Here is a 72089-nt window from a genome sequence, read left to right on the forward strand (position 1 = left end):
TAGTACCAAATCTAATATTTATTTTTCTACTCATATCTTAAATTCCAGCCATATTAGATATAATTGTCCATTCTGCCTTTTTAAATCAACTTTTCTCTTGACTTTCATTACCATCTCCCTCTTCCAGTTTTCCCCTCACCTTAAAGGTCATTCCCATTAGGTTTTTGGTTCCTTTCTTTCAGTTATACTCACAAGTGTTAGAATAATACAGGGCTTCGTCCAAGTGCTTCTCTAGTTCTCTTTTTTACCCACAGTCTCCTCAGGAGCTTTCACCCAGTTTCCATGGGCTTAAGGAGTGTCTATACTCCAATGATTTCCCAATATGTAAACCCAGTCCTGACCACTCCTTGGTACCCCAGGCTCCTATATTCAACTTCTTGCTTGATCTTTCTATTCGAGATGATAAGCATTTCACAATTAATGTGGTCAAAACACAATCCTTGTTACTTTCCCCCTCCAACCTATTCTTTATCCCCTATTCTCTCCTGTTGTCACGCATTCGTTGAGGGTATACTCATCAGAAGAAAAATCGTTGTCTCCTTACTTTCTCTAAACTTTATATTTAATTCATCAGTAAGTCTTACTGACTCTATTTCTAAAACATACTCTGAATTTCATCCACTTCTGTCCAGCTCCATTCTTATATTCTGGACCTGGTCTACCATCTCTTGCACAAAAAGACTACCATGTATTTCTAACTGGTATCTGTTTTCAATTTTCAAACCAGCCTTCACACAGCAATCAAATGGTCCTTTGACTAAGTAAATCAGTTAACTCCTAGTTCCTTTCAAATGCACTTCAAATTGCTTACCCTGGTTTGCAAAGCCCTTACCTTTTCTCGTAATCTCTTTTCATACCATTCTGCTACTCACTCAATATGCTTCAATAACACTGGTCTTCTTTTTGTATGTTTGAGCTAGTATAGTCTTTTGCACTAAGTATTCACTCTGCCTGGAATACACTTTTCCCTGTTCTTTGAATGGCTAGGTTCTTCCTATCATTTAAATATCACCTCCTTAGAAAGATACATACCGTATGATTTTACTTATATGTGGAATCTAAAAAAAAATTAATGAACAAACAAAACAGAAACAAACTCATAGATACAGAGAACAGACTGATGGTTGCTATATGGGAGTGACATTGGGAGGCTGGGTTAAAAAAGTGAAGGGATTAAGAAGCACAAATTGGCAGTTGTAAAGTACAGGATAGAGAATATCATCAATAATAGTGTAATAATTATGCATAATCTCTGGTGGGTGCTAGACTCATCAGGGGGAATCACTTCATAAGTTATATAAATGTCTACTATACTCTATATCTGACACTACTATAATATTGAATGTCAACTGTAATTGAAAAAATTAAAAAAACTAAATAAACAAGTAAATAAATAAATAAATATCACCTCCTTAAAGAAAACAACCCAATCACAATTATATGACTGCATTTTCAGTATCTGTATAGACTTCTTATATGCTATTTTATTATTTATTGCATAAATAGTTAATATTTCCACGACTAGTTTGACAACCTGTATCTCTCATTTATTATAGTATCCTCAGTGACTAGAACAGTATTTGGCACAGAGTATGTAATTAAACAAGTGTTTGCTGAATGAGTGAACGTATTGTGAATCAGGGTTTCTCTGTGATTCGGTTAAATAGCCGGAGACTGATAAACAGATTCCTTGAAGCCACTATATATCAAACTACAGGATTATTTTGCCTTAATGAGCCTGAAGTTCCTGGAAGAGAAAAATGTCTGAAGGTTCTGAAGAATGAATGCAGTTTATCTAGGCAGTGTACTAAATAAATTAATCTTTTCCCCCCACTACAATATGATGGCATTTGGATGCATTTTAAGAATTGGAAAAGTTAAAAATTAGTAAGAAAAGTACTACACTTAAAAAAAAAATTAATTTATCTTTGAAGGCCTGCTCTGCTGGTTAAAAATATTTAATTTTCACTTTTTAAATAAAATACAACACCTTTACAAATAAAAAACAAAATAGCAAAATGAATGGTAATCTCTCAAATTATGTATAACCTATCAATGCTTTTTTTTTTTTTGTATTGGACTGACTAGCTGGTGATAGTATGACGGTCAGGCTTTCTTTGTCTCTTTCTTTAAAGAATAAAAAAAAAAATAAGAGATTCAAATCTGAAAAAATAAAATCAAAGTACATGAACTTAAAACAAATGGCACCTATTTACAACTGCTTTATTAGAAAGTAGGTTAGAAGGGGTTCATTGTAGTGTTTGGAATATTAAATATTACTGCTTTGTATGTTCTGGGGCACCAGAGCTTTATCGTAGGATGAAAGTGCAAAAGCATTTAAGCAAAACATAATGCCCAGAAGGGAATGGCAATGCACTAGGCAATTAAAAAAATTTTTTTTTCATTTAACCTATGCTAATAGGTACTTTAAAAAACATACGCATCTTTTTCCAGAGGAATATTAGTTTCGTAAAAGTGAAACCAAATTGAATGTAATTCAATACACTAGTTTTAATTATGCACTACTGTGTCCCAAGCATGTGCTTGTTCAGCCAGATACATTATACACTAAAATTATAATAACAAATGAGATCCAGTAATAGGCCCGGGGGTAGAGAACAGAATGAATTCCCAAACTCTCCATTTCTGTGTAACATGATGTAAGTTTTTCACAGCTGTCATGATTATAAACCTTATATTCTTACTTACATAAACACTTTATAGCGAAACTGCAATTAAACAAAAGCAGTAACAACAAAACAAACCTTTGAAAAACTTGAAAAATTCAAGTTGGCTGTGTGAAAATGGCTCTAATGGTTCGCAAAATATGGTAAATCAGAGAAAGCAATGCACAGTAGGCTGGGCATTTTACTGCTTTAAATCTATCTTCCATTGGTATTAAATAATAGTTCTTCATTAGAGAAATAGCTCCTCCCATGTGATACATTATGTATTCTGGCATATTCAGTATTGTAATATGCAGAAATATGATGCTGTTTTTGACAAATTAATGTTCTATTAAGTCAAGAGTTTCAAAATACTCCAAAATGTAAGAGTATAGTTCCATTGCAAATCCAGAAAGGAGTATATAGAGATTTTCACATCTGGAGGATGGAACTCAGAGTAAATGAGTAAGACATAGATTTAGCATTCAGTTATCTTTAATCCTTTGTAAAGCAGTTCTGAGAAACTTGATTGAGAGATTAAAAAATTAAAAAAAAAAAAAAGCCATACAAATATGTAGAGCTTTTGAATCTAGATAGCTGATGGTGGGAGAAACCTACAGTCAGATGTGAATGTTAGTATTCACAGTAAATGAAAGAGATAGTAATGAGGTAATTAGCGCCTCTCTAAGATGAAAAAAGTGCAGAAGTGATGACAAGCATTGAAGACAGTCAGAAGATAAAATGCTAAACAAGAAATATTCATAAAATAAAACAGTATTCCAGTTATATCAGTGACTAGGTACTTAATTGGTAGTATGATTATAGATTTTTTAAACAAATAACTGTCTAATTATGAAAGCAATACTTCAATGTAGAGAATTTTGAAAACCTAAAAGCATAAATATGAAAATTATTCATATCCCTTCCACTCAAAGACAACCATTTAGCAAATTTATTTTCTTTTAGTCTTTTTTTCAATGGCAACACACAGCATTTAGGGTGGGGAAGGGGCAAATTTTAGATAATATTTTATATACTGTTTTATATTTAAATTATTTATATTATTACATAAGTAATACATTTTTATTGTATGAGATTTTAAAACCATAAATTGGCACACACAGGAAATTAAGAGCAAACCATAAACCCACCGTGCAGTAAATCCATTGTTATTGTTAACAAATTGGTTTATAACCATATATTCTCTTTTCTGTTACTTTCCAGCCTTATCTACTCCCTCTTCCTACTTTTAATTTTAATTCTCTACACATGTATCTCACCATTGTTCTTGGCTATTGTTCTTGGCTCTTGACTCAGCAGGGTGTCCCTGCTGTTTATAAAGCAGCCTTCCCTCCTCTCCCCACTGTCTATGCACACCATTTTCCTGGCTAATTAGTTTATTTATAGTTTGGCTCGGACATCTCCTCATCTGTCCTCCATCACCTCAAGTCTTTCCTGATGTCATCTGTTCTCATTTCAAGTAAGTGATCAGTCCTATTGTTCCCATACGATGCAGTATGCCTTCATCAGTTCGTTTATAAGCAATGGTACCTATTCTGTTTATGTATCTGTGTCTATCTCTAGGCTCTTGTATTCCCAGTACCTGTCACAATATATCGCCTACATGAGATGCTCAAATGTTGTTAAAGTAACAATAATCATTACATAAAAATGCTGTATCTCTCTACTTTTTTTCACTCTGGTGTTTTGGAAGTTCCGTTAGATATCTATCAATGTATATCTGTTTTTATTCAGTTTCTCCTATTTGAGGATGTGTGTGTGTGTGTGTACACAATGCATGCACATTTGGTACATGTAATAATACGATTGATACACATATTAGTTTCCTAGGGCTCCTGTAAAAATTACCACAGACTGGAGGCTTACAACAACAAAAAGTTATTCTCTCACAGTTCTGGAGGCTGGAAATCCAAAATTAAGGTCTTGGCAAGGCCATACTCCCTTCAATGGCTCAAGAGAAATTTCCTTCCTGTCTCTTCCTAACTTCAATGGCTGCCGGAAATCTTTCACTTATGTTGGCTGTAGCTGCATCACTCCCACCTGCCTTCCTCCTCACATAGCCTTCTTCCCTGTGTGTTTCCATTGTGTCTCTATGTCCAAATCTCCCTTTCCTTTTTTCTCATAAAAACATTAGTCATTGGACTGAGGATACACTGTAGCCTAGCATGTCATCATCTGACACGAATTATCCCTGCAAAGACTATATTTTCAAAGAAGGCCACACTCATATGTAACTGGGAAGCAGGACTTGAACGTTTCTATTTTGAGGATACCATTAAGCCACTGCCATATATGATACTACAAGTGCTCTATACAATATTGTCGTACTACATAGTATTGTCATACTGTACAATTCCCAGGAAAATCAGCTTTAGTATAATTTTGCTTAAAGTTAATACATGGAAAAACAGTATCTGCTCAAATGGATTTCACACATGCATCTATATTCCTTTTTTATTGGTTTGTAATTTTAATGAACACATCATTACTGAAGTCCCTGGGCATGTCCCTGTGAAGGAAATATTATAACACAAAATTTTAAGAAGCTAGTAATTCTTTTACACGTGACCGAAAATGAACCTTATGCTTAGCAGAGTAACACTGAATATAATAAGATTTCACCAGCTATCCTGTTAATTGAACATACTTCTTAAATTTCTTCTATGACATGTTTTCTATAATATTATTACTTTGGATATTAACACTATGGATTTAGATGGTATCTTGTCCCAAAAGAGTTTAGAGTGCTTACACACGTTAAAATAAGTGAAATGCATTTGAGGAAGATAGTATGTGAATGGATACTTTACATCATTTAAAAGATATAAACTGAGACCAAAAATCTGAGTGACATTTTGAGTATTATGAGACTGTCACAGTTACAGCCTTTACAATTTAGATCCATGTGGTAAGGTGAAGGTAAAATACGAATGAGTGAATAGTGAAATGTAAAATGGAATAAGTGAAATAACATTAAATAATATAAACAAGTGCTATGGGGACACAGAACCCAAGTGAAAATTCTGAACAATAGATCCTTACTTGGGCTGGAGGCAGATGTGGATTCATGGATAAATTGTTGCTGAGAAACAATCTTTCCTTTAACAAGGAGGTCTTGAGTGTACATTGTAGAAGGCTCTGATATGGCTGTACCTATTTTCTCTGATGGATTTTGTGTCTCCAGGGCAATGGCTGTGCTTATTTTTCTTTCAGCATAACCATGGTGAGCACTGTGGTGGTGGAGAGAAAACTGGGTCTGTATCAGTTTGGACTCATGGATCATGACTAATGATCTTAAGTCTTCCCACTCACAGAATGCTTTGTAGTTCACATTAAAATGGTTAGTTCAAACATTCAAATTGAAAATGCTCACTGGACAAGCACTATTTAAAAAGAGAAAAGAATGATGTAAAAATGCTCATTCTCAAAAGAAAATATATTCACAAAAATTTAAATAAACATGGAAGAATTCTATCAAAACTTTATTATTTTTTTTACTATAAATTCCAACTAGTGGCTCATGGTGACAGTTCGATAAGCACTCTAAAAATATTATCAGCATGATTATCAATTTGAAAGAACTTGGCACTATGTACCCGTAATGTTTTCAATGCTTCTGTAACCACTTTATTGTATACAATTGTCATAAAACCTGACTTAGCACAAAGGACAAAAATCATGGGCTACGGATTCTTAATTTTTTGATTCATACATTTTCTTGAGAATCTTATGAAATAGATATGCTCCCCAGAAAAATTCATGAGCACACTAAAATTTGCATTTAATTTTAATTATCAATCGATCCCCTGAAGCATAAAACTGGATCAATTCACTTCTTTCTTTTCTTTATCTATTTCTCTCTCTTTTTCAGTGAGGTAGGTTGGGGGCAATAAAAATCTGACAAATCAAGTGAACAGTTTATTAGAAATTGCTACAATGACCAAGAATGTTATCTGAGGAGGCTGAAAGTAGGGAGTTATGTTAATAAAATCCATCACATCAAAAGGACAAAGAACGTAAATAAATAAACACAAAACAAATAAAATACTGTGGCAACTCCTGGAATCTGAGAGAGAGGAGACATTTTGAGCCAATTCATTCTAAGTCATTTGATGCTAATGATTCAAGCAGGGGTGGTGAGGAAAATTTGTATATATATTGACAAAAGTGCACAGATGGGCATATTCAGGCAACCTGAATTTATATAAGCAAATTCAAATAATATATGGTATATGTACATGACAGGCAAATAATACAGATAGATCTGATTTTTAAATCCACATACCTAAGAAATTAAAGAATACAGGCTAGGAACTTCTGACATTTAAATTAGAAATATACTTTTTCCAATATGACATTGCTAAAATTATTAATAACAACTTGATACAGTGAAACAAAAAATAGAAATCTGTAAATGTCTACTGGACTTTTAATAATAATTTAAAATATTATATATGTACTAAGTATATAAATATGTAATATTTTAAATGCTGTGTAGTCAAAACTATGTTTTCTCTGTAATTTATTTTCCAGTTACTGTGTATACACAGTTCTTTCCCATTTATATATCATGTGATTATTTTATTAATTGTTCATTAGGTTTGTATGTTTTAATTTTTCAAATATTTGAATTATTTATTTTGCCATATACTTTTGATTTTCAAAATTCTTATTCTGATAATAAATCAGTATATTTCACAGCCTAAATTTGATGCGGTACAGACATGACAGTTTTATTTTTTTCTCTGGTTACTCTCTTGTACCTGCCTTCTTTCCAGTCATTTTCAGACATCAAAAAGTCTATTTCTCTCTAAGTCAGTTTAAAACATCATTCTCATATCGAAATCTATTTTTCTCCTGCCCTTTTCATTCCAGCTCCGACAACCTGTGACCCAAGAGACCTGCACTGAAGAAAGATAATTTGTTCTCTTCTTTCCCACCTCCTGACCTCCTCCCCGTCCACACACTTTTGGTTTTCTTTTTAGCTTCTACAAGCTCAGGCAAAGGGGATGGAGAACTGCATGAAAGAGACCAAAGGCGTGCTAGTTAGTTGCACTGTTGAAGTCTGTGGATCACAGTGTACGGAGGGATGGACATCAAAATGCTAAATTGTTACACTAGAATATTATTCAAGGTACCCTGTTAGAACTCCTCTGGCCCCTGCACCCACTGTTTCATTCCTTGATATTCCTGGAATAACCTTTCATGAATTTCTTTGGTCATTTTAATTTTGCCCACAGTTTCTTCTTCTACAGAGACAGAGCACTGACAAGATAGTCCATGCTCAATTGTTATCACTTGTTCACTTGGCTCATGGGAAACCCACCATCCATTCTTTCCATGTCAAATTGTGAAAGTTCAGGCTTGGTCTTTCTAACCTGATGTCTCTGATTTTCTTCCATACCCCACTCCCACCCCCAACTGAAATAAAAACATGGTATCCGTCAGTCACTGCTATGAAGAAGCAGTTTTCTGTTGAAGGCATTTGGTGCTCATCTCTTCTTCTCCCAAGGAACCTTATTCTGTACTGGTTGTTCTCATACCTTTCATCTTTTTTAAAATTTTAAGTTACTCAGAACAACTTTTTACAACTCCCAGTCCTATACAATAAGAGGGCCACCATTTTCCCCTGCAATCCAAACCTAAAGTATTGATTCCTCCCACTTTAGAAGGGATAGTCTCAGGTTATGTGATGGTATTCATCTGCAAGGCTACAACTGAATCAAGGTGAATCAATCCAGAGGTTAGGCTGAGAAACTCAGATTCTTTTTCTTAATGATTTAAATTAAGAGATACCGAGAACAAGTCAGTCTGATGTATTGAGCTCATGAATGCAAACTTCAAGTAGAGTTAGAGATACAGGAAATGACAGAATTTTGAGTGAGAAAACATATATAGAAAAGGAAAGATAAACAAAGTGTCCTTTGATGGACGAATAAAGAAAATAGTTACACACACACACACAAGCGCACATGAGAGCGAATATTATTCAGTCACAAAAAACCAGAAGCGAATCCTGTCATTTGAGACAACATAGATGGGCCTTGAGGGAATATGCTAAATGAGAACAGTCAGACAGACAAAGACTAATACTGTATGATCTAACTTATATGTGAAGTCTGAAAAAAGAAAAAACCTGAAATCATAGAAACAGAACAGAATGGTGGTTGCCAGAGGGTGGCGTGCTGCGGGGAGGAGGGTGGTAGAAATTAGAGATGTTGATAAAAGGATACAAACTTCTAGTTGTAAGATGAATAAGGTCTGGAGATCTAGTGTACAGCATAGTGACTATGTAACAATATTGTATGCGACAACACAGATGGACCTAGAGGGTATTATGCTAAGTGAGATAAGTCAAACAGAGAAAGATAAATACCATATGATTTCACTTATATTGTAGAATCTAAAGAACAAAATAAATGAACACCCAATCAGAAACAGACTTATAGATACAGAGAACAAACTGATGGTTGCCAGAGGGGAAGGGGGTTGGATTACTGGGCAGAAAATGTGAAGGAGGATTAAGAAATACAGATTGGCAGTTACAAAACAGTCACTGGCATGTAAAATACAGCATAGGGAATATAGTCAATAATGTTGCCACAAGTATGCATAGTGCCAGGTGGGTACTAGAATAATTGGGGGGATTGCTGCATAAATTATATAAATTTCTAACCACTATGCTGTACAACTGAGACTAATATAAAATAATACTGAATGTCAACTGTAACTGAAAAAAAATTAAAAATAACAATATTGTATTGTATTCTTGAAAAGTGCTAAGAGAGTAGATCTTAAATATTCTAATCACACACACAAAACTTGTTATTATGTGAGGTGATGGATATGTTAACTAACCTTATTGTGGTAATCATTTTATAATATATACATGTTTCAAATCATCACGTTGTATATCTTAAATGCAGAAAATGTTATATGCCAATATATCTCAAAGTTGGGGGAAAAAAGGTGAGCTCAAAATCTACCCATGAAAGTTTATACAAAAAAATGGAGCTGCCTTATGAATTTTGCTTACTATAGAACCATGCTTTCCTTTTTGCACTTTGTTCTTACAGGGCTCTATCCTCACAAAACAGGAAATGCTCTTTTTATTTATGCTATTTTGAAAGGGTTTGCATTTCTTGAAAGGAAATGAGGTTTAACAAAACACCCTGTGTACCAAGTTCATCTGATTCATCAGTATAGTAATGAGATTTGCAACTTATTTAATCTCCTCAAGAACCTTGTAAGAAAGGATGTTTTTATATGCATTTTACAGTTAAAAAAAACAAAGGTACAAGTGGTAATGACCAAGGTCACGAAGCCAGTAAGAAATATCTCCAGGATTTGATTTCAAATGGTTTGGCTCCACAGTTGATTCTTTTGACCACTGGATCAGTTAGGATTTAACCAGAGAAGCAAAACCAGTAGGAGATATATATTAAGAGATTTATTGCAAGTAACTGATTTACCCAATTGTGGGAGTTGGCTAGGTGTTAAGAGTTTAGCTAAACTACTCTATAACATTGCTGCTCAGCACCCATTTTGTGGGGCCAAGTGGCCTGCATGGGCCTTGAACTGACACTAGCTTCTCCCATAAGCATATGCCCTAGATAACAGCCTGAAGAGCCACAAGTAAATGTAAATTCTTTGTGATGAAAGCCCAAGCTCCCAGAGTCTTCTTGTGCTCAGCAAGATAAGAGCACTCAGCCCTACCCCATACCACACCACAAAGGTTTGAACATGACCAGTCTGCTCTTAGCCCACAAAGGACTCCATCCAGGGAGCCTAATGAAGGCCCATGGCTCAGGTCCTACTGCACGCTCTGCCTGTAACCTGCCTTGACCTCCCTGCATGGCCCCTTGAAGCATGCCATAGACCTCCTCCAGGATTAATGAGTAATATACTTCTCTTTTTCAATTCTCTGTGGTCACTTGGTGAACAGCAGCTCAACATCCAACAGCCCCACCCCAGGTACTCTATCAAACAAATGTTCAATTTAGAAAGTCACAACACTTGGCTAGTTCCAAAGGTAGAGCAGGTCTTCATGAAGAGCAGGCTGGAACTCTCAGGGATGGGTTGGCGCTATTGTCCATGGGCAGAATTTGTCCCTAAAGGAAGTCTCAATTCTTCTAAGCCCTTTAAACTGATCGAATCAAGCCTGCTCAGATCACCTAGAATACCCTAGCTCAGTTAAAGTCAATTGATGATGGACATTAATTGCATCTACACAAAGCCTCCCCAGCAACACTTAGTGCTCGGTGAAATCACTAGACTGCAGTCTCGCTAAGCTGACACATCAAAAGGCCATCACAACCACTGAACTATACTCCCTACTCCAATGAATCACATTTATATAAATATTTATATTGGAATGAAAACATTAAAAGAAAAGTTATTGAGCATATTGTCTCATGCTATTTTGTTTCAAATAAACATAGAATATGTTGTCAAATGAAGTCTAAAACGAAGAATGCTGATACGTTATAAATAGTGTGAAATGCGAATTTAGTACAGGAATTAGCCCTGATACACCAGACTTTCCCCCTAGAACTAAAGATGACAATAGAGTTAACCATCTATCCAAACAAAACTATAAACAGCCTGTTGGAGAACACGTAACGCATGTTTAAGAATTCAAATACGCTGAAATTTTCAGTTTGATATTCAGCATAGTGTGACAGTGCACATTTAGACTTGACTGCAACTCTTACATTCTCAAGAAGAGACCATCAAGAAATTCTCAAGGCAAGATGTGTCATATGAAAAGGAAAAAAAAGCAAATCAACAAACTTAGGAAGGCAACACTGCCACTCTTTCCCTAGTCACTATTTTTAATATCACAAATTGGGCTCTGAGGATCATTTTAAAGGAGTCAAGGCTTTTCATATTTAAAAAGAAAAGTTGCAGATCCCGTTCTGGAGGGCTCTTTAGCTGGTAAACCTTTCCAATGAAGTATTTTGGAGTATTTTTAGTTCTGTAGCACATATCACTTAGTGGATTTTGATGGTAAGTAATAAATCAACCTGTCCAACTTAAGGAAAAAGGAAATTTACTAAAGGATTTTGAGTAATTGAGAAAAGTGAGCCTGAAGAAGGATTGGAATCAAAACAGTTTAGGGAGTCTGGGTAGCAGGAACCAATAAACAAGCTCTCCAGGCATTCTCCTAACTCACATATCGGACCATGTTCCCTATTTTGCCAACATAAATAACATCATACCACACCTTTTTTTCTTTTGAAGCTCTATTCACACTGTAATGACATCATCTGTTTACATTTCTGCCTTTGGACTGAATCAGTTCCCACCATTCCCCTTCTCTATTAGTTTGCTAATGGTGTTAACAGATTACCATGAATTTAGCATCTTAAAGCAACATCCATTTCTTATCTCACAGCTCTCCAGGTCAAAGGTCTGGGCATGCTGTAATTGGATTCTCTGCTGAGTCTCAAAGGTTGGTGTCAAGGTGTCAGACAGGCTAAGTTGTCATCTGGAAATTCTGGGAAAGAATCCATTTCCAAGCTCATTCAAGTTATTGTTGGAATTCAGTTCCTTGCAGTTGTAGGACTGAGGTCATTGTTTCCTTGCTGGCTGCTCTGAACTGTACCAGCCACCCACATTCCTTGCCTCATGGCCCCTCCATCTTCAAACTAGCAATGATAACTCCCTCTTGTGTCAAATTCCTTTCATTCTTTGAGTATTTCTGTTCAGGAAAAGCCCAGTCCTTTTAAGAATGCACCTAATGAGGTCGGGCCCACCAAGGGCAATCTCCCTTTTTGAAATCACTTGACTTGAGGCCTTAATTGCATATGCAAGATGCTTTCATAGCAGCACCAAGTTTAGTGTTTTATAGAGTAACTAGAAAAACATGTGTGTATACTAGGGAGTGGGAACCTTGTGGGCCATCTTTGAATTCTATCTATCATGCTCCTTTCTCCACTTTGCCTAAGGTTTACATTCCAAAGACGAACCCATTTAATCTAGCCTGGTCATAGGTTCACTGTTTGGCTAAGTGAAGTTGAGACACCTTGATTTACAGTGCTCACTGGACTGCTTGCAATGGAAGCAGTTATTTTATAATGAATAATGATGTTTTCTTATTGTAAAAAGGAAGTAAAAATGTCATGAAGAAAAGAACAAATGTCTCTATAGGTCCCCTAGAGTTGTAAGTCTTAGTGTGTATGGAGAGATATTGAAAAGATTAATTATCTAAGGAAGGAAAGAAAGCAGGGGTCCAAGACAGAAGTTCTAGTCCTTAATAGAGCCTATAGCATCTTCTCTGTTCTCTCTCCTCGGTCAGAAGTTAGGAATGATTGAACCATACACTACATGGAAAATGAAATGCCCAACCAAATCATAGGGAAGCTGTAGAGATTTAGTGTTTTTGTAGAAGTGTAAAAGAATATTTCTTCACTGAGATGAAGGCAAAAATAGGTTGTCAGGATAAGTAGAACTTTAAAAATGCAGAATGTGAAAAATGCATTCAGCCAGTGTTATTGAAATGTTCCCTGGAGAAAGGAATATTCATGTTAATTAGAAAAATTGGACATGTACAGATATGAAGTTTGGACAACTTTAATTTAGAACATCCTTTAAAAGAAAGGTGGTTACTCCCTCCCCTTTGATCTTTGTTCTGCTTGAATAATCACAAAGCACAATTCTGGAGTACTCTTAAGATGGCCCTTACTAACGAGGTTCATAGTTTATTAAAATTCCTTAATGCCAATGAAAATACTGAAATCAACAACTGAAACATGATGTTTCAAAATTATTGCTCCTATTATTTTTAATTCTATACTCATTTCTAATTCTAAGTGATAGACTGTTTATTCTTTCCCTCTGGTTAAATGATCGGCCATTTGGAAAAGGGAATTAGTATTGAGATTATTGAAGAAAAATTGGCATGAGAGCTTTTGAAGAATCACATAATGGAAGACTACAATCTCTTTTTTTTTGGTTCTGAATAACTCCAAAATATACACAAGTAAAGCAGTGAGTGATCATTTAGTCTTGGTTTAATTCACCATAATTCAATCAACTTTTAAATTAAATAAAAAAGATATCCAATCTTGTATAATGATATAAAATCTGTACAAAAATGAAGTTGGAATTGAGATCAATTAGTCATTATTGCCTTCGAAAGATAGTCTGGTATATTAGAAACCAAACTTCTATAATACATTTCAATGTACCGCTGTAGGACTATTTCATTAAATAAAAAATATTTTTAATTGTTTTAAAATTAGGGCAGCTCTGACATGTAAGAGCTTGGAAATCATCATTACATCCTTACAACAAGAAAAGAACTATTCAAACTGAAAATCAATGACTTTCCTTGGACCCAGAAGAGAATTGAATTTACAGGGAAATACATCACCCCAAAATATAGAAAGACAGGTGAATACAGAGAATCACTGCTGAGATTTGCTTACCTGAAATAGAACCACTGACAGGCACTTATTTAGTAATTCTGATGAATTGCTGGAGACTAAGTGTGGACTAGCTTGAGTATAAGAAACTCTGGAAAGAGGGGCTGCAGTCCCATTCTTAGGGGATCTGTCACACTGGATCCGCCAATCCCCACCCAGAACCTCTCTGTTCCAGATTCTCATAGTGAAGATCTTAGAAAGATCCCTTCTTTTGGCTCATCAGCGTCTGACTCAGATATAATGCAGATGTTGGAATTATCAGGTACAAAATGAAAAACAACAACACTGGGATTAATATTTTAAGGCTTCTAATAAAAAAGAAACACAAAAGATGGGTAGTCTGTGCAGGGGATTTCTAAAATTGAAAAGTAATCCTCGAAAAAACCAAAACCCAAAACAAAACATTGCGACAGAAATAAAAAAGAATCAGTGATTTTAAAGACAGAGTAATAGAGAATCCCCAACCTGCCATGCAAAGTGAAAAATAAAAGTAGAAGAAATAGCACTAACAGCTAAGAACTGTGGGCCAATATCAAAGAGGTTTAACATGTGTGTAATTGGAACACACAAATGAAAAGAAAGAGAAGAGCAAGAGAAATATTGAAAATGATAATGACCAAGAACTTTTCAAAATAATGATGGCCAAAAAAACCACAGATCCAGGAAGCTCAGAGACTACCAAAACAACAACAACAACAACAACAACAACAACCAACAACAAAATCTCACATCCAGGCATATTATATTAAAACTGTAGAAAACCAAAAACAAACAAGAAATTTTGAAAAACTCAGAGGAAAAAAAAATATCCTTACCTATTGAGAGGAAAAAGGATAAGAATTGTAATAACTTCTCATCTGAATCCATGCAAGCAAAAAAGAGAATGAAGTGAAATAAAGTGTCAAAAGAAAAAAAAAATACCACCAATGTAGAATTCTCTATTAGTAAAATTATCTTTCAAAAGTAAATAATATTCTCAGACTAACAAAAAGTGAGGGAATTCAATATTAGACAACCTGAGAAAAATCATAAAAGTTCTTTAGGCAGAAGGAAAATGATATGTCAGAAAATTGGATCTACATGGAGAAATTAAGAGACCTAGAGAAGGAATAAATGGAAGTAAATTAAAATCTTTTTTCTTATTCTTACTTTACATAAATATAACTGTTTAAATAAATACTGTAAGTATATTAGGTCATTATAGCATTTGGATAAGTAAAATGAGTGACAGTAGTGTCACAAGCAAGGGATGGGAGGGAGGAAACGGAAATACTCTCTTATAAGGTGCCGGTACTACACATGGAGTGGTGCAATGTTATTTGATGGTAGGCATAGAGTAGACCAAAAATGTTTATTGTAAACTCTTGTCAGAGTGCAACAAAAAAATAACAAAAACAAGATTCAACTATATGTTGTCTATAAGAATTCATTTTATATACAAAGAGCCAGGTAGATTAAAGGCACAGGGATGGAGAAAGATATATCATGCTAATACCATTAATATAAGCTGGGGTGCTTATATTAATTTCAGAAAAAGCAGCCTTAAAAACAAGCAGAATTATCAGGGATAAAGAACGGCATTCCCTAATGATAAAGGGTTTATTGCTCCAGAAAGGCATACCAATTCTAAACACATAGGCATCTAACATCAGTGTGTCAAAACACATGATGCAAAAAACAAAGAGAACTAAAAGGAGAGACCAATTTTCTAACATATTTGAAGGTGTTAGCTCTCTTCTGTCAGTAATTGACACATCAAGCAGGAAGAAATTAATAAGAATGCAGATAACCTGAGCAGCACAATCAATCAACTTTATCTAATTGACATTTATAAAATAGTCTATCCATCAACAGCAGAATACATATTCTTCTCAAGTTTCTGTGAAAATTCCCCAGGACTAATCACATTCTTTGCCATTAAAAATACTTTACCACACAAAATAATAAAAATTATATAAAGTATCTTTTCATACTGCAAATGGGCTAAATCTGAAAATCAGCAACAGAGAAATAGTTGAAAAATATCCAAATATTTTGAAATTATATGGCATATTTCTAAATAACTCAAGGGTCAAAGAAGTTTCAAGAGATATTTTAAAAAATCAACTAAAAGAAAATAAAAATACAACTTATCAAAATTTGTGGGATGCAACTAAAGCAGTGCTTAGAGAGAAATTTATAGCATCTATTACAAAAGAAGAAAGTTCTAGTATCAATAACCTAGGCTTCTACTTTAGGAAATTAAAGACAGAAGATAAAGTTAAGTTAAGGGCAAGCAGAAGAAAAAAAAACTAATAGAAATTAAGTCAAAGAAAGAAAGCATCAGGCACAGATTTTTTTTTTTCTTCTCAGATAGAATTCTACCAAACATTTAAGGAAGAAATTATACTAAATCTCTATAATTTTTTACAGAAAACAGAAATATGAAAAATGTACTTTATTCCAGTTTCAATGGGAAATAACTGACCTACATCATTGTATAGGTTTAAAGTGTATGGTACAATTTTTTTGTTTTGTTTTAAATTATTCTTTTTTTCTTTTTTCTTATTAAAATTTATTGGGGTGACAATGGTTAGTAAAATTACATATGTTTCAAGTGTACAATTCTGTAATACATTATCTATATATCACATTGTGTGTTCACCACCCAGAGACAGCTCTCCTTCCATCACCATTTACTCTCATCTACTACCCTCCTCGTGAAATTATTACCACAGTAGGTTCAGCTAACATCCCATCTTCTCGTACAGATACAATAAAGAGAAAAAAGAAAAAAAGAAAAAGAAATTTCTCTTTGTGGCGAGAACTCATAGGATATAGTCTCTTAACAACTTTCCTATATACCACACAGCAGTTTTAGCTATAGTTACATCCCCCGTACTTATTCATAACTAAGTTTGTACCTTCTGATCACCTTCCTCCACCCTCCGCTTCTGGTAATCACAAATCTGATTTCTTTTTCTTTGAGTCTTTTTGCCTGCACACGTAAGTGAGTTCATAAATATTTGTCTTTCTCTGTCTTTTCTCACTTAGCAGAAAGCCTTCAAGGTCCATCCATGCTGGTGCAAAAGTTAGGATTTCGTCGTTTTTTATGGCTGAATAACATTGCATTTTACCCATTCTTTATTCATTTATCCATCAATGGAAACTTAGGTTGTTCTATAGCTTAACTAATAATGCTTCTACGAACATCGGAATGCAGATCTTTTCGAGTATTTTCATTTCCTTTGGGTACATTTCCAGAAGTGGAATTGTGGGATCATAAGGTAGTTCTACTTGTAATTTTTTTGAGAATCCTCCATACTGTTTTTTATAGTGGCTGTATCAATTTGCAATCCCACCGACGGGGCACAAGGGTTCCCTTTTCTACATGTCCATGCCAGCATTTGTTATTTCTTTGTGATGATGTGCATTCTTACAAGTGTGAGGTGATATGTCATGGCAGTTTTAATGTACATTTCCCTAATGTCTAGGGATGTTGAACATTTTCTCATGTACCTATTGGCTTTTTGTTTCTTCTTTGGAAAAATGTCTACTTAGATCCTTTGCCCCCCCCCCCCAATACCTTTTAATTCAAATAATTAAACTAGTAGTATGCTAATATCTAATCCATTATAAGAAAGTTATATACCTATATTTCTAATGATTAAAGAAGCAAAAGTTCTTAACAAAATATTAACAAATAGAATTCAGCAATATGTAAAAAGGACAATACATCAGTATTAAGTGTGGTTCATTATAGAATTGCAAGTCTTCTTGAACAATTATAAATCAATCAATGTCATTCATATTAATAGTATAAATAAGAAAAAACAATATAATCATATCAATGAATACAGTAAAAGCATTAAAGAAAATTAAACACCACTCATATTAAATTATCAACAAACTAGAAATATAAGAGAACTTCCTTAATTTAATAAAGAAAATGTCAAAATTTATAGCTAACGTTCTTAATGGTGACAATGACGACCATCCTCCCACTGTGTTTGTGAGCAAGGCCCAGAGAAGGCCCAAATATAAGTCTTTGGAACATGAAGAATATAGCAAGATTGTAGGATATAATGTCTATATACAAACATCAATTGCTTTCCAATAAGCTAGCAATGAACATTTGGTAATTGAAACGTACAAAAATACCATTTATAATAGCTCTAAAAGGAGTTGATATTGTACTAAAAGGAATACATTTGTATAATCCAAGTAAATGTATGTAGGATTTGTATGCAGAAAACTGCAAAATGAAAAAAAAAGAAAAAACAAAAGTAGAACTAAATAAGTGGAAAGCTATTCCATATTCAGGGATCGGAAGATTCAATATTGTTCATATGATAATTCTTTGCAATTTGAACTGTAGATGGAACACGATCTCAATTAAAATTCCAGAGAGCTATTTTGTAGACATGGATAGACTGATTCTAAAATTTATATGGAAAGACAAAGGTCCTAGAATAACAACTTGGTAGTGAAGAAGAGCACAGATGGAATACTCATAATACCTGATTTCAAGGCTTCCAAAAAAGCTATAATAATTAAGACAGTATGGTATTTGTGAAATAATAGAAACAAAGATCAATGGAAGAGAATAGACAGCCCAGAAATAGAACCACACTAAATAATAAACTGGTTCTGACAAAGGCAATTCAATGGAGAAATGACAGTCTTCAAACAATTAATGCTGTTTGGAAGTCCATGTGCATGAAAAAGGACCTAGACACAGACCTTACATCTTACTCAAAATTTAGCTGAAAATGGACCATAGGTTCAAATGTAAAATGCAATGTATAAAACTTCAGAAAAAAAGTAGCAGAAAACCTAGATAATTTGGGGTTGGTGATGAGTTTTCAGTTATAAAACCAAAAGCATGACCCATGGAAGAAAAAAAATGATGTGGGATGTTTTTAAATTTAAAAACTTCTACTCTGCAAAAACCATTGTTAAAATGAAAAGGCAAGCCATACACTTTTGTCTTTTGCAATTTATCATTAGGAAAACACAAATTAAAACAATGATGAAATAATACACATCAATCAGAATGGCTAAAATGCACAAAAAATCCTAACAAACAAACAAACAAACAAACAAAAAAACACATACAAAAAATCCTGACAATATCAATTGCTGCTGAGGACGCAGCCAAGGGGAACTCCTATTCAAGCTGGTCGGAATACACAAAGGGTACAGCTACTTTGGACGACAGTTTGGCAGTTTCTTCAAAATCTAAACATAACTCTACCATACAGCCCTGTTATAGTACTCCTAGGTACTTATCCATCTGACATGAAAAACTGCATGTGAACATTTATAACAGTTTATTCATAATCAGCAAAAACTGAAAGTAACTAAGGTATCATTCAATAGGTAAATGGATCAACAAACTGTGTACATTCATGCAATGGCTTTCTATTCAGCTATGAAAAGAATGAGCTATCAAGCCTCACAAAAGCATTGATGAATCTTAAATGCATATTTCTAAGTCAAAGAAGTCAGGCTGAAAATGCTACACATTTTATAATCCCATTTAGGTGACATTCTGAAAAGGCAAAAATATAGAGATGTAAGCAAATCGATGATTGCCAGGCATTTCGGGAAGCAGAAGGGTTGAATCATGAAGTACAGATAATTTTCTTTTCAGGGTGATAAAACTATTCTCTGTGATACAATTATGGTGGATATATGACACTATGCATTTGTCAAAACCCATGGAACTTTAGAGTACAAAAAGCTAACCTTAATATCTGCAAATTAAAAAAAAATCATTTACAAGGTCAGGTTACCCCAGGAAAAAATGTAAACTGTGACAAAGTAATCAAATTATTATATATTTATAAAACAATCCCATTGAAGGGAGTGGGGAAAATGTGCTGACTAAAGTAATTTTTGAAATAAGTGAATAAGATTAAATGCAAAAGAAATTTCACATGAGTCTTATAGTCTAGTCGCTAAAATTATTTTCCATGGGTTAACAATTTTGAAACCTCTTTATATGTATGCTGGAATCGACCAATTAAGTAAGTGGATGGTGGATTTTGGGAGCCAGTTTCCTCACTGTGGGGCTGGGAGTTTACAAATAAGTAAGGGAAGAAGTAAAAATGATCCATGAGGTAATGGGTTAGAATTGGAGACATCAGTACGAACTCATATATTTAGCTTACCACACATACCAATGGATACATATAGACATCCTTGCAAATATTATAGAAATACTTATATTATAGAAATACTTATAGATATAGAAATACTTGTAAATAGAGGAAGGATCAGATGTTAAAATAAGAACTATACCACATATAATTTGTTCCTATTGAATGACAATACCTAAGATAAGACTTTAGTACACAAAATCATGCATTGTTTTTAGAAAACAAGAAATCTTCGATTACTTGAACAGATGGTTATCTGATAGATGTTGATATCATTTGACAATTACCGTCAAGATATTTATAGTCAGAGTGAGCATATGAGTTAAATAATCTGCTTTACAGGATAAAGTTTAAATAAGGAATATTCTTATTTGGGCATGGCTTATGCTACATGATTAATTACTACTTGATTATTACTACTACCAATGATTATTATTACTAATACACAATTATTACTACTAATAACTAATTAGTAGTAATAAACTAATAAAAATAGTGAGGTAAGAGGATATTAAATAATTATTTGAAAACGTATTCAATATCGACATCCCATTAGATTATGATCTTCATATGCCAGGGAATTTTTGTAACCACGACATGTTCAAAATCTAGCACGTGGCCTGATAAATAGAAGGTACTCTCTAAGATTTGTCAGATAACTGAGTGAACATGATAGGTGTATTTGTCAGGAAGAATTACACTGGTCTGTGATAACAAATGGTCTCCCAATCTCACTGGCTTAAAATAAAACTTTCATTTATTACTCATGATAAGTCTACTCCTGGTTTGGGTAACTCAAGAACAGTTGTCATCCATGCAGTAATTCAGCAATACCTTGGTTAGGTATTAGATCCATTACTTCAATTATGAGAATTCCATGATTAAAACAGCAGGGAAAATGAGAAACTGAGAATTGCTCAGGGGTGTTTCATTGCCTTAGCTCAGGAGAAACACCTTGTGTCAGCTCACATTTAATTGGTCAGAATTAGTCACATGTTTCCCCTTAAGTCCAAGGGAGACTGAGAAACATAGGAAGGGAAATTGAATAGTTGGTTACCATCATTGTCTTTTTCTCCATAATTATTCAATAAAAGTTGGTTGAATGTATAAATCAAGATCATGAAGATAGAATAACTGAAGCATATGTATATCATTTAGTCCAGTGTCTGTCATTTGCCATTACCAAACAGATGCCTAATACCTTCAGCCAATTTATTTAATTATTGTAAGTAACTGTTGTTTCCTGTTAAGGTTGGTTTCTAGGTTATTCAAATTCACATTTTTCTAGGTTCTAAATTTTTAATTCCTTTTCACTTTGCAAGTACATAATAATACTGACATATTTCATCAATAGATGGCTGTCTTTAAAGACGCACTCTGCATGAATCATCTGCTTTAATGATGATTGCTTTTATCCTTCTTCATTCAAAGTCCATTATGAAATGTAATAACATAGGAACCAAACAGCATAGGAGTTTCTTTGATGACCTCATTTATAAGAGAAATTCAACTCTGTGATTTTATGTTTCAGGTTTCAGATCAGTTTAAAAGGAGACTTTGAAACTTGGCTTCTTAAAGTCTTTGAATATAAACCAATTTGCATTTTTAGACAGAAATTACCTGAAACATTTATTTCTTTAATAATTAAATTCTTGTAATAAAATCCAGCATGTTTCTGAAAGAGAATAAAAGAAGTATTATAGAGAAGGGCAGAGAGCAGGTAAGATTTGTACATGTTGTAGAATGAAAGAAACACTAATTGCGCTGCTAGAACCAAAGTGACATCATACTCCTATATACCTATTGAAAGGAAATTTTAGCTTGCTTTTCCCTCCAGCATATTAGGAAAGGTAAATCCAGTATTGTACTTCCAAGTCTGGGGGCCCAAATCTTTGTAATTCTCTTAAGGGCAATAATGTTTATTTTTAATATTCCATAAAAGCTGATGGATACATCACTTTCCCCTAAAATTATGCAAGCTAACTGAATGAAATTACTTGCTTTTGAGTGTAGTTAGTCAGTGTAGTGATATTGGTGGTTTTAAGCAAAGTACTATAGTAAACCATACTGACTAAATTCCAAACCCTGTTTCAATTACTTATAATCTGGGGTACCTTGGGATAATTATTTTTTCTGATCTTCAATTTCTTCATCTGTAAAATTGGGATGCTAGCAATACACATCTCAGTTTTCAGGATTAATGAAATAACTTACGTAAAGTGTCCACACATGCGTCTTGAGCTGATAAAACAAAATACCATAGACTGGGTGGCTTAAACAAGAGACATTTTCTGATAGTCAAGGCCTTATGTAAACCTAATTACCCTCCCAAAAACCTATCTCCAAATACCATCATATTGGAATTTTGAGGGGATACAAGTGTTCAGTCCATAACAATATCCTATTAAGTGCTGACCTCATTATAAACTTTTAGTTGGAAAAATTAAAAATTGTAGGTAATCATTATAAATTATAATATTAGGGAGTTCAAAGGGCTTTAAATCCATCTGCTATATGATCCAGTAGTTATGAAAGTATCTTTCCAGCCTCATGAGAAAAAACTGGTAATTCAATTGGGGAGACCAAAAATTAATTTATGACTTTCTCCAAATTAAAAGAACACTGAAACTGTAAAATTCAAGGAGGCAGGACATAAAATATTGCATAACCCTTCGGTCTTCCAGAGAAACAAAACAAAACAAGTGTGAAATTAGAGAAACTGGCGTGAAAGCCAACGTTTTCTAGATTTGCACAGTATCTACATGGAGCAAGCACACTTAATGTTGATCATACTTGTTATACCACACTATTAGAATAAATCTAATATAACATTTTGAGTTGTTTGTTGACTTTTTAAGATATGCTTAGGCATACGTGTGCAAGTATATATTATATTATGTTAACACCCTTGAAACAAATTACCTATGGGGATAGTCTGGCACATAGTAGGTGCTGAATAGGCATTTGTTTCTCAACTGTTTGCTTAATGATTTCACAATTTACGGAGCTGCAGTTAATAAATGTATTTTATTTAATTAGCTATGAAGGAATATGTGACTTAATGCAGTTCCTATCTACAGTAACTGGACTGTAGAAGAAGCTCATATTGTGGTTCACTCTCTTCTGGGAGCCCAGCAAGAATGTGGGGATGAGGACAGTGTTAGTGGAGGGAAGTTTTCATTGCTTGGATCTGTGAAATGAGGCAGGGGAAGGAAACTCAAAGATGGGTATATCAGAATACTGGGGCTGCCATAATAAAGGACCATAAACTGGGTGGCTTAGAAAAACAGAAATTATTGTCTCACAGTTCTGGAGACCAGAAGTCCAAAATCAAGTTGTTGGCAGGGCCGTACTCCCTCTGAAGCACTGCGGAAGGATCTGTTCCTGGCCCCACTCCTAGCTGCTGGTACTGGCAGGTGTTCCTTAGCATGGAGATGCCTCCTCCCTGTGTCTTTTCACACCATCTCTTTTTCTATGTCTGTCTCTTTACATGACTTTTTTTTTTTTTTTAAAAGTAAGGACACCAGTCGTATTAGTCTAGGGGCCCATCCTACCCCAGTATGACCTCATCTTAACTTTAATTACTTGGGTCATAAACCTACTTCCAAATAAAGTCATATTCTGTGATGCTGGGGGTTAGGATGTCAACATATGAATTTTTAAGGGACACAATTCAACTCATAACAATGTGAGTTTATGATAAGAGGGTTAAAATTACAGGCAACAATTTAGAGCTGGAAGCATATTTATTAATCATATTACACAGTTCTCTTATTTTTCCTATGAGAAAACTAAGGCCAGTGTGATGAGGGAAGTTGCCTGAAGTCATTTTGCTCATCTCAGAATTAGGCCAAAATTAAAATATTCCTAATATAGGGCTTCTTCTAGCACAGTACACCATACTGAACTTTGATGTTCGGGATGTGGATGTACACCTGGAAGTCCTGAATAGGATCCCATTAGGGAACCTTAACAGGATTACTGTTCAGCTGGAAGTAGCAAACGCAATGCTACCAACCAAGAAAAGGCACGGAACAGAATGGGGTTAAATAAATAAAACTCATAAATTTCTTCCTGTACTATACTTTATATCCTTCATAATGTGGAGTATGATCAGGAAGAAGCATTAATTATGGCAAAGAAAAGAAATGGATGTTGTTAGAGAGCCAAAGAAATTGCTCTTTCTTCCTTTCCCTCTATCTCTTTTCCTCTCTCTTTCCCTTTCCTTCCTTCCTTCCTTCCTTCCTTCCTTCCTTCCTTCCTTCCTTCCTTCCTTCCTTCCTTCCTTCCTCCCTCCCTCCCTCCCTCCCTCCCTCCCTCTCTCCCTTCTCTCTCTCTCTCTCTCTCTCTCTCTCATCCTCCTTCCCTCCCTTCCTCTCTTCCTTTTTTTTACCATATATAATATCTAGGGCCATAAGGAGCTACCAGATGACCTTACCAACTTTATAATTACTCTTACTACCATAGCAAATTAGTGCCACAACCACTTGATCTCCCAACATGTGGCTTTCCACCTGCAATTCATCCTATGTCCCTAGCAGTTATAGCTGGTAATTATGATACCACTCAATGCCACAGATTACTAATATCCCCCCCCCCCATACAAGTGGATAGTATCAGAGATTATCTTCTACTTTCTGGGATTTCTGACACTACTTATTACATCAGTCAGGATCCAAATAAGAAACAAATAACCCAGACAGAATTTTTAGAGCAGATATTAATAAAGGAACAATTTAACTGGTATATGTGCAGGTAAAGATAAATAAAAAAGAAATTAAGAACTACCCTCATGATAATAAAAAGTGGAGAACCATTATCACTTCTGGGCTTGAATGAGTGAAGGGAGTACTGGAACCTATAGAGAGTTGATAGTAGCACAGGGAGAAGGCAAAACACAGGACATCTGGATTTTGGTTGAGGGACTCAGACCTGACAGAGAAGGGGCCAAGGATCAGTTCTCACTCTGCATCTGCCCTCTGATCTGCTGGAGGCTCTATTGGGGGATCTCAACTGGAAGCCAAAGGCAAAGCCCCAATTGATGCTATACATATGGTCATACTTCCAGGGAGATGAGAAGGATACAGAATGAATAAACGTCCTTTGAAAGGGCAACTGAAAAATATCCATCACAAGTGAAAGAAGCAAGAGTGTTCAATCAGTAGGAATGATTGAAAAAAATCTTCTTAGATATGGAACAATGCACATATCATATTCATAAGTTACAAAATGGGTAACAACATTTTATAATTAAAGTGAACGTAGATAAATGGACTAGAGAGAACTAGAGAACAAATAGTAATATTGGAATGGAGGACAAATGATTCTAGAGAAGGTATCTCTGAAAGAGGAAAATACGAGAAAGTAAAACAGATAAGACTATCTGTATTTAGATGCATTGAGTATTGATTTTTGCTCTATGTAGAGAGACTTTGGGATGAATTAGAGAAAAGCACCTGAAAGAAACACAAACAGGAAAATATCTTTCTAGCTGAAGTCCATCTCTTGAAACCCAAAGTTGTTGACTCACAGCGAGAGAGAGAGAGAGAGAGAGAGAGAGAGAGAGAGAGAGAGAGAGAGTAAAACTACTTTCAGGAAAGGCAAAGAAAGGATGATAAAGAATTCTAAAAATACTTGATTCTCTCTTCAAGGAAGAGATAGGGCATGTGGAGAAGAAACACCATCATGGATTAATTAGAGATTCCTAAGGAACTGGGGAGAGTTTGAGAAGTCCTAAATTTACCTCAAATTTTGTATGTCTCTTCACAGGCCTCCTGAACCAATACCTGCTAAGAACTATTTGTTATATCCAGGTAACTGGACTTGTAGTTTACGTTAGCCTCTGTCTTTCCATAATGAATGGATCTAAACTCCATGTAAACAAAGAAAACATAAAAAAATAAAAAAGGTTTAGTGTTTATCTTTGGGAGCAGGAAAGAAGATATATTTGGAAGATTGCATTGCACTATACAAGCTGACTTGGAGATGTCAGAACGCTAAAGGGTCAAGTGGGTGATGACAGCTACTGAAAGAAAGGTCATAAGACTGAGACTACAGTCTGTGACAATGGTGGAGCGGAGGACAGTGCAAGATTCAGCATAAACACCTTTTACTCACATTTTCTAACACATTTTTCTCTTTTCTAATGTTTTCTGGAAGTCACTTAAATATTTCTCCAGGATCAATTTTATTCCCTGAAGCCTTTTAATGAAAACCTTTTTCTTTACATGTTTTGAAGCTTGATAATGCTTAGATTAAGAAGCTGCTTTCATTCCACAGTATGCCCTTCATATTTTTAAACTAAGTTTATAAAATTCGTGCTCCTATTTATTTTTCTAGCACTGTTTGCATCTCCATTCTTTCATTGATTTTCAGAAGAGAAGTTATATGTGAGTCATTTCATTATTTTTCTTCCTATTGGCATTAAGCCTTAAGAACTGTTTTTGCATTAATCTAAAAGGAGGCGTCACACTTCATTTACTAACTACACATTAAAAAGAAGTTTTCATTTGCTGCTGCTGAATATAGACCAACACAGATTTTCTGTTAGGGGCGAGAGTCTTCTCCTTAATAACCAGAACATCCATAAAGCTTTCTATAGATGTTCTAATATTAAGCACGGAAGGATTTTATTTTGAAAATAAGAAACACTTCTTTTTTCTTTCTGTTTATTTTCAAAATCGGGAAGATTTATCTTCTTGTTTATTTATTATAATCTCTATGTTCATCCAGTTCCAAACATAAGCAGATGCTGAAAAAAATGTTTTTGTACCTCATATTTTCTCTCAGTCTCTCTCTCTCCCCTGTGCTCTCAGTAAAATTGTATTCATATAAAGTACAGCCCCTTTTCTTGGCTGAAGGGAAAAGGCAGACACACAGCATGGATATTTCCCTTTCTGATCCCTGATTATTTTTCCTTCCCACAATCCTCTGGGATGATAATGCCCCCAACCCTCTCCCTTACTCAAAGCATGTGGTTCCTACTTATGCAAAAATTTGAGTCTTGCTCTTGACATGTGTTAACTCAGTAGCCTATAGATTTAGCAGGTCATTGGCATAATTTATTCACTACAGCTACAAGACTGAGGACTTTAGTTTCTTGCTGGCTGTTGGATGAAGGCTGTTTTCAGCTCCTAGGGGCCATCTGCAGTTTCTTTCCATGTGGAGTTTCCCAACATTGCCCGTTGCTTGCACAAAGACAGTAAAAGACAGAGAGACCAGCAAGTTGGAGGCTATAATCCTATAAAATGTAACTATATATTCACTTATACATAGTCATACACACCCCATCACTTTCACCATATTCTGTTTTCTAGAAACAAGTCACAAGTCATGTTCACACTCGAGGAGGGGATCACACAAGGGCAGAATAGCAGGAGGCAGGGATCATGCACACAACTTTTAGTAAATATTAATAGTAGAATATTTCAACACAAGCATAATCTCTATATTTTATGTTTTAAGTAAAACAAATATTGCTATAAGTCCAGGCACTACTTACTGTGTTTTTTTTTTTTCCTGAATTAAAATTAGCCCATTCTCTCTTGTCTAAACTACAGAAAAGGGCTCCAGGAGAGCAAATTAATGATTTATATTTTATAAACAAAATGTATTTTTCCTTGTCCTTAGTGTAATTTCTTGCTAGTCAGAGAATATATTCTTATAGGATTTTTTTCATAATTTTATGAAAAATTGTTGGTACTACATATCTCCGTTCAACTGCATCTGGTGGAGGGGCTGTGTGAACAGGTGAAGTCAATAGAATGCAAACAGAAGCAATATACGCCACTTACAGGCCTTGGGGAAAATAATCTTCCACATATTCAATCTACTCTCTTTTTTTCTATAGACAGAGGCATCCGAAGATAAACAGAGTACGGATGCTGAACAACTGCCTTGAGTAAAGCACGATGACCCACACACCTAGCCCGCACAAAATTCTGCTCTGTGGAAGTAATGGACCTTTGTGTTAAGGTAACTGAGATTTGTGTATTGTTTGTTAAAATAGCCTACCCTGACAAACATGTAAATAAAAATTATGATTTCTTAAAGATGTGAGGAGAAGATATTCTAAGAGTATTTAAGATGATAAGGAATTTTAATTAATGTCATGGGTGAAATCTTTAGTTTTCTAAGGAGAAAAGTGTTCCAGACACTGCAGTATTTTAAAATATTGATTCATCTATGTTTGTTTTTCCTTTTGGCTAAATACAGCATATTAATAGCAAAAATTTTTCAAGAATGGTAAAGAACGAAAATATGTTCACCACCTTCTAGGTTTCATAAGTGAGATGAGAGGTATTTTTTAATGTTTATAAAAAATAACCAGAGATAAATACATATACTCAGACAAATGCACTGTGTTTTTCAGATGAACGTTTCAAGTCTTTTTTCTGTGGGGGTCCTAAATAGGTAATAAAATTGAAAGCAGAACTTTTTTCCATGTTTCCCATTTATATGCCCTATCAAGGTGATCAGACTACCATCAATTATCTAGAAGGTACCGTTCCCATTACATCCATGGGGATGTACACAACAACATGATAGATTTCACTGTCAGTGCATTATTTCTCCTGTAATAGACCATATTTCCTTTTCCTTCATTTTATCCTATTAGTTCTGTTTTTTCCACCTCCCATCACTTCCTCTCTGCCTTGAACAATGATAAAAAAATTTTTCCTTTTTCAAAGGAACTAGCAAAGTGTAACTAGAACATGCCCTCAGATATTCCTCATTATAAGAAAATACAATATATTGTAGGCATGGCTTTAGTGAATTTATATGAAGTATGAATTCATGACTTATTATTCAATATTCTTTATACCTATGGAATTTTCATCCTATATATTTTAAATCTGGGGCTAAAAAGCAACAGTTCAAAACTCTTTGAAGCAATAATATATACTTGAAAACTGTTATCTTTCTTGTCTGTTCTATTGATGAGGTAGAGGGGCAGTGCAACTCCCATCCTTGCAGGAAGGAGGGCAAGTCCCCAGAGAATAAAGAGAACCTCGTATTTACACTTGTAGAGACTGGAGTTGCCTGTAGAAGAAGGGGCAACTGGCATATTATTTACTTCCACTTCAGAATGATGGCCTCAGTGCTGTATGGAATTAATGTGAGGTATATGGGAACTATTCAGAGAAATTGAAAACTTGATGTGTCTTCTGAAATTTGTCACCCATGTGGATTTGCTTCCTACCTGAATACTTTTGAAAGCACAAGCCTTGATAAACCATCCTGAAATTGCAAGGCAATAGAAAAGGCAATAGGATAGCTTCAAGTTCCAGGTGTTGGTATAGCAAAGTACGTGAGTTTTACCTCCATAAAATGAACTGTAAAATAAACTAATAAATGTTATTTAGTTATTATATTTATCAAGTAAGGAATAAGGAATGGTGGAGAATGGCAGAATATTGATAACTGCTGATGAGTACTTGGAGTTCATTACATTAATTTGGATACTTTGCATACATTTGAATTTGCAATGATCTCATCTAGTTTAGTTCCTTATTACCTGCCTCTTTCCTTTGACTATAAGCTTCACAAAAGGAAAGATCTTGCTCACCTTGTTTGGTCTTACATCACAAATATCTAGAATGACTTCTGGTGCATAGTAGGTATTCTATAAATATTTAATGAAGGTGTGTTAATTCAAAGCTGAACCATAGAAGACAGGAAAGTGTTAGCAGCATGTTCACAATCATTCTCTCCTTTAGAACGGCATACTCAAAAAACAAACAAGCACAAAACTGGGTGGTCAGATATCCTTGAAAATATGCTATTGATAGAACTCTTGACAAACACACTAATGTTATTTTCTAGTGAGGAAGTGTATCTATGAAACGCTTTTAGCAAGATGTATTTGGTATATATCTAGGTTTGCTTATGCAATACGAGTACAACCCTGGAATCACTGAATTTATGGGACATAGCTTCCTGGAATATGTCACATAGTTCTCTAACTATGGGAGAATAAAAGAAAGATGTTTGAAGATCAAAACAGCTCTCTTTTATGTAGGTGATATGGCTGCATTACTCAGAATACTAATATATTACACGTAAGTCTGAATGCACCCTAATGTGACAACAAAGACCAGGATTGCAGCACTGCTATCCTGCATCTCTCTCTGCTTTGCCCAAGTCTTGTGAATTTTCTTGAAGTAATCAGTAAAGCTCAGTAAAGGGTAAGATCTCTGATTCTTATGAGTGTAACGTAAAGTTCAACCATTTGTGCTATCTCATCTAAGGAGTCTGTCAGTATAATAAGAATAAGGGGAAACCTGTTAATCTGAAGCTAGTTGTAAACACAGTACACATGAAGATTAGGGGAGGGGTGGAGGGGACTAAGTTTACCTCCTGAAGAAAGAGCCTTGAACTGGGAGAGCCTGTGGAATCTCCTAATTGTCATTTAAAATTATTCTTGCATATCCTCTCTTGTCCCATTTAATTTAATTTCAAGATATTGATAAAGTTGCTTCATAATTATATTGTAAATTGGATATTGTTCAATTAGTTTATATAATTATTTGACAAGCAGAAAGTGAAGAGCAGGTAACAAACACAGGACTAGGTCTCTGAGGATCAATATCTTATATATATGCATGATTTTCCCCCTTTCTAGGAAAACAAATTTACACAATTTGCAGCATTAAATTTCACACATGAAGCACACAACTATACATTCTCATAGCACAGATCTGTCTTCAAATACATGATTTTTCCTAAGGCTTTATTAGTTGCTAAACCGAAATGACCTTTTTTATTGTTGCAAATAAATAATAATCAGGACTGCTATACATACTTCTATTTTACAATATACTTTCACAAATAATACCTCATTTGGTTATTACAACAGCTATATTAGAGGAAATATTGTCCAAATTTTGTTGATTAAAACATTGAATTTGTGAGTCCAGATATTTTGATTCCAAATGCAAAACTATTTCTGGTTTAGCAAGCATTCCAGGTTAACCCCTTCTCAACTTTAGTGGAATGCACATGAATACCTTTGAAATTTGCCTACTCTGGTTCAGAAATATTTTCTAAATACATAAAATGTGTTCTGCATAAATTTACTCATAAATGTACTATTTATAATAACACAAATGGTAATAATCGAACTGTAGAAATGACACATGGATATAAACGATATTGCACTGATTAAAATTATGTCTACAAAAGTTGTAAAGCATAGGATAAATTATATGTATGTAATGACGAGGAACTAAGTAGAAAGCCATATTTGTGTGTGTATAATTAAATTAAAATAGGCAAAGGAAAAAGTGTAGCAGAAAATGTAATAAAAATATTAAACAGACTTGACTCTTATTGTTAATCTAAATTTTAATCCTCATACTTTTTGAATTTTCAATTTTTTATAAATATAATAATTTCATAATTAGAAAGATGTAGTATATAAAAAGTTGTAGGAATTTTACATTAGCATTCACACTGTAAATTGTGGCAATTTCCATCTTTTCATCTTAAATAGCAGTATCAACTAAATGAAGTACAGAGAAATACAGACTCATATCAACCCAATGATACCATCAGAGATGCTTTTTGTCTGGTTCAACAGGACATACATTTACATTATAATACTTAATTATAAAAATAAGCTATTGAATGGTACTCAGGATAACTACTAGAAATGTTATAAAATGGTATAAAAGTATGTGGAGTCTGGCATTTTAAAAATGGGACTTACTCGCAATAAAACAACAGATCAATAAAGGATATACACATATGCCTGGAGGCAGCAAAGTTAAGCCAAATTCATAAATCCTTATGAAGACACAACAGAGAGCAATAGAAAAGAGCAAAGGAAAAGAAACATAAAAGACGAGACCAGCATGATGTGTTTCAAACCAATCTATTATATTATATCACATGGAAAATAGAAAAGAAGAGAGCCAATAAAAGCAAAGAAAGTTAAAAACTAGACAAAGGAAGAAGAAAGTTGATAAGACAATTCTGTGATCCTAAACGTAAGAGGGTTCAAGCCCTTACGAGATTGACTTCTGGAAGTGATGATTCTATCTCTTCGTGAACAACTTCAGTAACAAAGAATCTCACCCCTCAAAGATGGCCCTTTCTACTTATGAAAGACTCTAACTACTGCAAGAGCTTTTCATTTCATTTTTAATGATGTCAAACACCTTTTAAACGCTACACATACGTTTTTGTTTTCCATTGTAATGTTACATAGACTATGTCTAACCTGTTTTCACTCTGTAGCTCACCTGATATTTAAATAAGACCAATATATCTCTCTCCCTTAAAACTCTCCAGGTAATTTAAGTAGTTCTCATATGTACTTTTAAGGTTCCCATTACTTTGTCACAACTTCTCCATCTGAATGTTCTCTGGATTATCAATGTCTTTCTGAAAATGTAGTCCCCTGCTTTGGGCAAAAATACCCATGCATGAATTAAGCAATGAGGTTGAAAGGGACTATATAACTTTCCTCAGTCTCAATACTATATTTTATTACAGTGTAGTCTCAAAGCCTGCTAGCATTTTGAACAACCATATGACATGGTTTACTTATAATATCCTTCCCTGCCATCTAACATCCCTGTCATTTCCTCTCTTGTAGCGGCTAACTCGTGTCTCTTCATGTTTTATTTTAGTGGTTACCATAAACCTTTTAAAAAAAATTAATTTGATATTCGGTGTCATTTATGTTCTGCATGTGAGAATCCTTGTAGCTTCTCCTTGTACTTTACAAGGAAGTTGGTTTCTGTATAATGGGGTTCAGGGCAGGCTGAAGGTGCCACTTTGACTTCCTGATTATTTTGAATTCAAGTTACATGAGAAACAGTCGGTGTAAGGACACCCTGACCCTCCTCTCTGTCTCCTTCAAAGCAGGAAACAAATCTCCCAGGTTAAATGTCCCCTCCTTTCACCAGGAGAGCCAGCCTTAGAACCAGAAGCAGGGAAGTCAGGACCCTGAAGACTGTGTGAACAAACTCTGCTTAGTTTCTTCACTACTAATTGGTACCCGAACCTGTTTCTTTGTCTTTTCAGTTCTTCGGAAATTTATCATTTCTTTTTCAAAAAGGTATAAAAGCTGCCTACTCTGGTCAACTGAGGGCGTTTCATCTTTCTATGAAGTCCTGTATATGTGAAATTAAAATCTGTTTTTCGCCTGTTAATCAGTCTTATGTCAATTTAATTATTAGACCAGCCTAAAGAACCAAGATGGATTGGGGAAAAATTTCCCTTCCTGACATGTACGTGTAAGCTTTCATTATCAGTTCCCCATTTGGTAGGTACTGTTCTCTATTTTTAAATAAGCGTAGATACAACTTTTGGTAGCAAGAAATAAAAGTAATATTCTGTAGAAGTCACTAACTCGCTCCATTGATTATTTTGTTTTGTGCGTATGATCCTGGTTCCACCTGAGTAAACTAGCGAAGTTTTTCAGTTTGTCTACAAGAATATTCTGAGAGATTTGTTTCCAAATGACTTCCTGAATTTCAGATATTCTACATATTCTATCCTTATTTCCTGGTGTATTATTCTACTATTCCTTTCAAAAATGAGACTAGTCTGTTTTGACTTTTTCAGGTGAATTCCTGCTGGTACCCAATTATCATAATGTCTTATTACCTTTCATTTGGAGATTTTTAAATACATATATGAGGCTCATACATTAATCTCCTTTCCCTCTGCTTTTTAAAACAGTAAAGATTAATTTTGACAGTCATTATTTTGGCATTTCTCCTAGTCTTCAAAGTTATTTTAGTAACCACTGTTATTTATGAAACTTACAGTGTTTAATTCTCAAAATCATCCTTTGCAATAAATCTTGTTTTTCTTCTCCTTCATGTTGTAGTTTACAATTGAGAAGATAAGCTCCGAAAGTTAGCTTGGCAAAAGATATCCACCAAATAACAAGGGGCAATCAAAAACTTCCACCTCGTTCTCTGATGTCAGATTTTTGATATTTTTCACATAGTAGACTCTTAATGGTCACTGCATAACCTTATCTACAAGTTTCTAAAGCATCTAGAAAGGTACACATTGTCTTTTCACAAATACTGGATTTCAGGTTTTCAGGCTTTTCATCTGAACACCATATTGATGAAAATGAAGTGGAAAATATGGATATTAAGTATACCATTCTTATTAATTTTTCTACTTGTCACAAATATCCACCATAAGCCTAGACCTATTCCTTTGTGGTCTGTGCCTCAAACATAATCGTAACTTTTTTTTTTTTTTGTCATTTATACTACTTTCCACAATCCTTTTTCCAATACATCCAATATAATTTGTACAGATTTTTGCCATTGTTTATCTGTTGTGGGGCCATTATTCTTATATACAGTATATGTCATTTTCTTTGAACCAGTAACTCTACTTTTAAGAATATACCTTAAGTATATGTTTGCACATTCTTGTAAGATGAGCATACAGTGATGACATTCTAGTACTGAGCATCAAAAAGTTCATCAATATGAGAGTAGAAAATACTATGTAGCCATTACAAAGAATAAGATTGATCTGTATATGCAAACAGGAGAAGAGCTCTAAGACACATTAATAAGCGAGAAAGAGAGAGATGCCCCTGCACATTTTCTGTAAGAAAACACATGAAACTCCTGTTCATGATTACCTCTAGTGGTGAGTGTGGCAGTCTAAAAAAACACAGAGATTTATTTTTTTCTTATTTGAAAAATGTGAGAGATTCATTTTGGCACTGTTTGAATGTTTTACTATGTTCATTTAAGTCATATTAATAATGGTAACAGAAGAGGATTTGTGTATCAAACATTGCTTTAAAAAGTTCCAGTGTATTTTATCTAGTAATTAATCTATGAAAATTCAGAATAATTTCTATTTGAGCTGTGCAATCTATAGAGGTTTCTTTTGAGATCTTTGCTGCTTAGAATATTTAGTATATTGTTTTTTTTTCCAATCTGAGATACATGTATTATTTCTCTAGCTTTTCTTACCTGTTTAACCTAAAGTATAAAACTAAACATTCACTTTCTCCAAAGGCTTCATTTACTTAAAGTTTACTAATAAAAAATTTTATTTTTTTGCTCCAAATTCAATTCTAAGTAGAATTTTTCTTTGTTTGTTTGTTTATTTATCTAGTTTTTGTCAGGAGATTAAATTGCAAGAGGATATAAGTGAAGGAGTTATAAAATAGTCCTTAAGTAGAATACAACATCCAGATACTTAGAGTTTCACAAATTTTTCACACTACATCAGTTTTCTGATGTTAAGAATACACCACAAAATTTTCCATTTTGCAAGATTTTATGAAAACCAATATTTAAGTGATATTACTTTTGTTGCTCTTATCTTTCAACTTCAATCATGTCCTCTTTATGGTGTACTGACCTGGGGTTATTAACTTCCACATGTTTATACCTTCTTGCTATTCAGTTGCACTCTGTCTCACTCTTAAGAACTCCATTCTCCTTGAATAAAGCATTACTTTTCTATTTTGTTTTCCAATCATATGTCTCATTTCATCAATTCATAGTGATATTCAAATTAACAAGGTATACATGCATGTACATACATACATATAGATGGATATACATCTCATATATATGGATATATATATCATATACATATATATGTTATACACACGTGAGTAATGAGATGAATATTATTTCTAGTGTTTGCAAAGGTGCAGTGAAATAAGTATGCTTATACACTGCTAATTGTAAAATTGGTGAAAATTTTGTAGTGTTTTTTGTGAGGTAACTTGTCATCAGTGAATTAACTGTAATTCCTGTATTGCTTGAGAGAAATCCTGTTCCCAGTCTCAAGCCCATCATTCTGATACCTTAAGGAATGGTTCATAAATCTGAATCATATTCTTCCACACAAGCCAATTTATCTTTTTCCTTCAAGTTTGTTGAATTGGAAGAAATATTAAAAGAGTCCTTGATCTCCCAATTCTTCCAGTTTTCTGAAAAATTATTCTATTACCTTGCCTTTTGCAGGCAGAGCAGAGCCTGGAAACCAAGAAACTTGCCTAAGTTTGATAAGACCCTGGGCTGTGTGTGTGTGTGTGTGTGTGTGTGTGTGTGTGTGTGTGTGTGTGGTGTGTGTGTGTGTGCAGGGGGATGAGGTGTAGGATTTATTGGTTGATTGTACAGTGTATGGAGACAGCAGCTATTATTAATATTAACATAGATAGCATTTGAATTTCAACTATTGAGGAATTTCAGAAAAAATAGGAATCTACTGAATTGCTAAATTATCCCTGATGCATAAAAATGATCATGTTGAAACAGACCTACTTGGAAAAGCGACAGGATTAACTGGTAAACCAGGGGTGGGGAAATAAAGTCTTCTTAGGATCAAGTCAATACAAGCCCCTTTGGCATAGCTGTTTTAGAGTGTCTCTGCTAATCTTCAGAAAGGAAGAGTCAGAGTTAATTTAACATACCTATATGTAAATGTCAGTTAGACATCTATTACTATATCTATAATTTTGCCAAAATATATCACTATTGTTCTGCTTGTGTCCATGTTCTAACCAACTTCCACACTGTATCGAGTTTATTCCTAATATGATATCAGTGAGTTTTGTCCTACCACTTCTCTTAACTTTACAAATTTCCAAGTCCTAAATGCCTCCAACTATTGTTAAAGATAAATCTTAAAATAGGTCAACATGATTTATGACTGTCATCAAGTTTCTTTAATCTAATATGGAAAGACCAGGGCTTGTGCTCCTCAGGATAAAAATCCCTATTCTCCAAAAGGAGAAAGTTCCCTGGGCTTAGGCCCAGGCCATGAACACGTAACCATAAGATACAGTTTTAAACTCATCTCCATCAATCAGAGACAAAATCCCTTGCTTTTGGGAGCCTGTCAGGAACAAACTCACTCCAGTAACAAGGTTTCCACAGATGAAAGTCATTTAGGTTTAGGACAATTTTGCTTCTCAAAGGCCACTAATCTCTGAACCCCTTGCTACTTCCAACCCTAATAAGATCAATAGTTGCACTGTTTGGAGAGACTTGCTTTGTAAGTGCAACTGTCTCTTGTTTAGCAAGCAATACATTCAGGTTTCCTTTGTTTCACATATTGAAAGATGGTCTATTTGTTTGACATTTCTGTGAGAAAATAAGGCCTAAGTAAGGCTTGTACACAGCAAGGTAAAGCACACATTTATTTCAGAGAGAAAAAAATAATAATTAATCAACTATTTTAACTAATGTATGTTTGTGGAACAAAATATAGAAATAAAAAAAAAATATTTAGAACTGAATGACAATAATATTATTACTAAAGTTTTATGGTATGTAGCTCTGGAGACTAGGAGATGGATAGCCCTGACAGAATATATTAGCAAAAAGAAAATTAAAAGTAAATGAGCTACTATTCATAATCGCCCAAACTTGGAAGCAACTAAGACATCCTTCAGTAGGTGATGGACAAGTAAACTGTGGTACATGCAGACAATGGAATATTCAGAGCTCAAAGGACATGAACTATCAAGCCATAAAGACGTGGAGGAAAGTTAAATGAATATTACAAAGTGAAATATGCCAATCTGAAAAGGCTACACACTGTACAATTCCAACTATATGACATTCTGGAAAAGTAAAATCTATGGAGACAGTAAAAATGTCACTGGTTGCCAGAGCTTAGAGTGGAGGGAGAGCATAAAAGATGAAGCACAGAGAATGTTTCAGGCAGTGAAACTACTCTGTATGATGCTATAATGGGAGGTACACGTCATTATACCTTTGTCCAAACCATAGAATGTCCACCACTGCAAACTTTGGACTTCGGGTAATGATGTGTCAGTCTAAGTCCATCAATGATCACAAATATACCACAGTGGTGTTGGATGCTGATCTGAGGGAAAGGGAGTATATGAAACTCTGTAGTTTCTGTTCAGTTTTACTGCGAACCTAAAACTGCTCTACATGAAGTTTATTAATTAAAACAAATTACATGTACCAGTCTAAAAAGTTCAAATATTAGAGATTGGCATACAATGAAAATTAGGATAGCATTACTCCCCATCTCATTATTTTCCAGTTTTTCTGGTTTTCGTCACATTTTTTAAGTTAGTTATTTTTAATTTCAGCTTTATTGCGGTATAATTGACAAATAAAATTGTAAGATATCTAAACTGTAAAAAAAAACAAGTAAATGAGCTAAGCATCCAACTCAAGAACTAGAAAGGGAAGTAATTAAGAAAATCAAAGAAAATGGAAAGAAAAAATAGTAAATAGAAAAAATATATTAAAAAGGAAATCTAAGAAACAATATTGAGTATCTAAAAGACTAAGAATATAAACTAGAAATATTGAACAGGAAACAAGGTGATGAAAACAAAGAATATTAATAATGAAAAGGGAGAGTTTACAAATATAAGGTAATCATTGAGGGGTGTTTTGAATAACTTTATGACACTGAATTGAAAATTTAGATGAAATGGTAAATTTTACCAAATTGATTCAAGAAAAGATGGAAAGCCTTAAAAAACTATTACAATCCAATAAACTGCATATTTTATTTTTACTTTGACCTCCAAAATAATATGTAATTAGAAACATCTCACCTGCATTGTTCTACAGGCAATATTTTATTTGTATAACTCTGATATAAAATTGTAACCAAATAGATAGAAACAGCATAAGAAATTAAATTTATGAGTAAATAAATGTTAATGCACATAATCTATAAATGTGTACAAATAATACATCATGACCTAGGAGAGTTCATTACAGAAGTACAAAGATGTTTTAAAATTAGATAATTATTAATGTGGTCACTTAATTATTAATTGTGGTCAACTACACATTAAAGGTGAACAGCTATTTATCATCTTAACATGGGTGCAGAAAAAATGTTGTTAAATGTAATATTGATTTTTCTTCATCATCATCATAACTCTTTGGAAACTTAGAAACAATGGGCCTTTCTAATCCAATGAAGGGACTCCTCCAAATGTCTAGAGAAAACATGGCCCTTCTTGTGAATTGATAGCGTACTATTGCTGTTAAAACGCAAGATGATTTTCATTACAACTTTATTGAAGTTTATAATGTGAGTAAACTTTACTATTATAATGAAATAAAAATATTTCATGATTATTAATGAAATAACTACTATAAAGTTATATCTCAGCAATAAAATAAACAGATGGAAAAGTCATTAGGGCTGAAAATCAAGGACCAGCTGTAATTATTTGCAGTTGAATGATATTCTACTTCTAAAATCCAAGAATCTTCATAAACTATTAGGGTTAATAAGAGTTAGCAAGGTTCCTGGATATGAAGTTACTACCCCTGATCGATAACAGTTTTGTATTCCAAATATAAATTAGACAATGAAATTAAAATATATCCATCAAAGTAAAAAATATATGTAATGCACTTGAATAAATCTATCAAAAATGTGCAGAGTATTATAGAGGAAACAATAATCTTCTTGAAGTGCATAAAAAAATCTAAATAAATGTAGAAATACACGCAATTCAGAAGAGAAAAAGTTATGACTTGCAGTAGCAAAGAGAAAAAATCTTACAAGCTGGAAAGATAAATATTGATATGTTTGGCTATATTAAAATTAAAAAATATGTACATAAGATATATTTATGTAATATTATTAAATATTTGCAACTCATGTATGAGAAAGAAAAAAATAATATTTGGAATATATAAAGAATCCCAACAGAGCAATAGAAAAAGGAACCAAAAAGAAACATCAAACCGAAGTACAAAAAGTACTGGAAACTGGAATCACTAATGCCAATAAACATACGATAATATGCTTGATGTCAGTAAAAATTAAGCTTGTGCAGATCAAAACAACAATAATTCCTTATTTTGCTCCTTTAACATTGGAGAATATGAAAACATTTGCTAATTCAAAGTGAAACTACAGGGAAATCAAAAACTCTAACATACTGGTGATGGAATTGCAAATTGGTGCTGTCCCATAAGAGCAATTTTCATCTTTATCTAGTAACTTGTGCATACCTTATAATCTAATATCTATTTCTTTGTGTAATACAATGAAGAATCAGGTTCTTCCTGTTGCTCTAGAAACAGTAATCAGGGTCCAATGCTCAGAATAAAGAGATGTTAAACACCCATCCATGTTCCACCGGCAATCATCAATAGGGATATCAGTGCAGACTAAGAAATGAGTGAGCCAACCTCGCTCACTCCTAGTCACCACCCAGCCTCCCGCCATGCTCCAATGTTCTTTCTCACTTTTCCAGAACACAGAGGCAGGACACAGGCCATCGGAGTCAGTCTTGTGGGTACAGTATTCTTGGAAAGGGACCTGGGAAAAGAAAGGGTCTTGGAGAGGCACACATCAAACTGGGGACTGCTTTAGGATCGGTAAATGGGCATTTTATTCTCTAGTTGGGTGACTGCTTAGGAAGCAAACTTGTTCATCAGCTCTGTGGCTAGTGAAGGAAAAGTAAATTTGGAGAGAGAGGCTGAGGGTGTGGCCCACAACATTCCCATGTTCTGTGTGGCAGTGTACAGATGTTTCTTGTGGGTTTAAAGGAATTGTTTCTGAGCTTTGGAGGCAGTATTCCACATAAACGTTTTTCTCCCCTGAGGGGTAAGAGGACTCTCAGCAGTGGTGTTCATTGGCTGTGGCTAGAGGTAAATGGTGGGAGATGTGAGTTTGATCTAGATTCCACAAGTCAAGAAATCGCGAAGTGGTTACCTGAAGGGCATGTGTTCATCAAGCCACCCATAAAAGATCCATATTTGTAAGGCTGCCACACAGAGGCGTTGCTGGCCACTCAGTGTTACACAAAGAAGCAGCAATAAGCAAGCAAAGAAAGAATGAACAACAAAAAAGGGACAACTGAATAACAACAAAACACTTTCACTTTACTTCTCCCTCTTCCTCATCTCAAATCTCTACAGAAGGAGGCAGGGCTATGGGTCTTAGAGCCAGACGTTGCCACCTAGATCCCTCACCACTAGCAGTCAGGGTCCCAGCTGTAACCTGGGATGAGGGAAGAGGAGACCAGATTTAAATGGAGGATGTGATTAAAGCTCAAATACAGAATTTATGACCTAAAATGAGCATTTATGTAACTCATACAAGATATTAAGAAATTGGAAAGGGAGAGTCAGCAGAACATGCATAAAAGCAGTAACGCAGAATATGAAAACTAGTTCATTTTTATATACATCCGAGTTGCAACTGCTCTTTAAACTGGGTATATCCTAGAAAACTCATGTAGAAAGGCATAATATAAGGGATTTATTTACATTGCAGTATCAGAATGGTGAAAATTACATGTATATTCCCATTGACTGGGGTATTAATGTGGATTAACATGGATTTCAATCAATAAACATGCATTCTAAGTTGTCTACGGATGTATACATATGATAACATTTAAAATATTATTTTCAAACCATACAATGGTACCTTCTTAAGTACAGATATATGTGTTAAAACATATTTGTGTATCTATGTATGTGATAACAGAATAAAATAAGCATGGGGAGGATACTCATCAAATAGGAGAGGGAGAAAATTCAAGAAAGATAATGGAGTGATGAGACTTAGCAATATGTGTAATGTGTTATTTCAAGAAAGAAAGATCCAAAGCACATTTTGTGTAATATTAACTTGTTTTTTTAGAAAGTGAATCTCCTAGTAACTATATTATTTTTATAATTAAATATTTTAACATTTAAAGTAATATAAATATCTTGATGTGCTTTGCTATAAAATGTAGTTGTCATCGTAAGGTGGAGTGTGGTAATATTGATTTAGTTCTGTACATCCCTTGGCAGAAAAAGCATCGCTTTGAGCTTCCTTCAAGTATTCCTTCTTGTTCTCTGCATCTTCATGAGTCGTTAAAAAAAAAAAAAAAAAATCTGTTGTCTGTTCTTCCTTTGAGAGGGCTAAGTGTCATTTTACTTTCCCTGAAAAGCTCTTCACTAAAACAAGATCCAAAACATATGAATCACAATTTTTTTATTCCATTTTTTCAAATCTCAACCTGAAACAAAATGGAACAACTGGAACCCCTCCTGTATACTTAACTAAACTTAGCTAGTTTTGATTCATTGTTTAGAGCAGGGCCTTATTCCAAGCTTTTAAGGGTGCTGTAGTGTTAATGTGTTTCTTTGTGAGGAGTCAATGTATGTTATTAGACCCCAAGCCATTTTTCCAAGTCTTCCTTTCCTAATAAAGCTCTGAGCATACTTCTCATTAGTGAGTAGTGATTCACAGAAGCATGAGACCCACAGCCTATTTTATTAATCTTACCAACATAACCACATAGGAGGCTGACTATCACATGAAATAAAACATTTTAAAATATATTTTCCCTGTACATTATTTTAAAAACTATATGGCTCATCAAGCCAAGAAGATTTTCCCCTTCACAGCATGAGCATTTTAGTTGAAATCTGTTTTTCCCTCTTATAGTATTCAAGGAGCAGTAGATATTGCTAATTGCATTTTCTAAGGCAAGCTATCAACAACTGGAGTGATAATTTATTTTTGGGTAAGTCAATGTCTTCACAAATGATTTCTACCAATATAAGAAGGAAAGAGAGACATAAAACTAATCAGGGAGATAATTTTCATTAGCACAGTATTATCTGTGCCATTATTGAATTGTATGTGCATGTTTGTGTCAGGGTTTGAAATGGTCTGCTCTACATTTATTTCTCTGTGCCAACTGACTTTACCTATATCTAAAGGTAAAAGAGATCCATTAAAGCTGTTGGCACAGAGAAATAAAGCTGTTGAGCATTTTGTCCTTCACGTACTCACACCTAAATATAAGTTAATATTATTTATAATGTATGTACACACAACTATATCCACAGAATTCCTCTATATTTACATATTTATGTTTGTTATATATATGTGCATATTATACATTTATATTTAATTATCATGTCTCCTTCTACTAGCACATAACTGCATTTTTTCACTCACACTTCTGGTTGCACTTCACTTAAAGTTGTATTGAATTTTGCTATTTCTGGCTTTTTATCTCTTATTCATCATCCTCCTGCTGTGGTTATATGCCCTTGACAGTGAAAATAAGATTCTTAGGTTCATGGAATCTTTATTATACAAAATGTGCATTAATGTCATTCTTATCTGCTAATGGCCTCCATAAGCAGAAGCAGCAATGAAAGGGAATGAAAATGATTATTTATTCACCAGCTTGGTAGAGCATATCACTAATGAACTGTGAACAAAGATTGTTTGAACAAATTTCCAGGGTCAGGTGGGATCCTATCTTTTGATTTTCTTGAAAATATGCATAATAATTATTTGCTATTACATGCACAAAAATAATATATCACACTTTCAATCCACATTTATTTTAGTAAATTGGAAATAGGCTAGATATTGAAATACAAAGGACACAATGTTTGATAATTGAAAATGCTATTCAAAGTTCTTATGATTCACTGTAGCATAACACATTTTCCACTTGCTGTGCATTGGCTAATTTAAACTCTCAAATTCCCTATACAGCAATCATTAATTTGAGAAGACTCTCTTAAAATAATTCAGGTTCTTAGAACTTTAAATTCATCAAATATTGGCTCAGTGCGCCTAACATTGTGCCAGGGGCTGGGAATATAGAGATTAGTGAAATAGTCGATATCAAGGGATTCACTGTAGGAGAAACAGCATGTTAACAAATATGCAGAATTAAGAAAAATTCATTGATTGTCTTGTCTTTATTAGGATTATCAAAAGGTAACACATAATAGCTCGAATTTTAATTTCTCTAAAACTTTCCTGTATTTGGGCCACGCAATGTGATTTTGTAGTTAGTAATGCAATACTTACATGGTGTGTGTGTGTGTGTGTGTGTGTGTGTGTGTGTGTTCAGTCATGGTTCCTTACATCAATTATCATTTTTAGTTCTCACAAAAAATCTAAATTCAGTACATACGTATTTTCTGTTTTGAGTTCAAAATCAGAGCTTCTCTGATGCCCATACTATTTTACTAAAATACTCATTGTATATTTAGATCTCTAAGCCACCTTGCCTCATTCACTAAAAATGTTTTTGTTCTTTGTATTTTTTGTCCTGGCTCAGTCTTATTCTCCATTTGTGTTACTTTTATTATCGGTGATTAAGCCAAGATGACTCATCCTTCATCCACGGTTCCATTTCTTGACCTCCTCACTTAAAAAAAATGCAAACTTTTTCTTAAACTCTCCTCAACCCCACATTCCTATGATCACACCCTAGACCTGTTCATAACCAATAGCCATAATAACATCACTCTGACCACTTCCATTCACCCTTGACTCTAGTTGGTCCACTCCAAAATGTTTTTCCCTGATTTGGACCTCCAATTTATTGACCCACCAAATTTTCCTACTATTCATCTTCTATCTTTATTTGTCTTTTAACCAAGTAGGCTCATAGTCCATTATTATATCCAGTTCCTTGCAAGCACCTTGGAGTCCCCTTTGCCTCTCTCTCGTCCTTCATTTTCTCTATTTGGAAAAGCCCTCATTTGGGTTATCTTCATAATGATTTTATCTTATAGTTATCTTTTTTCTTTTGAAACATCATTTCTTCTTCCCTACTGAATTATTCATCCGTTTACCAACTTACCATATTTAAAACCAACAAAACACAAAACTTTTTCATTGACCCCTCCATCCACCTCCAACTATTGTCCTCTGCTTCTTTTTACACACACAAAAAATCACCCAAAACAAACAAAAAAACCCTCTGAGAATGAGTTGTTTCTAATCTTGTCTCCATTTCCTCACTTCTTATTCACTCTTCACCTTACCTCATCTTGCTAGTTTCACCCCCTCTGCTATTGTTGAGATCATCAAGAACCTCCCATGATACCATATTTAATTATTATTTCTGTTTTCATCTTACTTGCCTTATCAGTAGCATTGCACACAACTGGCAGCTCGTCTCTTCTTGAAATAACTCTCTTCTTGCATCTCTTTTGATACATGACTCATTTAACATCTGTTCTAATATTCTTCTTTTTTACCTTCCTGTGCTATAGTAGACAGAAAGCTGAAAACCATACTTCCCAGACTTACATATATGCCAGTTTACAGATGTAGGGATTTAAGTAATGCCAATGAAATGCACAAGTGAGTCTAGAAATTGAAATTGATGGAGGGAGCAAAGCATAGAGCATGAAGTACTATTTTTACAACATGTGCAACGTGACTGTAAAGCCAATTGATCTGGTGTGGTTTTTTCTGCCTCCAGATTGTGGCTAAAGTAGTATGATCATAGAGCCAGAAGTTGAAACAATGCTTATGTATTTCACCAGATTCTGCTTATGACATGTGAAACTTTCCTTGATAGGAAACCTCAGTTACCTTGTTCTTGGAATAATTTTTGTGTGATCAGCCTAAACATTAAATTTGTAAGCATCTAATTTCCTGTATTTAATCCCATTTTATTTGAAACTAATAGATTAGTTTCTGTTATCTGCAACTGAATTCTGATTGAAGCAGTCTCTGTGACATTCTTTCATTGTTTTATTTCTCTTGCTGGTACTTTAAGGTCTTCTCAAATGACAACTTTTCCTCTGTTCAACCTTAAATACTAAAGTACCCCAGCCACCTATTGTGAGAGCATTTCTCTTCTTTAAATATTCTTCCCAGATAATCTTATTCAGTCTCATGCTTTATAAAGCTACCTCTATGCTGATGATACCAATCTCTTTTTCATCTTCCAGGTTAAATGTCCTCTGAACTCTAGGTTTGTTATTTTAGGACTCATGTAAGGTGACTCACTTCTGAAGAAAGATTTTAGTGAACGATCTCCTCATATCTGGGCTTATATAGTATGACAGATAAGACAGGTAGGGAAGCAGGGGAAGTATAAGCAAGCTAAATTCTTATTTATCCCAGTAGGAAACCAATTAGTAATTTGTAAAATCAATAACTCAATGAAGAGCTGCATACATGTATGATTTAGAAAGATCAAAATAACTACTGGAAAATGGTAAACAAAAACTACTAAAGCTAGATTTTTGTTTTCCATCTCAGGAGAGTGATTTGACATGACTAGAATGAAGCAGATCTTTTAATTAAAAGATCTTCACTATTATTTTATTTTTTGATTATGTGCATTATTACTTTTGATAATTACAATGCAGTTAAACAGCAATAGAGACTTATTTAATCCATTAAATCAAGAAGTCAAAACTGTGGACCTCATAAGCTATAACACCTAATTCTCTATGAGCGTATGATAAAACCTTAGGTTGCTTGTTCCTATGTACATTTTATGGATTACTTCACTTCAATTAGAAAAAAATACCACCAAAACATATGCCATCACTATAGAACTCCTCTGCATGAATTAATGAAGAACACTGCTTTATGTTTCACTTGTTCCTTTTGGCTGCGATTCCTGGAATGCTTGGCTACGGTGCTCTTTAGAGATGATTGTGGGAGGCAGCTAAAATTTGTTATGCATCATGTCCTATGGATCCCCTCGGATACAAATGTTTTAATTACTCCAGTGGAATGAAGTGAAAAGCCTCACTATATTGATTTGTCAGGAATAAGACATTCCTTGCTCTGTTAATTCTTGGCCCTGGCTGTTAAAGAGCCATTGCTTCTTGGTTTGCAGCCTGGAATAATAAGTTACATAAATAACTTCCTTGCGGCTGGTCCTCCTCCAAACTTGATGTGGTGCCACTATTCATTAATATCATGTCAGTGAGCAGACCTGCTTGGAATATGCAATGGTTTAGTTCATCTAGAAATTGCAGGAACAGTAACAGCATTAAGTAACTGAATACAGGTGAAATACCATTACCGACCATGCCATCACTCAGTATCTGTTTGCATGGAAAAGCTATTTTCATGATCTGGTGGTCAACGTATATCTATGCTGCTCTTTTTGGTCTGCTCATTAAAATTTCAAAACTTAAACCCCCTTTAAAATGAATTCTATCTTGTTTCTTATATATACAATAATCGTTACCTACAACATAAAAGATTTAATTATGGGCTACTATTATATTAATGCACATGCATTTGCTTTATATTAAAGAGAAATTATATTTCATTACCTCCTCATTTCTTACTATAAAAATGCCATGGAAACTCAAAAAATCTGTAACTCCATGCTCTTTTCTGGGTAAGCTCCACTGTCTCATACTGAGAGTGGGAAGGGAGCCAAATTTGTTTCCTGGCTTCCGATCATTAGATGAATGTTCAGTGTATGAGGCAAAGGTAACTATACCACAGAGGTAAAGTGCCATTCTTAATACATCATATCTAGGGTGTGTACTGTCAACTTGAATTATCACTGTTGATGTTAACCTTGATCACCAGGCCGTAATAGTGTTTGCTAAATTTGTCCAGTGTAAAGTAACTTCTTTTCCCTTTCTCTATTCTTTGAAAAGATTTTACTATGGGCAGTCCACCCCTAAGAAGTAGAGAGTTAGGCTCCATTTCTTTGAGGGCAAAAAAATCTAAATGAATCATTTGACATTCTTCTGCATGGGAGTTTTGTCTATACCCATTTCAAGTATTTAATTATTCAATCATATACTTATATTAGTATGGACTCATGAATATTTATTTTATACTTCAGATTACAGTGCAACACTATATATATGTATATTTTGCTCAAATTGTTCCACATTTGACCATGGGGGTTCTTTCAGTTGACTCCTAGGTCTTATTTATATACTCCAGTCATTGTATTTTTTTAAATTTCGTTTTGCTTTAAAATGCTTCCTTATCTTCTGGTGCTCCAGGAACTTGTTGTATATTTCTTGCCCAAGTTGTAGAATCAGCCATTTCTCCAAGGACCCCATTTTTTAAAATTGGAGAATGGTATTAGAAAAGAAGATCTGAGCGCTAGATGTACTCTTTACTACTAGGGTGTCGTCGCTTATAGGCTCTCTCAGTTGACTGAGCAGGGGAATAGATGTGTTTATATTAATCCATATGCACATATCCATAAATATTTATAATGTATCCATTTGTATTGATATTAAGCTAAACATGAGTTTATGCTGATTTCTCCAAGCCTAAACCATTCGGACACGGGTCACTGTAACTTTCTCTTCCTGACTACCTGTAACCTCCTATGACATCAGTTAACCCAGCTTCTGACATCTACCAGGCATTTAATTGTTCATCTAATATGTTCTCACTATTATTTTAAAAACATTTAACTTTTAGGTTAAGAATAACAAATAAAATATTTTTACTATCATTTACTCCTTCACTGACATTTTTTCTTTCTTCAGATAGATCAAAGTTTCTCATGTATTTTCTTTCAAGGTTTTCTTTTTGTCTTTTATATTCTGCAGTTTGAATATGGAATGCGAAGGTGTGGTTTATTTGCTCTATATCCTACTTGATATTCTTGAGCTTCCTGAATCTGTTGCTTGGTGGCCATCCTTAATTTTGGAAAGTTCTTTGCCACTATTTCTTCAAATATTTCTTCTGCTCTAGTCTTTCTTTCTTCTCCTTCTAGTATTCCATCTATATGTACATTACATTTTTTTTATATTGTTGCACTGTTCTCAGAAGTTAGCTCTGGTTTTTCATATTTTTTTCACTTTGCATTTCAGATTGGGGATTCTCTATTGCCCTACCTTCAAGACCACTGATTCTTTCTTCAGCCTTTTGAGTCCATAGGTGAATCTATAGAAAGTATTCGTTTTTGGTCCATATTTTTTATTTCTAGCATTTCTTTTCATTTTCAGAGACACTTTGCATACCTTACTCATCTGCTCTTCCACATTGTATACTTTTTTCATTAGCGCCCTTGACATATTAATAATAGTCACTTTATATTCCCTGTCTGATCATTCTAACATCTATATCGTATCTGAGTCTGGTTCTGATGATTTCTTTGTCTCTTAAGATCATACTTTTTCTTGCCTTTGGCATGCTTTGTAGTATTTGCTGAAAGTTAAATATGTTTTTTTTTGTTTTTGTTTTTGGGTAATATGAGCTAAAGAAAATGGATATTTATTATGAGGATTTACGTTATTCTGGCTAGGAATTGGGCTGTTTTTAACTTTTACTGTAACTAGGGGCTCCAGAGACTTTAAAATCATCTTGTGTGCTTGTTGTTGTCTCATGACTTTGGGCAACCTGAAGTACTCCTTCTCAGAGAAAGTCTCTGTCCTGTAGCTCTTTCAGCTGTAATTTGCTGTTTTCATACCGAACCCTTTTTGGAAGTGTGGTTAGATGAGATGGAGAGGGAGCATTTTGGAATCTTATGATTACATCTCAGTCTTTTAGTGAGAGTGTGTTCTAGGGCTACACACTTCATATGTGTTTATCTAGTGGTACAGCTATTGTTGTTGGTTTTTTTTCCTCACCCCCTTCTCCTTTTCCTGATCGCAATGTTTCCAATCTATTTTCTTGAACCCCTGACCACTGTTACCTATTTTTTTCCCTTACGCGATACAGAAAGCCTGGAGGCGTTTGGAGTGGGAGAAATTTTCTTTCCTCAGCTGGGAAAAGACTCTGATGAGGTATTTTCCCCTGGAGTGCAAACTTTTGCTATAGAAAAGTCTCTGAGTGTATTTCATAATAATTATTCTTCCCCTCACCTGCCATTCCACCCTCAACCTTCAGCAATTCTTTAAAATTACAATGTAAGTATTCCTACCAGCTTATATTCCAGAAGCTTCTGCCCCAGGTAAGCAGATCTTCCCAGTGTTGCTCTAAAATGCCTGTCTTTCTGGTTTTCAGGATGGTAGTTTGCCTTGCAATATCAGTTCTCTGATGGTTCCAAAAAATTATTGATTTTCAGTTTATTCTGATTTTTCTTGCTTTAAATAAAGGAGTGGCAACTTCAAATCTCTTTATATATTGAAGCTGAAACCTGAAGTCAGTACTCCTTTATTAAAGAGAACTTGTATTATTTTTGTCTACTGTGCTAGGGCAGAAGGAGTATGGACTCTTTTTGTTAGGGTGGATAGTGTTTCACATATTTGTTTTAAAATGAGATTCAAAATTGAATACATTTTTATGATAATGACATAAATGGCAGTCATAGTGAAAAAAGGTAATTATTTTTTTCTATTTTTCCATCAAGAAGTTCTTTGCAACCAACAACTGCCCTCCTTGACAAATTTTAGAGTTACATTTGATATCAGGTACCCTAGTCGAAATGGATTTTTTCTGATTTTGTCTAATTTACTGGTATTTGAATAATACTGAATAAGTTGGCAAAAACAAAGTTTTAATGTTCCTTTTGTTGCCAATGATTTAGTTTTTTAAAATAGTAGAAATTTAGAGATGGCTCCAAATATACGACCAAAAAGATCTCTGGCTGTAAAAACATTCCATCATAGGTCCTCTGGGTAAATGCCTCATTACCCTATAGGCCTATCTGATGTAATTACATTTTCAGAGTTAATGGACCATGGAAAGCCCATTTGGGAAAAATAGGCAAGGTTGCAGGGGAGTGAGACAACCGGATTCTAATCAAACAATTAAGAATCAAAAAATATAAACCTGGGATTCCTAACTCTCCATAAATCTTAGACAATCTTTGAAATTACACAGATATTTAAAAATGTTAATAGAAGTTAATGCACATAAAATTTTTATTATACACAGAATAAAATTCCATGTTTTAAATGCCTGGACTAGAAAACATGTGGATTCAATTTGCTGGTCAGAAATATGGCAGAATTTTACTTATTTCTAATTTCTTCTCATCTCACAAAAAAATTAAGACCTGAGGAATCATATGATTCCAGGAAATATTTAACATTCAAGAGGATTCTCACTGTTATAAATAATTAAATATATAAAATAACTGCTTATCCAGAACTCACATACACACACACCCCTCTCCCAACACAAAATGTCTAAAACTGTGTTAAGTTACAATAGCCCACGCTAATAGCAACCACCAGAAATATTTAATAACATGTTGCAGTGAGTCATGGGAGATCATTTATTTCTGGGTAATGGAGCAAGATATTTTTAAAGATACTTCTCAAATTTTGACAGCATTCTAGCAAGGAAGCCCATTAACCACATCCCCTCTATATTCTTCTTATATAGAAGAGGGGCAAATTTTTTCCCAAGTAGGTGCAACAAGAATATTTGCAGAATAGATCTGTTTAAACAACCCAGACTGTCTGAAATCTAATATTTGCACAGATATATGACTATAAACTGCTAGTACAGCAAAAGACAAGGAGCAAGTAAATGTTGATGTAATTTATGTGCACTCTAAACAAGTTGCACAGAAAACAAACTAAACAAAAAATCCTCTTCAATTAGTGTACGAATCCTGAGTGGAGGCGTTCATTATATGTACTTATGAGTATTAAGCTTGTACAGCACAGACCACAGTGGGTTACAGGAATAGATCCGAGCATATGGAACCAGCAGGACACTGTACAAATTATCTTTCATTAGCATATTAGGGAAAAATTAAGACTTAACCTTAGCTTTAACACTAAAAGATATATGTATGAATTTTAAGTTTTACATGTGTCACCCATGAAGTGGACAAATTACTCAGGTTTGATTCCTGGCCCTACTAGTTAATAGTGGTATAATCTCGAGGAATGGCGCAATTTCCTAATTCTGAGATTATAATTACAGTGCCTTAGAACCACAGGGTCATTATGAGAAATAGATGATAAAATAAATGTAATGTGCTTAGAAGAGTGCCTAGTACTTAGTAAGTGCTCAATAAATGTTAGTTTCAAATACATGTTATATGAATAATATATGAAATGCTGACATGGGAAATATATATACATATTATAAATTATGTATGTAATAGACTTTAATAAAATTATGTATACCATAGATACCGTGTTTTTCAAAAATAAGACCTAGCCGGACAATCAGCTGTAATGCGTCTTTGGAGCAAAAATTAATATAAGACCCGGTATTATATTATATTATATTATATTATATTATATTATATTATATTATATTATATTATATTATATTATATTAATTATATTATACCTGGTCTTATAGTATAGTAAAATAAGATCGGGTCTTATATTAATTTTTGCTCCAAAAGATGCATTAGAGCTGATTGTCTGGCTAAGTCTTATTTTCGGGGAAACTCTGTACATAAGGCATGCTCAGCCTATATATATATATATATATATATATATATATATATATATATACACATAAATACATATATACATAAATACATATATACATATGTATATATACACACACACACACACATATAGTAAATTTTGTATGTTTTTTTGTTTCAAATTTGTGTACAAACCTTAGATTACTGGTCTGGTACATTTTATAAAGTTGAATCTATACAGTATATTAAGTCATTTTCTAGTTATATGTCTATATTCTATTCATAAAATCATACATTAAAAGAATTAAAGATAGTTTATATTAAATCACCTGACATAGGAGTATAAAAATTTAGAAAATAAAAATTATTTCCTGAATGAGCAATTTTCAGTAGGCCTAAAATTACTGAGTGTTGTATACCATTGACCAGCTTATGAATATTAATTTAATCTACCTTTTGGGAAAATGTATTCATGATTCGATTAAGGGCATATTTTGTAAACAGATGACTAAATTTTTGTTGTAATTATTCAAATTGATTATATCTGTAATCCAGATTCAGCACATTATTATCTACTATCTATTTCAGGTTTTATTAAATATTTTCTTGAAAATGAGGATAGAACATCACACCAATTAAAGAATTGCTACACTGTGGTCATTTTTCATCCTTTACTGCAGTAAGCAAACCATTCATTACTCACAGACACACATGCACACACACCCATGTCTACATACTATTTTGGATTTTGAGGTAGAAACAGGTGGATTATAGCAATGTGAAGAATGATTATATAATTTATTACCCAAACTGGAACATTCTGAGAGTGAAAGTTGGATCTATTTATAATTACACAGAGATAACAGGTATGAAGTGGATTGTCCTATGCCAGCCAGAATGCATGGTCACCTCAACTGGAATATGGAGAAGAGCGTACCCAGAGCATATCAGCTTGCACTAGAATAGACACACTTGATTTAATTTGAAACCAGCCACTAACCTTTTGCAGAAAGGTGAATAAATGTATACTCTCCTTAATCATGTTTTCTCATTTAAACAAAAGGGTTAATATTACCTTTCATAGAATTGTGTGAAAGTCTAATGTGAAACTGTGTATAAAGTAATGCTTCTGGCACATAATAAGCACTTAATACACATTAACTGCTGTGTTACTACAAATAGGTTTAATGGTTATACAATTTGTTATCTAATGATAACATGCCATAGCATATATGTTCTATTGATAAATATGCTGAATTAAAAATAATAATTATATGTTAACATGTGTTTTGAAATGAAATTAGATAATTTATATTTATGTCTCTTCTTTTGTTCTTACCTATATTCAACTCCATATGTACTTTCTCCTTAGTTTGCAATTTTCCTAATGATAGGGATAATGTCAGTGTACTTGACCATTGTATTTTGAGCATAAAAAGCATTCATGATATGATACAATATGAAAATAAATCTCTGTGGAAAATAAGGTACACCACAAAAGCCTGGGCTATGTTTTCACACCCAAGATGCCCCGAGTAAACCATGGTTTGTGAACCTACAATGAACACTACAATTTTTTTTTTCAGGGCTGCTCAGATAAAAATGCTTGCCTGCGCTCTCTCCCTTTTCCTTCCGCCCTCCCTCCCTTCCTCCCTCCTTACCTCATCCCCTCACCCCCATATCTCTCTCTCTCCCTCTCCTTTCCTCCCTCCCCCTCTTGCTTTCTTTTTTGCCTCCAGATTCTGGTCTACCCAATGTTATTAATAGTCTGAGTCTATAGGTTCCAACTGTGTACTACTGCCCTACTCTGTCTCTTGAAATGACAATATAAAGTTGACCTGTATGTTTATAATGCTTCTATCTAACATGTTTTCTCTTTAATCATTACTCTTATCAATATCTTGACTGGGCTTATCATTTTAGAAAATATAAGTACACTTTTAAATTTGAAGAGATTCTCTAGATATTTATCATATTTTGCAGCAAAACCAGTTTTAACTACGTATGAGCTCCTCTACTATAATAAATTAGTAGCCCTTAAAGCTGCTTTAAAACTTTAATTGAAATGTGTTATTTTCATGTGTGTTCTAATATAAAATATGTTCCAAACATATAAAGAAAAAGTTGGATTTTTATTACAAATTCCATATGACTCATCACAAAAAGGTTAACAAACCAGAGTACTATATATCTCTGGCTCCATTTATAATTATCCCTCAATAAATTAGTTAAACTCATATTTCTCTCCTTAAATCCCACATCTGCCACTTCTTTTTTTCAAAGATCATTTGCCTTCTTACTTCACAGGAGAATAAAAAAAGTCTATTAGGCATGAATTTCCTCAATTTTTTGTTTTCCCGCACCTATATTTGGACTTACCCGTATTCCTTTATATGCTTTTCTATATCCTTACAATCCCAAAGGGAAAAAAAGAAAGATGGGTTTTGAAGAAATTAATACAGTGTAAGCTACTTAAAAAAAAAAAAAAAGTTTAGATCCTGGTCTCTCAATTCAGCAAATTCTTTCTTTCAGTCTTCTTTTCTGTCTTCCCTCTGTCTCTGTGTCTCTCATGTGCACCTATAACCAACTTTCCCTGCCTTGTTTACACATGTTGCACTGAAAGAGTCTGAGGCCTGATGGCATGGAAGGTTGTTTTTTTTCAAAGCAAAATATGCTAAATCAATGAGCTGGGGAAGGAAAACTCAGGTATTTGATCTTTCAAAGCTAACTGCTTTAAGATACTTCATGGAGAGTATAGCAAAGAAGAAAGTTTGCCTTAATTCTCAGACTCCCTTATCAAGTTAAGGTCAGTGGACACTTTTCAGGTTTCATCTTCCCTAACTGCTCTGAAAGTGTTTCCTCCTGGAAACCATGTTCTTTGACTCTGGGATGAGTTTTGCATTCTCTGTCACCTGGGAGAATGCTCTTCTTCAACATCATTTTTCTCTGCTCGCTCCTCAAATGTCTCTTCTAAAGTGATCTTGAATAGCTGAGATGTATTCCATCGTAACAAAGTTTATAACATAACTACCCTGGCGAAAATTTATTTTTCTTAATTTGATTTCCTTGAGGACACCTAAGGCAACCTAAGTCAACCTAAGGCATGCAATTCTTCTCTTCTTAGTTTCCATATTGCCTTCTATGACTTACGAGTGCCTTTGATATTTATCCTTATTTCACCTAGATAGAAATGTTTCCATGCGAGGTGAGAAATGCTATAAAATGTGATTTATTTGACTTCATGCTCTTCAGGGGTTGTTCTACCTACTGTGTTTTGGATGATTTTGGATTCTACTGTGAGTTATAATAATTTATCTGTGAAATAAACCATCTCACACTTGAAATTATTGCCAGAATTGAGAAATGTCTGCCTTCAGAAGCATAGAACATACAGAAGCATTGCAAAATCCACGAGGAAGTTCTACTGACTTATTTAGAAATTCTAGTTACCTTTGGATGACTTAAATTTTAATTGCTTTTTTTTCTCTCTGTAAGTTAATCTTTCCCCAAGTGAATTCATTTGAATCACTGTTTCAGAGGTTTTATAAATTCGTATGTGTCCTCCAGGGAAATCGCTGACCCTGAAATAGTTTTAAGCATTTCTGGACATTGTTAATGCTGTGACCTTTGTACTTTTAGTGCTTAATTTAGGGGCACATAATACAGAAGGAGAAAATAAAATTAATTAAGGTCATCTAATAGCTAGTTAAAAGGACAGAGCTGGTCTATAACTTAGAGTTGATGACTTGAAAATAAAATATCTCAAGGAGGAAAGGTGTTGGAAGCACTCTGAGAGCTTTAAGAACATGGTTTAGATCAGAGGGTTTAGCTTCAACATATACTGTGTTTGCCCAAAAATGAGACCTAGCTGGACAATCAGCTCTAATGCATCTTTTGGAGCAAAAATTAATATATGACCTGGTCTTATTTTACTATAAGACTGGATCTATATAATATAATATAATATAATACAATATAATATAATACAATACAATACAATACAATACAATACAATACAATATAATATAAAACATAACGCTGGGTCTTATATTAATTTTTGCTCCAAAAACGCATTATAGCTGATTGTCCGGCTACGTCTTATTTTCGGGGAAACACGGTAGGTGTTTCTGGTTTGGCTAGCTTCACCCTCTCCCCTCTTGCCAAGCCACCACTATCCTTGTGAAAAGCAGTCATTTTTATAAAAGACCACTGAAGAGAAAACAAAAACAATAAAAAAAACTAAAATAATAAGTATAACCAATATTGAAAACAAAGTGCTTGAGCTCATTATCAGAGAAAGAAGGACTGGGTCTGTGAGTCAGCCCTTGTCTCTGGCCTGACCTAAACCTATTCATGATCCCATGGAAACTTCAGGTTTCTTCTTTCCCATATGGAAGAAGCTTCTAATATGTTCTCTGCCTAGGGATAGAGATTAAAACACTATCGGAGAAACTGGGGTCCCGTGGGCTGGTCAGATGCTTTCCTTAGTTCTCTATCCATTAATTTCTGAATTGTGCCTTGACTCTTAAAGAAGATCTGCTTCCTTCTTATATCTCTCAGTCCTAATCCTTCCCAGTAGAGACGGGGAGCAGTGAGGGTAGAAGGGACCTGTGAGACCAGCAAAGAGTCCTCCTCCTGTTCTTTCTCAACAAGACACTGGGAACTTATCTTTCTCAGCGAGACAATGGGAACACTTGATTTTGATTATAGTACTTTTACAATCCTCACAGCAACTCTGCTTCTAGAACTATCTCTACCACCATTCCCCCTCCTTCCAAATAGGCTGTGCTTTTTTTTTTTTTTTTAAACTAATGTTTATTGGAGTGACAAGGGTTTGTAAAGTGACATAGATTTCAGGTGTACAATTCTGTAGTACATCATCTATAGACCACATTGTGTGTTCACCATCCAGAGTCAGTTCTCCTTCCATCACCATATATTGGATCCCTTTTACCCTCATCTACTACCCCCCAACCACCTTACCCTCTGGTAACCAGTAAACTATTGCCTGTGTCTATCAATTTTTGTTTCTTTGTTTGTCTTGTTCCTTTGTTGCTTTCTGTTTTATATCCCACATATCAGTGAAATCATATGGTTCTCGACTTTTTCTGTCTGACTTATTTCGCTCAGCATAATAATCTCAAGATCCATCCATGTTGTCACAAATGGCACTATTTCATCTTTTCTTATGGCAGAATAGTATTCCATTGTGTATATATACCATATCTTCTTTATCTGGGTTTGGATTGGCCATGCCTTTTTTGGGAACTATATCATAGACATCTCCTTTTCCAACACTAGCAGGGAGAGAGAGTCAGAGAGTTGCATGGATCTGTCCTAGTGATACCTGTTCCTGCTCTCACCTTGTAATTTTCTTCTTAGATTTGATTTCTCCCTTTTGCTGCAAACCCTTGGTGGACAAGATGTATGCCGCAGGAAGTGTAGCAGCAATATTCCCAACAAGTGGATTGTTAACCTTCACCTTTTTCCTTGGCCTTAGTTTTAAAACCTGTTCCAGACAAAAAGAGCCCAAGAATGTATGAACATGGCTTGAGTAAAGAAGACTCACCCATGAATTTGAAAGAGATAACATCAGACAACATGAAAACAATGTGGAGTCCAAGCTTTGAATACAAACCATGAGCTCTCATGTTGCCTATAGTTTAGCCTAGTCATATTTACCAATTTAAAAAATTATCTTTTTATCTGCATTTTATTCAGCTCCTTTTCTTTATCTCCTTAAAGGATGATCTTCATTAACTCACAGAGATTTCATAAAACTTAGACATAATGCCTTATGCCTGGAGTCTTTTGGGCACTTCCTGGATTGTGGATTTTTCTCATGATACCAGTAATCTCCAGGGATCTCATATCATCCTCCACCAAAAGGTGCCCACTCCTTTATCCAGTTTCTCTTCAAGGGCCTGAAGGAAAAAACTGAGTGTATATACAACCTTACTTTCACCACCCTGACCCCAACTCTCTACCACATCAATGGAATCTGTCTACTAATCCAAAAGGTTGAATACTTCCAGAAGGGCATTAGAGGGTATAAAGAACAAAGATTGACATTTTTGGCTAATTTATACATCTCCCTTATTGCATTCCTTTATTCCTTGGAGATAAGAAATGGAAAAAGCTCTGATAGGAGAACTATATCTAACAACTGGACTGGGTATTTCTTTAAGAAATTCCAGCATACTGTCATCAGAGAAGTGTGAATAGAAGGTGAGAAGATAGATAAAATCTCAAAGGAAAGTACCTCTAGACTGAGCCCTTAACAAAAAAGATCCTCTGTGGAGTATTTCCATTCCTGATCTGGATTTTTCTCCTTAGGTGCCTTTCCCTTTTCCACTCTAACCTGCCTCTCAGGTGGCAACTCAATTCCCTCTCTCAGGGCAATCTACCCCTTCTATTGCAAGAGATTTTATTTTTTGGTTTCTTCGTATTTTTTATAAAAGAAAGTTGTTCCTTGGGTTTCATCTGGATGAGCATTGATGTTGTCCTCTTCCCCAACTCCCAAGTTCCTGAGAATGGAGAACTTTGTCCCATGTGGGCCCTTTAGTTCTAGGTCAGCATGTCTACCATTGGGAGCTACAGGCAGGCTTCTGTCCATATGATTCATCTATGCAGTAAGCATCCTATGAAAACTAGTGCTAATTATCACTGGAGAAAATACAGTCTAATCTTACACACAGAGAAGATCATTTCTCCTGTGGGCCCCCTCCTTGCCCCTAAATTATTGTAATTAGGATCATATGAATGTTTCTTACCCCACTTACGACCTCAGGGCGTTACTAAAATGGTCACTAGGTGGCCCTTCAACATGCATTAAATTATTTTCATTCTGGTCATGTTATAAAAAAGGTTAGCTAATCTATCTACCAATACTACTGTCTCTTTTCCCTGCTTGTTTGTGACCTTAATGAAGTCAGGATTATGCCTGTTTTCTTCATATTTGTAACCCTCAGCATAGAAAATGCCTAGCAAAACTCAGGTACTCAATAAATATTTGTTGAATTAATAAATACAGATCTTAGGTCAGTGAGACAAAAGCTATCTCCTAGCTCAGGTCGTCCAACCCAATTTACCATAGTTCGAGAATGTACACAAGAAATGGTGGCCAATACCTGTAGTAATAAACTATCGATTTGAGAGGGACAGACCCTTGGCTTATTTTTGAGTCCTGTGATATCAGTAAGAAGCTGATTAAGGATTAGAACTCTGGCATTCTCTCAATCTCTCTTTATATCAGGAAGGATACTAACATCATTGAAAGCCTAACACATCTGAGCCACTTTCATGAATTTAAAATGTAAAAGGAAAGGCACCAATTAAGTTAGTCACTTTCAGATAGGTCAACCAGTCTCTCTTCTTGCAAGTGTGAAGTCACAGGTCCCCATAAAAATCACCCATGCTTATGATCCAGCATCATGAGAAATCTCACCAGGCCCCTTCTATTACTGAAATCCCTAAACCTTTTAATACTGGCTTCATGTATGTGGTTTCCTCCCTATTTCTTCATTTCTAGTTTCTGCCTCACTGCCCACAACTTTCAGATTCTTCAGTAGCAATTTATTTTCTTAATCCTTTTTTTTTTCTACTAAATAGTAGTGACTCTATGAGTTATTGCCCATGGACCAATCTCATTCCTCTCCCACATATCAGTCCCCTATCTGCCCTGGAGTGTTCCAACTTCATTACCTGGAGTCGTGGTTTTAGGGATGCTCACTTGTCCTTGCCTTGGGGCCATAGGTTGAAATGCAATTGAAATGTGGTTGAAAAAAAAAATACTCAAAAAATAACATATCTTAGATCTGAGCCTATTTAACTCATGTGGTACTTGTGCTAGTAGAGTCACTACTGCCACCACGGTAGTTCCTAAATAAAAATTGGAGAAATAACACACATTTTAGGAAACACTACAATCTCTGTTCATGGGGAGAGTTGTGGGTAGGGAAAGGGTAGTAATGATTCTTGACACACTCTCTTTTTTTTTCTTGTTTCTTTTGTTTTGTTTTGCCATGGTGGACAGAATGGTGGATCATTTCTTACTTTTCATAGGGCTACTCTCTGCACGAAGCCACCCCAAGCCTCCTAGCAGTAATAATTATGGATGTCCAAACCCAGGTATGCCATCCTTGCTACTCACAGGCCTTAGCAGAAGTGATGGAATGAAGGGAAATACATAAAGATATCATGGTGCAAATAGGTTTGTTAGCAAGAGAAAAAGACATCACATTGGATGCACTCAGATGCTAGCTAAATAAGATTGCAGGGCATCCTCGCATGTAAGAAATTATAAAAGTAGTTTGAAGAAAGCATTGAAAGTTTAAAGGCATCACTGAAGAAAAGGGCAGTTGGAAATGACTAGTCAAGCAAGAATAATATTTTCAAGAAGTATCATGGGATTTGCCATAGTTTAATGCCATGAATTTAAAGAGCCATATATTCAAATAATTATGTGGCTAGCCACAGCAGTGATAAGAATTGTGAAATAAGGTAGGACAGTGGCTGGAGTGTTCATTGGTTATACCTGGAGGGCATGTGGTAAGACAGTTGAGGGTACTGGCAGGAGTACAGCTGACTACAGCTATACCAGGGAACACGGGATGGATGGAGAGGAAAGGAAAACCAGTAAGTTATGATCCTTTTATCCCTAGCCCTAATGTTTATTCTTCTGGTTAAGGTTTCGGATCATCTTCTAAACTCTGTTGTTATCCATAGTCCTTGTGTATTTTTTAAAATGTGCGTGTCTAATAGTACACACATGGTAAGCATTACAAGAATTTGGCCAAAGTATATAACTTTCTTTTACTGTTGCAAATATATTGTAAAATATATTGTAAAATATATTTTACAATATATAAAGACTCCAGATAGAGTCTTTTACAATATATAAAGACTCTAGGTAGTCTTTATACACATAAGAAAACAAAATATAAGAATATAATGGCATGGTGATGACCTTTAAGACAGGCCATTGATAGCAGAAAAATTCATTTAAAAAAAATTCTAACTTCTGCTCTAGCAGATAAATAGTTGATAATTTCTTTTACATAATTTTTTTCAAGGAAATGTTTTCATTAGTGTCTGTGGCAAGAAAAATCTCTCTCTATAGCTTGTCTTCTGTAATATAATATCAGAAGGTAAGAGTTAGCTTTTTTTTCTACCCCTACCTCTCATATTTATCATCTTTATATTCTCAGCACTATCTATATAGTTATTTTGGTGTTAAAACCTTAAACTTCTTTTTTTTTTTTTTCCCGCGAGAGGTGTTGAATCTGTATCTATAAAAGAATAAACTATATTGGGGAAGCAACTTTCTTATGTTCAGTAATAGAAAAGGCCTATTTCTATTCCAAAAAGCAAGCCAAAATAGGCAATTAATTCATCTTTCTATTAAAGGACATCTTTAACTAGGGACAAAAATCTGCTTTGGATCTAAGCAATATTTATGGAATGTGAACTTTATGTAAGTAAATTACTATAGACACTTCATCATGCTAATGTAATGTGACCAAAGCCTATATTGTTCTAGGGGAAAATAATGTAGCCTTAAGAATTTATTTTTTCTCCTTTGCTGGGATTAGCGGTCAACCAACTGAGAACAAATGAATGGGAATGCTAATGTATGCCCCATAAAAATCAAACTCTGGAAATGCATTCATGCCAGGTTATCAAGTCAAACGCCATGTTCTGATAATTTTACAACTGTTAGTAACAGGCCATAGTCAGGCATACCATGATAAACCCGATTAATTTTCATGCTTCAGAGTAAAATTGATTTATTAGGGGGGAAAATGAAATTATTTCCCATTAACAGAATTCAGCATTAGCTTTTTATTTTTTTCCTGATTTAGTTGATCACTCTATTTTACAAAACATGAAGTAGGTCACCATAGATAAAGGAAAAGTAAGCATATCCCAAATCTTTCCCTCAGAAAGCAGAAAAACATGGCTTTGAGTCAGGGCTCTAGCAATTACTGGCTAAAGCTCTTTGGTCAATTTATTTAGACTTTGTAAGTCTTAGATTTTCCCCTTTTAAAATGTAGTTAATAATAGTACCTATGTTACATACTTATTATGAGAATTTGATGAGACAAAGAATCTAAAGTATTTAGTGCTTGGTTTGGCACACAGGAACCATTCAATAAATGTTAGTAATAATTAGTAGTATTTCTATAATTTTTTATTGAAAGATGTTATACATATTGTTTTTATCATTAGAAAGTAGCTACAAATCTAAAGATAATCAGGACCATTAAAACAATCTATTTAAATCTAACTTGCCTGAAGAGTTTTATTAATGATTTGGCTCAAAGAAATTCAATTGCTCTTATTAGCATTTTCCCATTTGTAGCACATAAAATTACCATTTTATCCATCTGGAATGCTTTGATAATATATCTTGTGACCTTCAATATTTTATAATGTTACCATTATTTTAATTAATAAACTAAGACACCAGGCTCCACAACACAGACTAATTTAAAAGAAAAATATTAGATTAGTTAAATTATAGATGCATTTTAGAATTTGTTCATTTGAATGTAATTGAACTGAAATTATGCCAATTGTTCCATTCAGTGATAAGAAAGCTATTTCTGTTATAAAATGTGATTTTATTTGAATACAACTTTAAAGATGTATCTTGGTAAACAATTAATAAAATCTAAAATATTTAGCATTAGTGACATACAGGATCCTTCATAATCCACTTCTCTTGTCAACTTTTCTAGCTTTATAATTGTTACTCCATAGATGAGACTTTTACTACAACGCTCACAGGCTACATTGTGGTCCCAATCTTCATCTATTTCACTTAATAATACTGTATTGTGTGTTTAAAAGTTGCTAAGAAAGTATATCTTAAAATTTCTCACAACAGGAAATTGTAAGTATGTATGGTGATGGATGGTAGCCAGACTTATTGAGGTTCTCATTTACAATACATACAGAGATCAAATGGTTATGTTGTATACCTGAAACTAATATAATGTTATATGTCAATTATACCTCAATAAAAATAAATTAATGAACGATTGCTTATAAACTGGCCCTATCTAGAAAGCAAATACGTGTATTCCAGATGGAAAGTATTAGAATTCTGGGAATAAAAACAGAGGAAAATAACCTTCTACTTAGCAAATTCAAGGAATTATAACACTATGTGGAAGGTCGAAAGGTTCTTGTGTTCTTATGTGACTCTACTATTATCTGTTAACTTTACAGAGTGCTGTAAGGACCTATGAACTATCAGAGCAATTCCTGGACTTTGCTACTTTGTATTTTCTTGGGGAGCTTATTATGAAGGAGAGTCCAGTGTTAACACAGAGCTCCCTGTACAGTGCCAGGCTGGGAATTAGAGGTTTTGCTTTCAGCGGTCCCTTATGAGTAATTCCTCCATGCTGGGGGCATCCCTCTGGATCTACACACTGAGGACTCTAAGAGAACAGATATTTCGTGGTTTTTCTTTCCAAAGTAAAACTAAGGGAATTTTGTAGAATCTGAGAGATTTATCAGAGATAAAAATGGCTTTTTATTTGAAAGAAAAAGTCACAAGAACAGTTGACATAAGCAAACATGGCAGTTGAAAACTGCACCCAAAGGATATTTGATTAACACCAGGGATTCTCCTCAAGGTAGAAATCTCTTCACACTACAGTGTAAGGTAGTTACAATTGAAAATGAAAACAAAACGCAAGAACACAAGGGGCTGACTAGATCAGTGTCATTCAATGAATAACAAAATACGTAACAATTAAAATGTATACCCTAGACTTCGGCTAACTCTTGTGTAAATACCACTTTGAAGTCCTGATCAGGCTGCCTCAGAAAATTGCTGTGGGTATCAAATCAAATGACAAACATTCCAACATATTTTTAAATGCAAACAAATGTACAAAGACAACCTACTCATGGTAAAACTGATTAGAAACAATGGTGGCTCCTATTCTGGTTCTCTCTGAGAAAAGCAGAGGAATTAGACAGGTAACGTTGCCCTAACATAAGCAAGAGGAAAGAAAAAAATTGGGCACTCTGAGGAAAGGTGGTATTGATGTGAGTTATCTGCATCCCTTCCAATGGTGCTCTCTCTGCTGCTTACCACTTTTTAAATGCATGAACATCAGTATGTCAACAGACATGACCAAGCCCTTCCCGCTGCTTATATTACTCTTGACTCCAGTCTTCACATGGCTCACTTGTTTTCAGCCTCACATTAAAACACACCTGTCTGAGACCAGCCTATAGAAAGGAGGCCCTTCTTGCTGATCGTTCCTAGTTTTCTAAACCAGCATCCACTAACCTTTGCTTCCCCCTTAATGGTATTGATTACAAATACAGAAAATGTAAGTGAATTTTCAGTTGTTTATTTTGTCTTCTCTACTAGAATATAAACTTGATAGTGAACATGTCTGTCTTGTTGGCCTTTATAGCCCCAGAAAAATGCATTGTGCCTCTCCTATAGTAACTGCCTCTTGCTTTTTTGTTACAGAAATGGAAATATGGATTTGGGGTAACTTTTTTCAATTGCAAATTACCTGTAGATTTGGATGGTATACTTATATCACTACCTCCATGTCCCTTTCTAAAATCAAAGGTCTTAAATATATTGAATATGGCAAGGAATGTGTGTATTCCATTTAACTTTTAAGACACTTATTTTTGCTACTCACTTCACTGTGTAAAGAGTAGAGAGGAAAGAAAAGTGGGTCAGAAAAAATGGGATACGTGCAGAAAAATACGAGTATAAACTGGGAAATCACTGGGTACTTTGACACAGGACAGGTAAGTTGATTGATATGTAATGTTGGACAAATTATTTAATTTTTATGGATCACAGACCATTTATTTATAAAATATAAATGTTGGATTTGATAAATTTCTTTAATTACTTCAAATCCAAATGTTCTACCATCCTAAGAAAGTGTTAGGAAAACTAAGCATAACGATTGTTAATTTTGAATTGTAGGTTTAGGTTTATGTGTTTTGAAAATAGTATGTTATATATGTTTAAACACATTTGTCTGTTTATGCAAAATATGCTTACACTTATGAAGTAAATATACTGCAGGTATTCTATAAACTTCAAGTGGTGCTATAATATTGCAATAAATACCTAATATTAAAATAGCTAGTGAGACACTAAAGAAAAACATGTGTTAATAAAAATTATTATATAGTACACATGTTAATACTACAAAAAGATTATTTTAAACGAGTAACAATTGTTTCACGAAGTTTTATTTCCTTATTCTGGTTTATTCTCTTTTATTGGTTGGCTTGCCAATTTGAACCGAGGAAACACATCTAATGGGCTGATATGAAAGAGATTTTATTAGTTCAGCCCTCTTAAGCATTCTTGTGCATCATTAACATTATACAATGCAAATAACTGCTTCCCTAAAATTGTAGACATTTGGCTATAAATTCCAGACTCTAGTAAATAATTGTCTGTTGAATGAACCCTTGCATTATGTGCACTGATGAGCTAGGTGAAGTGTATAATTAGGACATGCATTTTAGTATGGCTTATTAAACACAAAACACAAAAGGGCCATTGGAATTTGAGTGATTGTAAGGAGTGATAGATTTGATAGTGGTTATAATGACAGATAATAGTTATATTTAGTATTTTATGTTTGGTAAAACTACACCTACTTTGATAATTCTGAATGTCCTATAGGTACATTAGGCAATATCTAAGATAAAGCAAATATAGCAGAGTTTAATTAATAAAGACATTCTCAGCTACTGTGATACCTTTCAGAATAGCAAAGTATGCAATTGACCAAGCTGAATGCATGTTTCTATTTTGTGTGTATATGATATCATGCAGGAGATATAAACAAAAATAATATACTTCTCCTTCTTACAGGTATAAGCCTAGACTTCTGTAAATCCTTCATGACTGCATTGCACCTACCCTTAACATAGTCCACAAGGCCCCGTATAATCTGACTCTTGCTCACTGCTTATATATCATTTCATAGAATTCATGTCCTAACCCTGCTCCAACCAAAGTGGTTCTTTCAGTTCCTCAATACATTAAACTGTTTTCTACTTCAAGATTGAGTTTTCTTTCCTACGTTAGCTCCTACTTTTCCAAATCTTATGCCGGAAAGGCCTTTCAGAGAAGTCTCATCCTCCTCCTTATCCTCAGTGATTCTTGCTTTTGCTCTCCATGTTTTCAAAGCTTCCTTTCTTCCTTACCCCTAAACTGGTTCCACAAAGAAATAGAAGTGTCTGCTCCACAACTCTGTTACACTTTGCATCTTGAGTGCTGTGGTAGGTATATTTGTACCCCGGATCTCACAAGGCAGAACTTTCAAGTAGTTCTGATAATTTTTGACCTTCAACCAAGAGAACTCAAACCCAGTCCATAAGGTAGAAATGCAAATAAATGCTGTATCACTTTCTATATCATCGTTTATTTTCCACAGACGAATTCTCCCACTGAAAGCACCTCCTGAATCTGGCTAGACAACAAAAGATTCTATGCACATGAATGAAGTTCCACATTTTTAGGGACTCTTCTATAGTAGCTTATGAACATTACTCTTTTCTCATTCCAGATTTTCCTGAATGTGATCATTTAAGCAATACCCACACTCCTTGAAGATGTCAGTATTGACAAAACAATGGAATTGATCTCTCTGAGTTATGAATTGTTCTTCCTTTTCAACTATCATATGTTTACAGTTACTCCAATAGGATAGAGGCGTAGGTTACCTGATTATTAAATTCTGCGTTCAGAAGGTGGTTTATTTATGTATAGCCGAATTCTTTAAAGAAGAAGCTTTGGGGCTTCCAAAAAGTTTTATAAAATGATGCCATTTGAATTTTTTCTTCCTAGACAAGGTAAATTTTTTATTTTGAAATTGTCTGTTTTTGCTTGATAGGAGTTCTCCTTCTCCTTGATAGGAGTTGAAGTTTTCTGATGTCTCACTGCAGACCTCATTTCTACCTCATTTGCTAGATCTTGATACTGTCAGTCCTCTTAGGAAATAGTTCAACTGGCTCATTTGGGTGCCAACACCTCAAATAGACACAGCACTGATATATGATAAAGAGGGATATCTGTAAAGCACCAGAAATTTAAATATTTGATTGTACTTCACCTTAGATAATAAAATATTTAGATTATTTCTCATAATGCAATCTAATTATTAGCTGCTAAGGACCTGTATGTGACCAGAGATAATAAGTTATCTCTGTTCTCTGCTTGAAATTTCAAATTAGAAACATTTGAGCAATAAAGCTAGAATTACTTTTAAAAAATGACTGCTATTATTGCATTGACATAGTTTAAAATGTAGATATCTGTGAGAGGTTCACCCAACAGGTTTCACTGAGTTTATAGCAAGAAATTGATATCAAATAAGGAAAGGGGGTAGGAGTAGCAGTTCTTACATATTATAAAGCATTTGCTATAATGTATATCATTTTGTGTTTCAAAATAGTTGGTTAGGTTTTTTATTGCACTTTTGCATAACATAATTTATTAGCCATACAATGACTCAAATATGAAATTATATAGTGATTTCTATGAACTGTCAAAATTTTTGTGATTTCTAAACCTTCATTTGGAATTATAGTATCACAATCAGTTTATATATCTAAATTCTATTACCAAAGAGACAAAACCCGCAAAGAAGTTTCAATCTGAAAAATTCTTATTTCAGCCATACTCAGTGCAAGAAGTTTACCTGAGCATACAACTGTAGGTCGATGGGTATTTTTACATCATTACTTATACAGATACTCATATTTTTCTGCTTTTTTTTTAAACCTTTCTGAGGCATTAGCTGGGAGATGGTTGTATACCCTAGCTAGTAGAAATGGCAGGACTAGTGTAAGGAGTCACAATGCCTACATAATGTCACAATGCCATACTGAACTTGTCACCACATATGAGACACCCAGAGAATTCTAAGAATACGTAGCCAAAGAGATCTAGATAGAAATCAAGGTCTGCACAGGCAAGAGTTTATATAGTAAGCCTGAGACTGCTATACTTAGAAATGTCTGTTTGTAATGTTAACCCTTGCTAAGTGTCTGTTTGTGAACTTGGTTGCTTGTACAGTTCCATACACTGATAGAAAACGTTCCCTAATTGATAATGGTGGCTTACTGTGACTAAAACTGTTTTTACACACATATGGCTTATGTTAAAAAGCTGTTTTCCTTCTGGGATTCTGGAACTTTGGTGCACGCTAGGCAGAGAGTACCTACAGAAGCAGCTCCCAATATAAGCCTTGGGCACTGGGCTCTAATGAGCTTCCCCAGACAGAAACATGACATGCTGGTGGCTGCATTTTGCTGCTGTTTTAAGCGTGTGTTGTCTGCAACTGTTCATACCATGGAGAAAACATAGGAGGCCTGAAAATGGATTGCTCCATATTTTGCTTTTGTCATTTCCTTTTCTGATTGGCTGAGTATCCTTACTACATTGCTATAATAAATCATAGTCACAAGTACTATATGCTGAGTCCCATAAGTCCTTCAGGATAATAATGATAATGATAATTTCTTATACTGGTATGGTACTGTAGTAAGCACATTTTTCTAATTTTAATGAGGGTAATTCCTTTTACCTAAAAAGAGTTTATTGTAAAGTGTTATCACATAGGAGCTTTTTTTCACCATTTAATAGCTATAAATGAATTTTCTCTCCCCTTTTATTTATTTCTCGACTCCTCACAGTCAGTCTGTGAGATAAAAGCAATGAAAAGTAAGTGAAAATGAATTAAATGGAAAAGTTCACCAGGGATACTTAGAATTTCAATGAAGTGTTATATGTTGGAAAGAGAGTTTGGTGTAAAAGAATAAAAAAGTATGTTATATGTTGACTATTTTAAATCCCACTTAAACAAAATAGTCTTCAAAATATAAAGTTTATACTTATGCAATGGAAATAGAAATAGATCATATCTATTGAAATTAAGGCTTCAAAGGAGATAGAAATGTAATAAAATGATACTTGTCCTAATCCCAGATGGTCTCTTTCTACGGGAGAAAGGAAAAAAAAAATCAAGAAACAAATCAAAAAGCCCCTCTCTCCAATTTCAAGGGAACATATTGGAATGAATAGGGCACATCATGCCTCCAATGATACAAAAATAAGTGGTACTCTATGTGTATAAGAATTCTTTTAAAGATAAGCCAAGATATGTTCTCATTCATAATGTAAATGATATTGCACTATCACAAAGACAGCATAACCTGCAAAGACAAACTACTAGTGCTGTCATTTTTCTCTTATCTTTTACTCATACCTACATTGCATTACAAGTTATTCCTTTGGCATTTATGGGGCTGAGAATCAATATTTGGTTAAGCCAATAAATGAATTATTCACTTAGTATCTCCTGCCTAATTGGTAGCTGTTGTTAATCCAGACCTCTATGTCTCTGAACGGCTATTCTGGTGCTCTGTTAGTTTCTTACCCAATGAGTCCAGAGAATATTGAAGCTTTAACCCCAGAAAATCAAGGGCCATCAATTTAATGTATACTTGGTAATTCTAATGAGGTGTTCACTTTAATATGTGTAAAAATTACTAATGTAGCCCTGTACCCATTTTACTTATTTCTCACCCTAACATCCTACCCCACAATTAAATTTGTTTTAAGGAATAGATGACATTTATTTTTTATAAAGAAGCAATTGTAATGAAATTTTTTCATGATGGTAGTTTGCTGTTTAAATGTCCAGATTAAGGTTATTCATAAATTATTTATAATGGATACTACAAAGGAAAGGAATTAAAATGTAGGACAGGATCTATTAGAAATAGACCATGACACTTCGCACTTTCATCTGGATTCACTCCCTATGTATGAGTAAAGTAGTTAGAAAACGCTTGGTATTATTCACTTTTTAAATATACAGTTTCATGTTGTTTGATTTGTTTCATGAGGTATAATTATGAAAAAAGGAAGATTTACCATTGTTTTTGTTTGTTTGCCATTTAAAATGGCAGAGTAAAACACATTTTTGGAGAGGGATCTGAGAAGTAGTTGAATACATGAACTATCTGCACTAAATATTGATATCACTATCTGAGAGTAATGATCTCAATGGACAGACGTTCGTACAATTTTTTTCTGATACAAGAGCCAGATATTAGGGCTAGACTCTGAGAGACAGATCATGACACTTCACACTCACCCTTGAGTCTGACTATTCTTATTCCGTTTCAGGAACGATTCCTTTTCTAATATTTTTGAATGTTCAACTATTAATACCAGTTTACAAAAAGGTATTCTGTTCATTCCCTGTTTTACAAACCCAAACACATACTTCACAGCTCAGCCAAATAGTACCTCTTCTGTAAAGCGTTTTTCTCCTGAATCTCCAGGACTATCGTACACATTTCTATCACATTTCGAATCTCCCTATCATACTGCATAGTACAATCTATCATAGGCACGTGCACCTGTAGCTTCTACACCTCTGTCTGACCTTTTGTACTTGAGGATGGTGACCATGTTTATTCTTTATGGAAACATCAGAAAAGATCACAGGACCTGACCAGTATCAGCCTTTCGAAATGGTGAGATAATAACGTTAGCGAATTAATAAATTATTTATTTAGTAATGGCTTCTTATTTATAATTGTAAAGTTACACATAATATTAAACACACACACACACACACACACACACACACACACACACACTGACTTAAGGAAAGTAATTTTCTACAAATCTGTGAAAGGTGATAAAGTAAATGGTATCTGAGTTTCCTTCTAGTTCTAATATTCGATAAGAAGAGCACCAATAAAAATCAAACACGATATATAAGCTGGCAATTAGCAAGAAGAGAAATAGTTGCCTAAATAATATATAAGTTGATCAATATTATGTTATTACATAAAGACAAAATGAGATATATACTTAATGATGAATTAAGATGCTATCATTTACATGGTAATATTTATTTTAAAAATATGGTAATGAACAGAGTTTTCAACAATGTCAGAAATTGACAAACTAGTAAACTGTTTCCAAGACTATGTAACTTGGAGTTGTTTATTTGAAAATATTTATAAAATGCCTTGCTGAAATATATTTGCCCTTCAATGTAGAAACTCCACTTGTAGAATGTAACTTAAGAAAATAAGATATGTACACAAAGATAAATGTGCAAAGATCTACTCTGGACACATATTTATAGTATTAGAAGATTAAAAAGATATTGCTATTGGGCCTTATTCAACCATTAACAACCAGGTTATAAAATATTTATTGATAGTCTAAGCTTATACGTAAAAAAAAAACAGTTACTAAACTATCTGAAATTCTTAGATAACATTATATAGAGAGAGAATTTCCTTTGTGTAGTAAGGCGTAACATTGGTTTTTGTTTTCTCTTGTTTTGGTGGTTTATTTTTATTTTGCCTTTTATTCTCTCTTTATATTTGCACACTTACTTTAGAGAATACTATCACTTTCTTTAATTATAAAATAAGAATTAATGATATAAATATAAGAATATTCAAGAGAATAATGAAAATATAAAACATCCCTATCAAGATTTTAGTAACATATATCTTACCTAACAAACGAACAACAGAAATAATGTTATTTGAAAATAGCCTTCAAGGTCTTTCCAGATCTTACTTTTGTGAAGCACAAAGTGAAATTTAGACATTTACTAATAACATAAAATATAATCAGAATTAAATAAATTGCAGAACATTTTCCTTCTCTTGCTTATTGAACTCTTTATGAGATCAAGGAAGCAAAATTATTATTGTTATTATTAGAAAATTTTCTCTATTTGCCTCGCCTTTT

The sequence above is a fragment of the Rhinolophus sinicus genome, linkage group LG04 (assembly GCF_036562045.2).
Source record: "Rhinolophus sinicus isolate RSC01 linkage group LG04, ASM3656204v1, whole genome shotgun sequence".
Taxonomy (NCBI): domain Eukaryota; kingdom Metazoa; phylum Chordata; class Mammalia; order Chiroptera; family Rhinolophidae; genus Rhinolophus; species Rhinolophus sinicus.